General features: G+C 41.1%; 1 long non-coding RNA gene across 2 annotated transcripts; it reads right to left on the bottom strand.

Annotated features, from left to right (window-relative positions):
• Nucleotides 1-4288: 4288 nt before the first annotated feature.
• Nucleotides 4289-43012, bottom strand: LOC136872547 (uncharacterized). Of its 2 annotated transcripts, XR_010859947.2 has the most exons (4): nt 42976-43012; nt 35996-36173; nt 19217-19295; nt 4289-4521 (listed from the first exon to the last, which is right to left on the bottom strand). It is a non-coding gene; the product is annotated as an uncharacterized lncRNA (long non-coding RNA). The 2 variants fall into 2 exon arrangements; XR_010859946.2 differs by lacking the exon at nt 4289-4521 and having other exon boundaries at nt 18849-19295.
• Between the last annotated feature and the right edge of the window lie 29077 nt (nt 43013-72089).

Here is a 72089-nt window from a genome sequence, read left to right on the forward strand (position 1 = left end):
ACTACACCGTGAGGATGGATGACAAGTGAGCTTTTCGTTGAAGTTATGAAACACTTCATTCACCACACCAAGAGCTCACAGGAGTCTCCAACGTTGCTCCTGTTCGACAACCATGACAGTCATCTGTCAATTGAAGTTATTGAGCTAGCTAGGAATAATGGAGAGACTATATTGACTTTTCCTCCGCACTGCACGAACAAACTGCAGCCCCTTGATGTTGCAGTTTAGAAATCATTTAAGCCATTCTATAATGCTGCAGTGGATAGCTGGATGATGCAACACCCGGGAAAAACTTTATCCATATACGACATTGCTGGAATTGTAAATTTAGCCCACCAGAGAGCATTGACTCCATCAAATACCATGTCCGGTTTCAAAAAATGTGGAATTTTTTCATTTGACCGGCGTGTTTTTACGGATGATTGTCTCTGTAGTTTAGTAACTGACAGACCTATAGGACTACTACAAGAAACTGGTAGTCTTACTGCAGATTCTTCAAGGTTGGAGAATGCCTCTCATAGTCAAGCAGGAGAAGCAGGGGCTTCAACAAACGAAACTAGCAGTGAAACCAGGCCTACAGTCTCTGTGATCTTGGATAGTTCTCCTCATAACTATTCACCAGAGAAAATAACAAGGAGTCAGACACAGACGAATGAATATTCACCAATTCCATCAACGTCAAGCAGAGTTTCATCAACGCTCTGTCACACTACAAAGACTTTTCCAAGTCCACGAGAATTCAAGGGATTCCCAAAAGCTGGTGAAAGGAAACAGAAGAACGCTCAGCGAACGCGCAGAAGTATTATCGCAACAAGCATACCGGAAAAAAATGCTATCATTGAAAGGAAGAGATCTTCAAAAGCAAGAAAATCTTGTTTGTTTCAAACAAAACGGTACCAGACAGTAGTCACCCAGCGCCTAAATCATGGATTCAAAGCAAGAGAAAGCATCAGCTCCGGCTGAGCCAACCACCGCCAGAGGCCAAGGCCCATGGCGTGGGACGAAGCGTGGGGGGAGAGGTTAGGGACGTGGCCGTGGCGGCAACCGCGCTGCGGCTTCGCTCCCTAAGACCACACCAACTGGCGCGCTCCGTGTGGATAACACGCCAACTCTTCCTACGCCAGCGACAGTGCCGCAACCGCAGCACTTGTCAAAGAAGGCGAGTCCGCTGACGAACGACCCTCTATACTTAGAGGCCTTCGTCGTGGACGACGACCGCGGCTACACCGAAGCCGCCGGTGAAAAACGCTTTGCTCCATCATCTGACGGCTTCTTGCCGTTAGTACAGCGCACATTTGAGGCGGTCTGCGCGGCAGATCGCCAATTCGCAAGATATGTACCTTATAGTGCATATCAGCTCTATAACATCATCCACTATTGGGCTAGCATCGCGTCAATCCGCGAAGCCAATGGCGAAGCGGATAACGAGGAACGGCAGCTCCTGAGATTTCTCGGCTCCGGTGAATATCTAATTCACGAGCCCATCAACACCTATCTCAGGGGGCTTGGCGACTTCGACGACCCTATGGGTGTTAGATATCGCCTTACGGCTCTACGATTGCCGGGCAACCGTCGCTATGACGGCGTTGCCGGATTCTTTGGTCGAGTGGGACCTGACTCCCACTTTAATTACGAGAACTTCCCCGCTCCTGGCGTGGCTGCGTCCAGGATAATTGCTGACATTAATTATACACGCAATCCTGCCTTCGCGCCCCGGGACTGGGATCTCTCTGAGGCCCTACGACCAGTGGAAGAGATAGAGCAAGACGAGGAAGGAGAGGCCGACGCTCCACCTACAGTAGAGGAGCAGGTTGGTGGTGTGCGTGATCCGCCTGAAGAAGCAGAGGCGCAGGTCCCGCCCCAACCCGAGAGGCAGAAGCCTACACCAAACTTGCTGGGCTGGGGGTTCGCTGTCCGCCTTAGTGCGGAACAACTCCAAACCCCTGAAAACTGCGGAATCGGTAACCCAGAAGAAGACTTCTCTGATGACGGCTACTGCGTAAATCGCGCGCTGTTCATCCATGTTGCCGGTCGCATTAAGGAGACACAGGACAAGTATAAGGCCGGAAACCCACTACTTGACCATGCATATGGTTCTATTGCACAATGTGTTTTTGTAGAACGCGAGACTACCGCGGACGCATTTAGAAGATTGTTGTTGATGATTGTTCTTTAAAGGGGCCTAACATCTAGGTCATCGGCCCGTAATGGTACGAAATGAGACGAAATGGAATGATATATTAAAAATCTAAAATTCTCCACTGACCAGAATTCAAAAACGTGAGAACGAAGAATGAATGGATGGACATGAATTTAAAACAATCAGTGGTTGCGACCCACAATGTCTCACATTCACATAAACAGACGTGACAATATCGTATTAGTGACCAAGGGACTACTGCTATAGCATAACACGGAATCGATTATGCGTGCAGTCGAATGGGGGACCTAAATCGCAGTTATCCGCCCCTCATAACGGTACTGATCGCTATCAAAATAGAACCATGGTATTTGTTCTGTTGCGGTACTAATCAAAAGTAGCAGAGACTTGCGGCATTCCACACATTATTGTACTACTCAGAGCTTATGAAATTCGACATAATACAGACCTATGCTTTTCTCACTTTGCGGCGCCATTTACAGGCAACGCAAACCTATGGTGTTCATCACATAAGAGTACTAACCACAGGGACCTCTCCCTATCCCGTGGTGTTCCTCATATAGTGGGTACTAATCATAGGCAAGGCAGAACCATGGTAGCTATCATCCCATGGTCCTGCTCATATGGTGGTACTAATCACAGGTACTGCAAAAGCCGACCGCGCGGTGCTCCTGTGTGCTACTGATCACAAACCAATTTCGTACCTAATGTAGTGGTACTACGCACAAGTAAAAGCAACCCTTGGTGTTCTCCGCGTGGTGGTACTAATCACAAGTAATTTCACGGTTCTAATACAATCAACCCTTGGTCGCCCCTTTTAGTCGCCTCTCACGACAGGCAGGGGATACCGTGGGTGTATTATTCGTCAGCCTCCCCCACCCACAGGGGGTGTGTGTTTGGTCCGCGAGAGGTATTTTATTTCCCTCAAGTCCGCCGGCAAGCCGGTTAGGACCCCCCTATCCGCCACCTGGGACGCACCACGTGGGAGTATCACCTCTCCCCCTGCTACGCCTGCGTAGCAGGTTCGTGGGCATTTAGAAGAAGCACGCAATATTGTGAAGGTGGAATCCGTGCCTGTACCTCCTACCAGTTCGACGACAGGTTCTCGGTAGCGACGCGTATTATGTCCTACCGCCAGAAACGTGAACCTAATGATAGAGGCATGCACACTTGGGCATGCTACGACTTTCGCAGGTACTCGGCTGTTCCAGAAACCTGGATCCGAAGAGTTGACCAAGGGAGGTCAGACAGGATAGATGAAAGTGAGGAGCCTGGCACAAGTATGTGGAAGCAATGCCAGATCTCAGCTAAGGACCCCGTGGTCGCCAACTTACGCTCCCAAGTTGAGAGCCCCTTGGGCCCCTTCAGTCGCCTCTTACGACAGACAGGGGATACCGTGGGTGTATTCTTCATCTGCGTCCCCCACCCACAGAGGATACACCGGAGTATATTTTACTTCTTTTTCAGAAATGTCTTCTCCATTGGAAGAGGAATAACAAGCGGCTAAAAGTTAGGTAGGCCTTATTTGATACAGCTACCTTATTAATAATGTTTTTGAGGTAATTGTTGCTGTCATTCCCAGTAGAAAACTGTCTTAAGTTCAAATAGTATTAATATTTCTTTCAATTGAATAAAAATCCCGTACTAAACATCAATAAAGGAATATTCTTTCACAGGAGAAAATAAAATCTTGTAAGATTGCATTCTGTGCTTATGTTTAAACCTTTAAAACGCTCTCTTGACAAGTTAGCATTTTTTAGTAGCGACACTTTCCTGTTGGGGTTGCGACATGATTTGTCAGATTTCTCTCATGATGGCATTGAGTTAGACCCATTTTATTTCCCTAGAGTCCGCCGGCGAGCCGGTTAGGACCCCCCTATCCGCCACCTGGGACGCGCCACGTGGGAGTATCACGTCTTCCCCTGCTACGCCAGCGTAGTAGGTTTCCGGGGTAAAATTATAGCGATGATATATATAGCTGTCCTGTCATAGCAACCACTTTTATAAAGCGGAGCCACTACCAGAGGTCAGCAGAAATGATTTGAATATATTATCATATAATGAAGAGTTACAGAGTTCTAGCAACAAATAAAATAAATTGAGAGTTTTAATGCATACATTTTTATTACTACAGTGATTGTTAACAGATTGCTACTCTGTCATTGGTTAAAACTAGAGTCATACATGTACCTATCTAAATGATATAGTTGATGGCGTATTGCTTGACAGACTACTGAAGTCGAATGATGCAGAACGTTTAGCTATTGCAGAAAGATTTGAGGACGCACCTGCTCCAAATGGCGGATCTGTCTTCCGAAGAGATGAGTGGCCTCGTGAATCCGCAGTAGGTAAGGAAAAGTCTGCAGAAAAAAAAAAAAAAGAACATGAAAACTGCACTGTTTCAAGAATAAAATCTGCGAACAAGGAGAGAGGAGACGATTTTCTTCGAATTACAAAAGCTTTTAGTAATTATGAGAGAGCGTGATCCAGTAGACTGACTGAACAGGAAAGGATGTAAGCACCTTAAAGAACTCCCCTATCGGTCTAAAGGTGAAATAGTTACAACATGAACTTAGAACTTTAATCAGAAGAAGACACTACTTAAATATTGAGGAACTGTGTTGTTGTGGAGTTTCCTAAACTGCTTGAATTTCTCCTGGTTAGACATTTTTCTACAGATGACAGTACCAAAAAACTATGATCATGCACTCTGGTTCAAGGTGGAAGAACTTACAACTTAAAGAAGTTTTGTATTTCTAAGTTGTCCATAACTGATCAATGTTCATTTATTTTTCAGTTGGCAATACTTCCTTTCTTTCCGTCAGTTTTGAATCTAGCCAATCACGAATTTTTGTAATTAATTTTCAACCAATCCCGCATATCTTGTTCGCTTTGAATCTGCCATTAAAAATCAAGAGGGTGTGTCCTGATTATTATTGAAGGCTCTATAACCTTCCCTGAGGATACATTAACTGCGGCCTTTCATGTTTCCTTGCCAACTGATCATGTCTTTCTGTGCGTGTGTTAAGGCAGGAGGCGGGGGCGCCTCTTTCTTCGAATACCAGAACATCTATAAGGTAATGGCCTACTAAATTCATTGTTTCTTGCTAAACCCGCAGCTTTATTCGAGGGGAAGGTCTGAATCTTTAATTATGTAACAATACTTTTCTAAAATGTAACTTTTCTTTCGGCTAATGTAAAATCTTCATAAATCTATAATTGTAAATCGGGGATAGAGAGTGAGTTACCCTCTCGAGCTCCCATTCATCTTGGTTTGAGGTGACTACGTTTTCATAACTGTTTTCTTCTGGTAATGTGTTAAAGTTATTTCCATTCGAGCCACCTCACTAGTTTGGGAATAGCCCCTGTTACATCGGCCGAGAACCCTGTAGGTGTCAATTTTTCATTATCTGGGAGCGCAGCATTCGCCTTCATTCAGTGTGCGTTCGGGCCGTTTATTTAACCCGTTCTTCTTCACAAAGGCCCTGTAGGTTGGGTACTAGATACCCCTGTATTGAACTATTGCTGTTTGTAATTCATAGACTAACATTTTGAGGTAATATTGCCTTGATGGGGCTGTAATGAACCGAGAGCCTGTTAGCTCTTTTCTAGGTTTTCGGAATAGTAATAATAATGTTATTTGTTTTACGTCCCACTAACTACTCGGAGACGCTAAGGTGCCGGCATTTAGTCCCGCAGAAGTTCTTTCACGTGCCAGTAAATCTACCGACACAAGGCTGACGTATTTGAACACCTTCAAATACCACCGGACTGAGCCAGGATCGAACCTGTCAAGATGGAGTCAGAAGGCCAGCGCCTCAACCGTCTGAGCCACTCAGCCCGGCCCTTCGGAATAGTAAAGAGTGCCTCTGGGAGGCTTGATATTCTATTTAAGGAACAAGCGCTCTTGAATTAGGGGATTTCTGCCCTTAACAAAATACCAATTTCTATTCTAAATTTGTAACTTAGGGGCTTGTAGTCCAGAATTGTCAAGGTCTGAATCTTCAATTTCTCAATTTTGAAACTGTCATTGTACCTGATGTCTCATTGTTATGTTTATTCAGTAAAAAGTTGTTAAGTTTGAAGTTCTAAAAGAAATATAACCTTCAGTTCAAGTTTTAAATTAATTTTGATATTGTAGATAGCCCCATTCACCCCGGCACCTTCTTTAACCTCTTTTTGCTCCACAGGTAACCCCAGAAGAATGATGATGATGATGCTTGTTGTTTAAAGGGGCCTAACGTCGAGGTCATCGGCCCCTAATGGTACGAAATGAAATGACAAACAAAAAGTACAAAATCATCCACTGACCAAAATAAAAAATGTCATTAAGAATGAATCGATGGAATAAATCCAAAAAAAAAAATAGAACAGTGGATCCGCCTCAAATAAGTTCATAAATAATAGTGTTACTGACCAAGGGGCCACTTATTAAGCACAATCCTGAATCGAGGAATCTTTATGTCTAAAAGGGTCCAAAATCAACGTCAAACGCCCCTCAGAATGGCACTTATCGCTAGTAAAGTAAAACCATGGTATTTGTCATGTTGGGGTACCAATCAAAAGTAGCGAAGGCTCACAGTGTTCCACATATGGTGGTACTAGTCACAAACATTGTACGTCGTACAGGTAACGCAGACTTATGGTGTTTCTCACACAATGGCACTACTCATAGCCAACGCAAACCGATGAGGTTCTTCACCTACGTGTACTAGTCACGGGTGCCGGTATTCAAGGTGTTCCTCGCATAATGGGTATTAATCACAGGCAACGCAGACCAACGGTGTCGCTCATATAGTGGTACAACACACAGGCAACGCCCAGACCCGCGGTGTTGCTCACATGGGTACGACTCAAGGGTACTGGAAACACACAGGAGAACCACTCTCTGCTGCTACTAATCACAAACCTACTTCGTACCTAATATAGTGGTACTGGTCGCAAGTAAAGGCGACCCATGGTGTTCCCCGCGTGATTGTACTAATCAATAGTAGTTTCATGGTTCTAAGGCAAACATCCCTTGGTCGCCCCTTTTAGTCGCCTCTTACGACAGGCAGGGGATACCACGGGTGTATTCTACATGTGCGTCCCCCACCCGCAGGGGGTAGTGTTTTGGTCCGCGAGAGGTATTTTATTTCCCTCAAGACCCCCCTATCCGCCACCTGGGGCGCGCCACGTGGGAGTATCCCCTCTCCCCCTGCTACGCCAGCGTAGTAGGTTCGTGGTACCGTATGCATTTTTATTATATTTTGTGTTATACATTTTGTAAATATACATATTGTTTTGTATATTTTTATTTCTAAAATCTTTATATATATCCTTTCTTTATTACTAAGAGAAGAAGGAACGAAGAAGGGGATTCCATCGAACTCCTAGGACGGATTTTACATTCTACGTATCTCGACCTTCAGAATTCTAGGCATCTATAAAATTCCTTTGGGTTGGACGCCCACTTAGAGGTAGACTGAGAAGTCTTATCACAGCAGTCAGCAGTTAATAGAGTCTAACGGCTTCATCGCTGTTCTCGATGCCGGTAACGAAGTCGACCATGAACGTGCTGGCTTCTACAAGTCGCAGCAATGGGAAACCTGTCCTTGAGTTCTACTGCGTGTTTCTTCAGTGTCGCTAAAAGTAGAAATGGACTACACATTAATCCAAACAGTTGTAGAGTTAAGCGACATATTGCAATTTTGTCAACACGTCTGATAATTCCCTTCGCTGTGCTGAGTAACTTCAAACCATACGAACCTCGTTTAGGGCAAGTTGGAGAAATGCTTGATAGATGATAGCTACGAAATTCATTCTGAAGCGCAGGAGGCTCAGCGTATCTGAAAACAAGCAGGGTTCTTTCTCCATGGCGTCATTCAAGGACGGTAAATTCTTCTCATGCGCAGAAGCATCGAAACCAACTCTCCAAGTCTTTCCCTTTTTACTGCTTGATAGGGGGAAATATATGGTTTCCTCAGCACCCATCCGAATATCATGGCGACGAAGACCAGGGACTGTGAAATTCGTATAGGAGTGGCATCATGTTACCAGTTTCCAATAATGACACGTCTATTAGAATTTCTATCCGGAAGTCTTCCCCTTCTTTCTTCGAGTCCGCGGAAATCAATTGACGGGTGCGCGTGAGAGCAGTGATGTCTTGCATGCTAGGCTGGACAATAAACAGGCGAGTAGTGTGCCTTTCAGGTGAAGCGGACAGATCTGATGGAACTGAGTACCAGACAAACGTGATTGAAAGACGCCGGTAATGTCCCTATTTCTATCTACTTGCACATTTTAAATACACAATCAATTTGTGATTGGCTTCCGCCGCAACCACACAACGCGTAATGCCATTCGGACCAGAACTCGATGTGAAGAATATTCCATTTGTTCTGATTTCTGCCTTGCTGCTTCATTGTGTCAGTACAGAGAGGATACTTGTCACTGCAACAGTGGCTTGAGAAGGAAATATATTCTCGACTTTTATTTATACTGAACACTGCAGAATATCTCATTCACAGTCCTGACTCAAACTGATGGTCGGGAGGAACTCTCACATGGCAGTGATAAAGATGAGCCAGTAGTCCTCGTCAAAAGATGAGCCACTTCATCATGCTGTAGCAAGAAAATCCCAAGGTTTCCTCATGCCAGAGCGAAAAAAAAAAAAAAAAAAAAAAAAAAAAAAAACAGATTTCCAGTTTGCAATACTCAAAGACACTGAGGACAATTTTACTATATCCTAATAACTTATACTCACAAACGGGTTTTATGGAGTAGAATTGTTTTCATTGCTTTCTTTCCGTGTCACATCGTTTTCTCCACATGAATTCACTAAATAATATTAACATGTATGTCCATCATTCACTCACCCTGGCACATTATCTAGTGGCAGTTTAAAGTAGATACCATGTGTAAGAAACAACTGAATAGAAAGAGAAAAGAAATGCAATTCCTTTAAGTTTTCTGGTGTATACTGCAAACCAAAATATAAGTCTTGCTCAATAACTTTCAAATCTGAGGCCACTGGATTTTGGCACCATTCTCCATTAACAAATCGTAATTCACGTGCATACAGAATGTCATATGTAATTGTTTGAAGTGGACATACTGCTAGAATATCAACTATATTTTTTGGGTGTTCTCTGGAATATGGTAGATATGTAGAATTTTAAATACCAAACACATTTTCAGACATATTCCTTGCTCTAGTGTGTGTATAAACGAATACTCCCAGTCTCTGGTGAGTTCATGTTGAGGATATGGCTTAATGAAATACCTGTACAAAGAAAATGGGTTGTCGGCATTAAAAGAGCTATTGAAATTAACTACTGCCTCATTGTTATCTTGTAAATTTAACATTAAATTTAACTTGTGCCCAGTTAAAAATTAATTTGTCAACTTGTCGGAATATCCGCATGTATAGATTCATAGTTTGCATTGACTACAACAGGGAGGATAATGCTATGAAATCTCTTTTGAATCTGCTCTTAATCGTATCCAAGTAAACAAATTCCTGCTTAATCAGTTCACAATATGCACTTTGTGAAAACTTCTGCTGACTAAAGAAATTTCAGTTTATGGATGAACAGCGTGGCTTGGTAAAGCTTGAATGCTGGCAGTTTCAAAAGAGCCTTAAAGGGGTTATTCAGGGTCTCATTCAAGAGCTTAAAAAAAAGGGCAAGGAAGCCTAATGTCATTCATACAATAACTTGCCCCATCCATCTCAGGCAATGACAAATGATGGCAGCTTCCACACTAATAATACACTGGTTGCTTACATGGCCCTTCTACTTTATGTCCAAGGAAATGCAGTTTGCTCTGGCGGAAGCGCTTAAATCTCTTCATCAATGCAAATGTATAAATTGGTGGCCATAATGGGGGTTGTTGTTTCAGAAGTACAACCCGACAACCATCCGCTATTAACACTAAACAGAGGGGGGGAAAATCAAAGGGGTCTGATACTTCAAAAAGTGAATGTATCAGACAAAAAAAGAGAAGGGCCACAAAGGGCATGAAAATAAGATTCCCTAGGCCTCGCAAACCTAATACCGTCAGGGTCGGAAAAGAACAAGAGTTGACCAAGGGAGTCAGATAGGATAGATGAAAGTGAAAAGCCTGGCACAAGTGGAAGCAATGGATTCAATGGTCACCAACCCCTGCTCCTGTGTTGAGCCCATCACCCCCCCTAATGCACCTTCCATTCACCCCTTACGGCAGGCAGGGTATAGCGTGGGTGTTACTACTGACCCTACCCATAGCAGATAGTGCTTGATTTACTACAGCTTTGTTAAAAGTTTTTGAAAACTCTGGGTTAGAAGAAAAAAGACACACAGCTATTAAAGAGTACTGTAGAGGGAAAATTAGAATGAGTCCAAATCTTGGCACTGACACCTTCCTCAAAATCAACTGCACCATTAAAACAATCTGTCATCGAAAATTTGATCAAAACAGGCTTGCAGATCTATACACCGTTGTTACTGTGATCATAGCAAGTTGACCTAGTTTTACGTCAATTCTGAACAAGACATGGACAATGTCTTTGTTCAGCTGCCACATGCTCCTTTCCCCGCTATTCGATCATCATATACTGTAAACTTTCGAGCTTCAGTCAAAATATGGCTCTCCCTAAAGGTCACCGTAGTTCAGAGTCCATAAAAGATTTTGAGTTAGACTCTGGAGGATTACAGTAAAATAGACCCGCTCATTATTGTCTGTTTTAACATTCAACGTCAGCAGACCTTCCATTTTCAACACCAATCTCACAATTCATTTTGTTTCCTGTAATTTCAACCTTATGGTTAACAATGTGGTGCCCAGTTTCAGATCAATAAACAAAATCACTGGTTTCCATTAGTTACAATAAAGGAAATGCCTTCCTTACGTAGTCCTGCGGCAGGTGAACATACTGCTGCATTTTCAAAGCTAGTTCAACATAACAAACCATCATTATTCAGCAAAACTGAATACCCTGAATTGAAGAACCATACAGAACCTGATAAGACACGGATTTTTTTTCATTATAGCCTTCAGAATCGGTTCTCGTTCAGTACTGTGCTTTTGGCCTCACCGTGAATATGTTTGCAAAACTAGCTTAGTAATGTCTATCTTTATAATTTCTGAGTGTGCTTCCTGATGCATGACCATTATTTTGAACCTCTGAACCAAACAAAGCACAATACTTTCCCAGTTATATAGTGAAATCAGTTACAGTACACAGACATAATCGCAATTTGTTAAATATAATACTGGTCGGGATAATCAGTAATGGCAATACCTTGAAATCAAATGTGATCACTTATATACGACTTCCTTTGCACTTATCATGCCTTGCTTCATTTGCTGCCTTGAAGTTGTGGGGATCATTACACTTACCGACTGCCAGCTACATTAAATAGAACTGCATTTTTATTCTGCCTGAACTTTACATTGTTTTTCCTACAATACCGTCCATAGATAACATTACGGAGTCAGGCACTCGATGTATTTGTTTACTATATCCTAAGTGTCAGCCATCTTATTGTAATTATGCTGCCATGGAATCATAAAGGAGACATGTGGTCTACACACTTTCACCGGCGTTGCCTAGCGTGGCAAGGTCCAGCTGCTGCCTTCTAGGTTCCTGTGGCGGAGGGATGACGTGGTTTCACCACACCAGGCCCCCCACGGAGTCAAGGTAGTCACGGCTGAAAGTAGTCCGGGGACCTAACTCTTCGGCCAGAGCGAGTTGTAGGTGCAAAGTCGCAGGGTAGTGGAGCACTTTTAGGTGCCGGTGATGCTGCGGCTGTGTCATTGTGGAGTGTGTTCTCTGGGCTGATGCGATGATCCTGAGTGGTATTTTGTCCAGGTAAGGGTATGTTATCAGCCAAGAGGAAAGCAGGTTTTATCCGATCAATGCTGACGTGGACAGGCTTGACTCTTATCAGCACAGTCAGTGTCCTATCACTTCGTTCTAACACTCAATGTGGGCCAGTGTATGGCGGATGTAGGGTGCCGTGGACCGTGTCATCATGTAGGTAGGTATGAGTACAAGTGTTCAAATCCCTGAAGATGAAGGTGGAATGTTGATCATGTCCTAATGCTGGCAAAAGATGCAGTCGACTCATTTGTTGGCGGAGTCTGACTACAAAGTTTCAAGTGTCCTCGAGGCAGTTATCTGTCATGGCACAAAACATTTCTCCTGGAAGTTGAATTCGTTCTCCTTAGACTAGCTCTAGCGAGGAAGCGCCAAGATCTTCTTTATGTGCACTTCGGATACCAAGCAAGGCAATTGGTAAGGCTTGCAGCCAAGACATATCAGGATGGCACAAGATGGCTGCCTTGAGTTGACAGTGGAAACGTTCAACCATGCCATTGGCGCAAGGATGCCAGCTGGTTGTTCGGGACCGCAAGGTTCCGGTGAGAATCCCCATGTTTCTGAACAACTGAGATTCGAACTGTCTGCCTTGGTCGGTCGTGATACAGTGTGGTAATCCAAAGCGAGAGATCCAGCATGCTACAAAAGCTTCAGCGACGTATTCGGCTGTTATGCGTTCCAGTGGCCAGACTTCTGACCAGCGGGTGAATCGATCCACTGCTGTCAGACAGTATCGGTAATTTCCAGCAGGAGGGAGTGGGCTTATGATATCCAGATGGAAGTGCTGGAAGCGAGCAGACGCTGGGGTAAAGTTGCCAACTGGAGCGTTTTTATGGTGCCTGACCTGCCTGGCAGGCTCGCGCCCATGTTCGGCAGTCTTTTTGCATGTGGGGCCATACGAAGCGTTTTGATGCTAAAACGGGCGGTCGTTCTGGCACCAGGATAACTTAGACCATGAAGAGAGTCGAAAGCATGTCTGCGAAAAGGTGCAGTGATAAATGGTCTGGGTCGACGCACTGAAGTGTCACAGAAAAAAGTGATGTTCGTTCCTGGTATCCAGACTTGTTGCAACCGAATTGCTGATTTGCGGTTCAACAGATCAAGGAGTTCTGCATCCCTTTCCTGTGATCATGCCAAACCGCAGAAGTCGAAGGTGCTAGTGGCAATTCTGTTGATGCCAGAAGTGAAACTGCGACTACGTTGGAGGAGCCTTCAATATGCTGAATGGCCACTGTGAACTGTGCGATGAACGATAACTGGTTCAGCTGCAAAGTTCGAAGTCTGTAGCGACGTTATGGAAGGCGCAAGTCAGGGGCTTGTGGCCTGTATAAATTGTAAACTGGTGGGCTTCCAAAATGTGTCTGAAGTGCTGCAATGCTTCATAAACTGCAAGCAACTCCCAGTAGTAGGCTGGCCATTCGGTTTGCTTTAGTGAGAGTTTCCTAGAGAAGAAGGCTAGAGGTTGCCAGGCATCGTCCACGAATTGCTGGAGGATAGCTCCAATAGCGTTGTCACATACATCTGTGAACAATCCCAACGGTGCTTGCGGATCGGGATGCGTTAGGAGGGTAGCTTGAGCGAGGCTTTCTTTACAGGCGGCAAAGATGCGTTCCATTTCTGGTGTCCACGGTATCTGTTGAGAGCCGCGTAAACTGGATACAGCTGCGTGTAGTGGAGCCTGGTATTGCGATGCCGAGGGAAGGAACCAGTGATACAAACTGATCATTCCCAGGAGACGTCAGATCATGTGCAGTTTTCGGCAGAGGAAAATTCTGCAGAGCTGTGATGCGTTCCTGCAGTGGTCGTGTTCCTGCAGCGGAGACTTTGTATCCGAGAAAGGGGACTCTTGGAGATGCTAAGACACTCTTGGTAGCATTTATGAGGATGCCATACTCAGAGAGGCGGTGGAAGAGAGATCGCAGGTGGCACCTGTGTTCGTCGGGACTGTTAGAGAAAATTAAGATGTCGACGTACGCAAACATGAAATCCAGACCTGATAGTACTTCCTCCATGAATCTCTGACAGGTGTGAGCAGCATTGCGTAGTCCGAAGGTCATGAAAGGAAACTCAAAGAGTCCGAAGGTCGTTGTGATTGTGGTCTTTGGAATGTTGCTTGGGTTTACGGAAATCAAGGTGTACTCCGTCAACAGGTCCATAACGGAGAAAATAGTGCATCCACGGAGCTGATGGCTGACATCATGAAGATGGCGAGGTGCATACTCGTCAAGAATGGACCATGAGTTTATGGCACGACAATCTCTGCAGGGCCGCCAGCCTTCGTCGTTCTTCGGTACCAAATGGAGCGGTGACAACCAAGGACCCTCAGAGCGTCGTGCTGTACCTTCCTGAAGCATGGCATTAAACTTCTTAGTGATCTGGAGACGATCCGGGACAAGACGACAAGCTCGGCAGGAGACAGGTGGTCCTGGTGTAGTGCGGATGAAATGTACCGCAGAATAACGTACTTCTCGCGGGGCTCCAGAATGACGAGTTAGGTCAGGAAATTGCTTCAAAATTTCATGAAACGTAGTTGGTACATTGAGAGCCTTCACACTGGGCTGTAGAGAGTTAGCAGTTTGGACGTTCACTGAAAAGTCTGTGCTGCCATCGACCAAGGGTTCGTTACGACAGCCTGGCAGAAGATGGTAATAGGCGAGGAAGTCTGATCCGATGATGGGAAGTGCAACGTCGGCAACAACAAATTTCCATAAAAGTTCTCGTCGGAGTCCGAAGTTCAGTTTCAAGTGCAGAGTACCGTATGTATGGATTGCGGAATTATTGGCGGCTGCGAGTTCATAACTGGTCTGATGGCGACACCCCTTCTGGTATTTATGTGGGAAGCAACACAAATCTGACCCAGTGTCGATCAGAAATTGATATTTACTGCTCTTATGTGTGATTAAGAGGCAGTTTCCATCTGTTGGGCAACCATTTACTGCCATCACTGGTTGCCGTTGGAGTTTGATGAGAAGCTACAAGGCGATTCGCATTTCTGTGTCTTTTCGCGGAAGAGGCGATGGTACCAGCAGACACCTTGTGCACCGGCTGTCGGAGAAGACCTGCAGCTGTTGATAGGAAGGGTGGGCTGATCCTGAGAATGAGAGCGTGCGCAGAAGGAAGTTTGCAGTGCTCCCATCTAGTGTGAGAGTTCATCTATGCCCTTCGCGAGCTGGCTCACCTCACTAACTGGTGGCGTACTTACGGCGTGAAAAGTGGCGGGACGTGACACGGGTGAAACCTCAAGAATTTTGTTGGCCAGGACGGTAACCTTATCTAGCGGCATCTCACTCTGTGTTTGTAAAATGGCCTGTACTTGTCACGGCAGGCGCTGTATTCATAACTGTCTTAGGAGGTTGTCTTGTACTTGTGAGCTGCCCGCGAGAGACCTAAGGTGTCTTAAGAACTGGGATGGCTTTCAGTCATCGAACTGCTCCTCCATGAGCAGTTGAACGCGTTGCTCTTTGGATAGGGAAAGGCTCCGAATGAGTTCGGTACGCAAGTACGCGTATGCATTTTGCGCTGGAAGGTTGAAAATAATATCTTCAACTTCCGCGGCTTAGCGACTGTCCAGCTGGGAAACAACGTACTCTTATTTTGTTGCGTCTTGCAAGATGCCAGATACAATGAACTGCACTTCTGCCTGAGCGAACCACAGCGCCGGCTTGTCTAGCCAGAATTAACTCCAACAATCACTACAGTACTAACCTGTGAGGGTGATGATTGCGGCATTTGCTGTTGAAGTTGCATTTGTAGCAGGCAATTTTTTCTTATAATTGCTGTAGCTGCTGTTGTAATTGCTCCATAATGAAGGCGGTCACTAGTGTGTGAAAAGTACTGACTTTATGTAGAAAACAGTACCACACAATATAAATCACGTCGGGGTCACCAAATGCGGGGATCATTACACTTACCAACTTGCCAGCTACAGTAAACACAACATTGAATAGAACTGCATTTTTATTCTGCTGGAACATTACACTGTTTTTCCTACCATACCGTCCATAGACAACATTATGTAGTCAGGTACTCAATGCATTTGTTTAATATATCCTTACACCGCTTTCACCGGCATTGCCTAGTGTGGCGAGGTCCAGCTGCTGCCCTCTAGGTTCTTGTGGCAGAGGGATGACGTGGTTTCGTCACAAAGTGATTTTGGTGTGCTACATGAAATAAACCTGTGAGGGTTTGCATGGAACAAACTAATATCCTTTATTCAGAGTTCATTTGATGTTGAAGTATTTGTAGACGATAGCTTCCTTCTTTGACATGCCAACTGGATTGTGAACTTGTGATTTGCAATTTTCACAATAAATCCTACAGTTACATGGCTTTCAAATATTCGCTTGTTATATTTTGACTATAGTCGAATCTGTATAATCAAATTTTAATTATTCGATTTGCTAGATCCTGAACTCCCCCATCTGTCATGTTATGGCTACCTTTGCAAACACATGAACCATGCTCCATTAGCATGTTTCTCAAATGCAATGTTTTACTATGCAAACGAGTTGTGTCGAACTCAGTTCATGGAAAAACTTATGTATTCCCATCGATGCGCTACAGAGCGCAGCACTCTGCATGATGTGTATTGACCATCTTTTCTTTTACGAGACAACTAGGTTTTATCGTTTTGACGCATATCTTTGCCTTGCTTGCTCGAGATTTTTTAACAATGGAGCCCAGGCGGTCCGGAATTGCCTTTCTCTGTTTTAGGTAGATTTTTTACTTATTTAAAAGAGCCTTTACTACATTCATATCATAAGTTAAGTATGGATATAACAAGTATGTGCTTTTAGTTGTTACTTTATTATTACATTTTTCACAATCCTTGATAACTGGTCAATGTGCGTCTTTGTACTTAGGCGCGTGTAATGACCTGTGTGAGTGCCTGTGCTTGTTATTGTGATTACTGTTCATCTGGAATTTTGGTCTCCGACTCATCGCATTTTTGGTGTTCGCCATCTATGACGCCATGACTTTCGTGTCGACTAAAAGTTTCATTTGGGTCGTACATAATTCGAGCTCGATGGGCTTTGGTACGTGATCCTGCCTGTTTTCCCTGATTATATAAAAAATATATAAACATTTATATTGTGTTCCCGTAGTGCACGCTACTTGTTGGAAAATGACAGACCTAGGACTGTGTTAAGGTGAGTCATGTGATGTGTATTGGCACCTCGTGTGAATGTTTCAAATGAATGCTGATGTCTGAACGAAGTGAAAGATGGGCTATCGATTAGTTTATTTTAATTTTTTGATCTTGTTTCTGTACCTTACTTTCTTTTCTTGGTACAGCTTTGTTATTTATTTGGCCATGTCTTTACTTTGGGCTCGGCCTAGCCGCCTGTCGGCCATGTCTATATTCTTATTTTCTGTCATCGCGCATGCCTGTAAATCCTTTCTTGTTTAATATCTCTGGACCAGAGATGCTGTACTCAGCGCCTTGTTGATACCTTCCTTTAATTTCTTGCGTTTTTATGTTTATCCCTCTGACATGTGGGCTGACATTCTTTTATGAGTGGGAGGCTTCTATTGTTGTTGCGCGGATAGCAAAAGGAAAGATATGTGGTGTGAATAATGTAATCTCGTAAAAAGGATACTGCTTACATTACCGTGCGCACGGCAATTTGATAGGAATGCCAATTGTAACGAGGTTGTTACTGAATCGGTGAGCTGGTAATAATATATTTTTAGTGTTTCATTATTAATTATGCTGAGCTCACTCTACGATGTCGAGAGGTACGCTTGAGAAGGTATGTTCATGTTTTATTAATTACTTTGTCTTGTACAATTGGTTTCTTTTCCATGCTTCTTGATTCAAATACTACTTTAAATAAACGCTGTCCTAATGTTTATTCAGCGTTTCATTTATAGTAGTCTTGGATAATCATCCTTGTTCCTTTATAACGAGGGCCATCTTCAGTTCAGGGATGTCTTTCTACCTTCCCTAGTCGGGGTCCGCACCTCAATTCTCCCGATATGCGCATTTATTCACATCGCGTTAGATATGTACGGGAGGGGGTTCGGCACACACATTCGCCAGATATATATATTATCTGAGCCTATATTTTATGGCACTAATTTCACCTTTTGTGCAGAAATACCAAATGTCTGCATATAAACAACACAGCAAGCCTCAACATCAGTAATTGGTTATACATGGCACTTTCCTCCATTCTGAACATACCAGGTGTATGCATAACTTTTTCCCAGTTCTTGTGGTAACAAAAAAACAAAAAAAACATGTAATTATCAAGGGAAATTCTATTCATTCAAAATATTGGCCACCGGCTTCTACACACTTCGCCCATCTTTCAGGTAAATTATGAATACCATGCCAGAAAAACTGCTTGTCTTTTGCGGCAAACCATTCGTCGAGCCATTTTCCGACTTCCTCTAAATTGCTGAAGTGCTGCTCTGAGAGCACATGCCCCATTGATGCGAAGAGGTGATAGTCAGATGGAGCCAGGGCGGGGCAGTACAGCGTGTGCAGAAGGATGTCCCATCCAAGCGATTTCAAGGTGTCTCTCACTGGTTTTGCTGTGTGAGACGACGCATCGTCATGTAACAAAATCTCTCTGCCATGTCTTCTAGCCCATCCCGGTCGTCATTCGGTCAATGCGTGATTTATATTAATCATTTGCCGATAACGCTATACATAAACGGTTTTGCCGGGCTTCAAGTTCATAATACAGAATACCACACTGGTCCCACCAGACACAAACCATGGTCTTCTTGCCGAAGCAATTTGGCCTTGGTGTTGAAGGACCGGCTTCTCCAGGTGACAGCCACAGTTTTCTCCGCTTCGGGTTTTCAAAATAAATCCATTTTTTTTCAGCCGTCATAATTTGGTACGGAAATGATTTTCTTCCGTGGCGTTGAAGCAGGATTTCACTAAAGACTTCGCGATTTTCCATTCGCTGTTCATTCAAATCGTGTGGGACCCTTTTACCAAGTTTACTGATCTTCCCCATTGCTTTGCTCATGGTTTAACACAGTTAATGTCTTTTGTTAGTAGAATACTATTTCACTACAGAAGTAATACAAAGTACTAACATTGTGGAGTAGTTCACTTTACTTGAATTATTTGTCAAATTTCCTCACAGAGAGTAACTGGGCATTTTTTCTGGACTTCAGCAGACACAGAACACTTGGACAGCTTAAAAATATCCTTAGCACTGAAGTAATCTTCATTCCTGAGGTCCAAAGTTTACCATAGATATTTTCTTGTGTCCCTTACATGACGACTGGTTTTGAAATAGGCAGATCTTCAACGGATGACTTCTCACCATCCTGCAACAAAAAGCAAACAATTTCAAATTATTTTAACTAAACCATATTAGTGCAACAAAGGTTAGAGATATATAGGCTAGACTGGCCAAGGTTGGACTGATTATGTTAGGCTAGAATATGAATGAACACGAGCCTGTATTAACATGATCTTGTACATTTGGTAAAAGTTAGGAATGTAACATAAATGCAAATGAAGTTTTGTTTGTAATATTTTGTAATATCTGTATGTCCATGCTAGACTAGAACGATCATCGATATGATCAATACCTATTTTTCTCACTTAGAGGTCCCTCTTTCCACCATAACCTAAAAATTTTGTTTGCTTCAAATAATTCCAGTTTAAAACACAAATCCTGCTAAAAGAATATTATAAACCGTAACAAAAGTGAGTAACACGACTATATAACATCATACTGTGCATATATTTCAACTCGAACTCGACAATAATGGATTAGATCTCTTCACAAACTTTAAGTAAGCGAAGACGTGTAACACAGGTGCTCAACAGATGAATATAAACAATAGCAAAACACAAGCAGTGTAAGCTACATTTTTGTACTTATTGTCTTGTAGTTTGAATAATATGAATGTAGAACAGCATCACTGCAAAATTGAAATGACTTGGTATGGACCCTGTTTCATAAAACTAACTAACAACATTAGGCTACCTGATAATATTACAACTCATAAAAATAACACTAGCCTGCAAAATAAAACTTTTTTTGTGCGGTAAAAACGATACTAGGTGGGTTTTATGAATTTCTTAATGCAGAATTCGAGAAAAAAATTAGTTTTGGCAAATCAGTCCGGTTTGGTGGCAATTTTACAAAATATTATTTTGTTTCTATGTAAAATTGTTGATACTTAGTATTGATTAAATTTTATGTATTAATGTAAATTTCAGCTTGCAAAACGTAATCATATTTTGCATGCATTGAATACACATAAATGCTGCTTTGTAAGCAAGTAGATAGTATGTATTATATTTTTAATGTATATTGAAATTCGTGAAACTGAAGCATAAAGTGCCTATTTAGTTTCGACTGTACAGTTGCTTTTAAATTAATATAACCGTACCTTGAATAAAAATTACATGGTTAAACATACATAGTTTTGTTACTTACATTATGTGCAGGTTAGATTCACACCTCAGTCTTTTCCCGTTTTCCGTGGAATTTCCGGGTTTTTGAAGTTCTTGAATAATCTCTAGAAGGGTCATCTCGTGCAATTGACCAACAGTAATCGGCCATCATATTCACATCCCAACGTCCCTGATAGCGTCGTTCTGCACCTTTGAGATCCTGGTGAAACATTTCACATTGTTCTTCACTGACAGCTCCTAAATTTAGAGGGAAATAATCCAGATGCGAAGCTAAGAAATGAAGCTTAAGGCTCATATTACAACCGAGTTCCTTAAACTTTACCAACATTTTCCTTACAATTTCTTTGTATTGAGGGTCCTTAATGTTGCCAAGGAATTTAGTCACTACATCTTGGAATGCGTTCCATGCCTCTTTCTCAATTTTGGTCATCGTGTCTGGGAAAATTTTATCCTTCATCTGTTTACGAATCTGTGGTCCATCAAATACGCCTTCTTTGATTTTTGCATCTAATAATGAGGAAAATTTAGTGGATAAATATTGGAAGCATAGGCTACTTTTATCTAATGCCTTGACATACAGTTTCATCAATCCAAATTTGATGTGCAAGGGTGGAAGTAGAATTTTTTCACAGTCAATAAGACTTACATTCAAGACATTTTTGGATTCTGGTTGTAGTTGTTTCCTTTCTGTCCAATTCACTGTATCCCAATGTTTATCCCGTGCCCTGCTATCCCAATTGCATAGGAAACAGGGAAATTTTGTACAGCCTTTTTTGTTGTCCCAGCAACAATCCAATGATCTTCAAATCACCGCAAATTTGCCACCCATGTTCATGATATTTAATTTTTTCAAGCACCAACTTTAAGGTCTCGTATGTTTCAGACATTTTTGTGGAGTGTGCAAGTGGACGGATGCCAGAACATTTGTATTATGAAGCAAAACAGCCTTTAAACTTATTTTGGAAGAGTCAATAAAAACACGCCAGTTACTAGGATCATACTCTTTCTCTCCCAATCGGCGTAGAAGATTTGAAATATCCATACAAAATACAAGTTCATCTTCTTGAGTATAATACTTTCAGACTGTTATCTTTGAAAGGAAATTGCTTTATGACTACATCATAAACATTGCATAAGGGCTGGGGTTTTAATAGTCTGTTTATTCAAGTGGTCTAAAATGAAAGACACTCTCTCAACTGTCTTATCTTCAATCCTACATACCTCGCGGTCTATTGCGTATCTGAGGGAGTTTGTTATGAATTTACCAGGAAATCCCCACGTACAAAATAATAATTTAGACAGCAATAAACCTATAATAAAATGCAAACAATAACAAATCAAATCACATAATTGTATTCTAAAAAAAGTTGCGCGAGAACATCTCTCAACATTACATCTTACGAATTCATGCAGATACTAAAACACCGAATTGCGTCAAAACTAGACGTGATAGGAGCAAAATAGCATCATTTTCGGAATCAGGGCAGCGATTTCCATAAGAATTACATATTTTCTATGTTACCGCAAAATCATGTTGGATAGTGTAACTATTAGTTAACCAAATTCTGTTTCAAAAAGATTTATACAAGACTAATAAAATGTCTTCACTCATAATATTAGTTCATTAGTCAGCTGATCCAATTAGAGGTTAGAATCGGTATGTTACACATGTTCCTGGTTTGTGTTTGTTCCCAGCACTAGGCTAGTGCTTCACTACAACTGGCTATTAATCCATATGTTCGATAGGCTCACCTGATATTTTCGTTGTTCTGACTTTGATACAAAGGAGAATGGGTAAAAGAATTGAAATTAGTGTGAGAGAAGAAATTTTCTTGGCAGAAAGTTTTTGGGTTAAAGAGTCAACTACCCAGCTCGATAGCTGTAGTCGCTTAAGTGCGGCCAGTATCCAGCATTCGGGAGATAGTAGGTTGGAACCCCACTCTCGGCAGCCCTGAAAATGGTTTTCCGTGGTTTCCCACTTTCACACCAGGCAAATGCTGGGGCTGTACCTTAATTAAGGCCACGGCCACTTTCTTCCAACTCCTAGCCCTTCCCTGTCCCATCGTCGCCATAAGACTCATCTGTGACGGTGCGACGTAAAGCAACTAGCTTAAAAAAAAGTAAACTATTCGCAGCCTATTGTACACTATAACTCTCCTTGTTTTTCTTCTTTTTTTATGTGTTCATTGCTGTTGAGATGGATTAGCAAAATCTTGGTTTAATGGTGGTGTAGGCCAAGCATTTAAAGGGTAGATTGAGTGTCTGAGCAGAACTGTATAAGGGATGGTCTCCAACCATCTTAGAGTCCTAGCATAGTTGACACTACCGGACCAATTCACACAAACATAGTAGAATTCTAAATTTGATCCACATGCGAGTATTGGGTTCAAGAAATGTTTCTCATATCATTCAAGAAATGCTGGTTCATATGCACTTGGTGCATCAATTTTGAACTTTCCATCAAGTACTCCACAAAATGAAGGAATACCACCAGGTTCAGTGAATATGCCAAATACTTCACCACAGTCAACCAACCAACATGCAACATTGTGAGAAAGGATGTCACCTATTGCTTTCACAATTCTGCAGACTGGTGCTTCTGGCCAGATTATTAGGCCACCTCCAAGGAAAGATGTAAAACATTCTCTATGCTTTTGGTTTCCATATTTCGTGTCAAATTCATGGTCGTTTAACACTTGGAATACATCACTCACTTATTGATGACTAATAATAGTAATCCTGTTTGTTATCCAGTTCTAAGACTGCCAAAAATGCAACAAAGAAACAAGGTAGTCTGGAGATATCTATTTCCTGAAATAGTTTTGTCCACTGTTTAATGTCTTGAAGCTGAGTGTCAGCATATCAGTGCAGTCTGTGAAGTTGCTTTTAGTGAAGTTATTGTGATTTAGTTCATTGGCACAGCTTCTGTCAAAAATTTCAAGTAAGTTCCCGCAGTTCCCTCAGTAGGTCAAAATTTTCAGTAAAATTTCTGAATATTGATATGGGCAAGCTCAAAGAATTGACAGATGAACAAAAGCCTGTATTAACTCATCTTTTAACAAAAGAGAACTATAGCATAAGTGAAATATACCCAAAACGCTATCTTTCATGACAGTCAATCCGAAGATTAAAGGATAAGTTACAGAAGGGTTTGACTTTGAGCGCTAGGAGGAAAGGTTCCTGTGGTTGGAAAATGGTCAATTTACCAAGAGATGAACGTGGATTAATAAAAATAATTAAAGAAAACAGATCTGTAACGAATAAAGATATGGCAGTAATTTTAAATAATATGAGAATTCCATCACCCGAAAGAACATTACACCGAACTTGAGGAACCCTGCATCAAGAGTTGCAGACCAACAAACAAACAAATTCACAGAAAGAATGAAGAATCAAAGGTTCCAGTAGCCAAAAATTACAGGAACTTTACTGCTAATGGTTGGAGGAGGCATCACTTCTGGAAAATACAGTATTTTCACAATCATATATTGATTATAACCTTGAGGGGAAAGCAGAGAATGCTAGAGTCACAATGTGGAAAGAAAGAATCCACCACCTATCCAACTGGATAGAGCCGAAGGAAAGTCTTCCATGTGGACACCAGAAGAAGTGGACAGTATGGAAAGCCCTTAACAGACTCCGTACAGAAGTCGGCAGAACAAAAGTAAATCTGCGGAAGTGGGGCATCTCAAGTGATTCATCACTTTGTGATTGCGGAGAGCAGCAGACGATCCAACATCTATGTCAGTGTGTTTTATGTCCTTCAATGTGCACTATGAAAGACTTGATTGCAGCTTCCCCCAACGCTATTGACGTCGCCCAATTCTGAGCAAGCATCATCTAGCTCTCGAATATTGTTGCTCTATCTGTGATTGTATAACGGACTTGTATATTTGTATAGTAGGAATGTAGATATCTTGTTGCTTTCTGTTAAATATCTGTAAGTAAAGTTGATACTTCTGACACGAATAAAGAAAGATAAAGTCTAGCATTACAAGTGATTATTTTCATTTTGACCGTAATATTAAATGTTAAACATTAATTTATTGAAACCACCTATTCAATACTGGTTGAATCTTTATGATTATAACAATGTCATTACATTCAGTTTGAGTATGGTACATGTTTCGCCTGGCATTACAGGCATCATCAGCCATTAATTCTATCTCCAAGTCAGAGCTCTGAGTGGATGCTATTTTAGGAATAATCATAGTCAATATTATTTATATAACAGTGCAAAGAAGTGATCAAGCCGTCCATGTTTTAAAGTTCTAATGTGACATTCTACTCTTGTTCACATTTAATGGAAATATATTGACTGTCAACTTTCTTAATGTCGGTAATGAGAAGGGCTGGATGCAATTGGGATTAAATCATCTGTATATTTTTACAACTTACTGGAGATTAACATGTGCTAGAACTATTCTTAAAAACTATTTTTACACAATTTACATAATATATACAAACTTATGGTACATTTTGGAACTCAACTGGTCGAACATGTCTTGAAGTTTCGATGAGATGTCTTACTCATATCCTGTCAAATGGAGGAAATGCTGATACTGGGATGGCATTGTAGTCTATTGAAGCCATAGCATTTAAATATTAATTTTATATTTGTAGGACATTGAAACATGTTCAGCTTATATGGTTTTTGGGGAGGACTAAATATTCTATAGATCAGCATCACTTCTTAGAAGAATGAGCATCAATATTTAGGTGCCTTATAGTGGAATGGCAAGAATGCTGTTAGAGAGTTTGATCAAGATTTGTTAGATAACGGATTAATACATGACCGTATAAACTTGTTGTATGTTTTCCTGTGGAGCTTTTTTGAGGTTATTCAGTGTAAGGTTGAAGAGCAGTTCACTGGATTCTGGATGTATGGCTGGTGCGTGTGTGCAAGTCCTTTAGACGTTAGGAAGAGGTCCTGTTGTGTTACTCACACAAGCACTCCTCATGGCACTTAATGCCCCTGAAAGGGCCTTGGCCTGCCAAACGACCGCTGTTCAGCCCGAAGGCCTGCAGATTACGAAGGGAGGTGTGGTCAGTGTTGTATGTCCTCCGCTCCCTTCGCTCAGCGCCAGCCAGCCGCACGCATGCAAGCGTGGATCATTCGAGACTCGACGCGCAGTCTTCAGTGCGCGTGTCTGTTATGTCGTGTGCAGTATATAAGGAGCTCCCTGTCTGTCACTCATCAGGATTCTCCCCAGTGTCCTGCTCCAGAATACACTGAACGTCCAACACGGAGGCTACTCCTCTTAAAAATGTGTCTCGACCAGGTGGACGGAATTCTGGTAGTATGAGGTTTCACCTCAGGTCACTACTCCGCTTTCCTGTTCCTTCAGCCATGTCAAGCCCCGATGATGTATGCCACACATCCCCAAGCTCACTCAAGCTCCGACACACACATTAGATTCTCTAATTGTGAACATAGCTTTCATTTAGTACAAGCTTATGAACTCACACATTCAAGTTAGAAGGAACTCTCTTAGCTAATCTATGCTAGTGCAAATGATAGTTTTCAACTATCACAAACTATATCTTTCCCAAGAACTATCTTTTCAAGATAACAGTGAGTGTAAATACATTCAGAGTGTACATAGTGCATAGAAACAGAAACTCTCTCAAGATTAATCATCTACTTGCTTCAAGACAATGTTATGTTTTATTCCTGTACATACTGTAGAATTCTGTGTGAAGGAAATAAATAAGTTGTGTTCTTGTAAACCTTATCTTGTTTACAACACAACTCATTGGCGACGAGGTAAGAAAAAAAAAAAACTACGTGCCATCTGTCACCAACACATTGGCGACGAAGTCAAACAGTGGTCAGTGCGTCGCCCACTCATTCGAAACGAGGTACAAAACTGATTACATTCTGTCGTCAACTCATTCGCGACAGGGCAACAAACTCTTACAGGATATCGTCCACTCATTGGCACAGTGACACTATACTCCGTAACTATCACCACTCCACAATGGAACCTGTACAGCCTCTACCAGCAGTTAACCTTTTCTACAGTGCAAATATTAGCCTCCGTCGAACTACGGACAGTCACCCGACATTCCAAGGCTCTCTCTCGCTCGCAGCACCTGTTCGGCACACTCCCAGCTGTTCCGGTGAAGATCTCGCCTACAGCCAGCTTAGTACACGCTCCTAGACAAGTTCTTTTCTCTCGCGCATCTCAACATGGCTACAGCCGAGCAGCTAGCTGCCGTATTGCAAGCTCTACAGCAGCAACAACAGCAATTCATGCAGCAACAACAAGCGGCATTGCTCACAGCTATGCAAACTCTTTCTGTTTCTACACAGCCCTCAGCAATTCCTCCGTTCTCTGGTTTTGATCCGGCTAAGGAAGTATGGTCAGTCTATTTCGGCCGCCTACAGCAACATTTCATATGCCATTCCGTCACGGATGACAAGCGCCAACGTGCACTATTTCTCAGTTCGGTTGGCAATGCTACGTGCGAATTACTACAAAAATTAAGTCCAGAGGAGCAACTCTCTGAAGTGCCGTTCGCAAAGCTCTTGGCCCATATCACTGAACACTATGCTAAAGCCCCGCACATAGTGGCCGCTCGCTACACATTTTTTCAGAGCAGGAAGCAACTGCATCAGACTCATGCTGAATGGATAGCGGAATTGCGAGGTCTAGCTAAACCCTGCCAGTTTATATGTTCCAAGGACGGTTGTGGTACGCCCTATACCGATTCCCTCATTCGGGATATGGTCATTCTGCATACTCCTGAGGACAAAGTTCGTTTTGACGCTGTCAAGAAGAGTAACCCTTCTTTAGAAGAGGTCCAGCGTATTGCTAAGGTATACGAACTTACTACCAAGACTGCGGCAGAAATAGCTTCTAAACACGAAGTCGCTCAAGTCTCTACTCCAGCCCGCCAGTCCTCTGCTACCTTGAACCGCGCAGCCAAGTCGCTCTCTGCCAAGCATTCTCGCCCGGTTCCCCCTCGTTCTTCTCCAAGGAAGCCCACTTCTAAGAGTAAGTCGCAACTCCTGCCTTCCTGCAGAGGATGTTTCAAACATCATGAACGTCGTGCCTGTCGTTTTTTCAAAACCACTTGTGAACGATGTAATAAAGTAGGACACATCAAGACTGTATGTCAGAGTTCGCTCCGCCTGCTAAGACTCCTGCAGCGCGCCCCAAGCATATACAGCCCCGACAGGACATGGAAGTTGATCAGATAAATCTTATTCTTCCCACCAAGAATTCTCACAAGATCATCGTTCCTCTATCATTCTCTGATCGCTCTGTCGATTTTCAGTTAGACACTGGATCACCTGTCTCTATCATTAACCTGGCTACATATCACGACTTAGGTTCACCTTCATGCTCACCAGCTGACATCCAGCTTGTTACATTTAACAAACGGAAGATTGACATTAAAGGCCAAATCACGCTTCCAGCCAGTTATAAAAGAATTCGGAAGGTCATTCCGCTACTCGTAGTCAACAACTACACCGCATCGAACATTATGGGCATGGATCTCTTTAATTTATTCGGCTTCCAGATTCATGACAATATCAATGTGGTATCTACTTTGCAACCTACTTCTGATTTTACGGCTCTCCTCGAGCAGTTTCCTGAAGTCTTTGACTCTACGCTCGGAACCGCCAAAAACTATACAGCTCACATACAGCTCAAATCAGGAGCTAAGCCGCGCTTTTTCAAAGCACGTCCAGTACCCCTGGCACTTCAAGACCAGGTCACTAAGGAGTTAGAAAGATGGGTAGAAGCTGGAATAGTGGTACCAGTCAATTCCAGTCAATGGGCCACTCCACTAGTTGTAATCAAGAAACCTGATGGCAATGTACGACTTTGATGTGATTTCCGATCTACGATCAACGCACAAATCGACACAGATATATTTCCAATTCCCCGTCCAGAGGATTTATTCCGTCGTCTAGCTGGTGGACAATTCTTCTCTAGAGTGGATCTTAAAGAAGCCTATCTACAGCTACTTTTAGACGAAGAATCCAAGCAATTTCTCACACTCAACACTCCTATCGGACTGCTCCAGCTCCAGCGCCTCCCGTTCGGCGTCTCTTCCTCAGCGGCTATTTTTCAGCGCTATTTAGCTCAACTCACTGCCTCCATTCCCGGTTGTGCTAACTACCCTGATGATATTATTGTGACCGGCGCAGATCATCAAGAACATCTCCATAATCTGCGCCTCCTTCTCACGAACGAATCTCGCTAAATGCACTTTCTTTCAGCCGCAAGTTCACTACCTGGGACACATCCTCGATAAAAACGGCATTCAACCTAGTGAACGGAATGTCTCGGCGATTGTAAACATGCCTGTACCACAGAACATCAAGCAGCTCCAATCCTTCCTAGGCAAAGCGAACTACTATAACAAGTTCATTCCCCGCTTCGCTTCAGTTGCAGCTCCATTAAACGCCTTACGCAAAAAAGGTGTTAAATTTCAGTGGTCTCCGCAATGCCAACAGGCCTGGCAAACGATCAACAAAACCCTTGTTCAAGCTGTTAAACTCACTCATTTTCAGCCTGGCAAGCTCATCACGCTAGCTACTGACGCATCAGATTACGGCGTCGGCGCCGTTCTCTCCCAGAAGGATCGTCACGGACAGGAACGCCCCATCGCCTTTGCTTCGAAGACACTTAATGAGCATCAACGTCGGTACTCCCAGATAGAAAAAGATGCTTTAGCAATCATCTTTGGTATTCGCCGTTTCAATGAATATTTCTATGGCAACCATTTCCTGATCATTACGGATCACAAGCCTCTAGTACACTTATTCCATCCTGGTAATAAGATCCCCGAGCATTCCCTCAGAAAGCTTCAAAGATGGTCCATGCTCCTTTCTGATTATTCCTATCAGATCGCCTATCGTGCCACATCCCAGCATTGTAATGCTGATGCCCTCTCTCGCTTACCAGTCGGTCCTGATACCGCCTTCGATTCTCAAGAATCCGAATGTCTTCAGTTAGACATAGAACTCGAAGACACTGTATCCACCTTTCCTATTGACGCTACCTGCATTGCTAAAGCTACGGATAAGGACAGTACACTTGCTACGGTACGTACTTACATCCGCAATGGTTGGCCCCTTCAGAACAAACTTCCTGCCCACCTTGCGCCTTATCATCGTATTCAGCATCGTTTTACGACTCGTGCCGGAGTTATACTCCTTGAAACCGGCACCACCTTCCGAGTGGTTATCCCACCTAGTCTACAGACACAAGTTCTCGACTTGTTACAAAAAAGTCATTGGGGTATATCCCGCACTAAGCAACTGGCACGTCAACACTGCTACTGGCCTGGTATTGATGCCGCCATCGTAAAGCTCATCCGCCATTGTGAACAATGTCAAATTAATCAGAATGCCCCGTCTTCTGATCTAGCTTCATGGCCTCCTGCTACTTCTCCATGGGAACGAGTTCACATCGATTTCGCAGGTCCTTTCCTCAATTCCATGTGGCTCATCGTCATAGATTCTCTATCGAACTTTCCCCATGTAGTGGATATGCATTCGACTACTACTACAGAAGCTACCATTCGTGCTCTTCAGAAAATATTTACAACTCAAGTCCTAATTTCTGACAATGGACCGCAATTTACAGCTACTGCTTTTAAGAACTTCTGTACATATAATGGCATTCGCCATATTCCAGCACCACCTTTTCACCCTCAATCTAATGGTGAAGCTGAACACTTTATACAAACTTTTAAGAAAAGTATGAAAAAAGCTGTCTCTTCAGGCTTAACTAAAGACCAAGCATTGTTACAACTCTTAAGCAACTACAGAACTCTGCCCGGCGCTGATAATGTCACTCCCACACAAAAGCTCCATGGACGACCTCACAGAACTTTACTTTCTCTGCTGCAGCCTCTTCCGGCCCAGCCTAAGACATCGCCAACAAAGTTCACCGTCAACGACAGGATCTACATAAGGACATTCAGGTCAAACCCGCTCTGGTTACCTGGTGTCATCCGCAGATCTTTGGGCCATCGTCTCTACGAGATTCGGACTGCTGAGAAACGCATTTGCCGCCACCAGGACCAGATACGCCTGCACTACCGTCCATATCCGGCTATTGATTCTCTTGTTAAGCCAGATAAATCTATTGCTGAACGAGCTTTAGACCATTTAATAACCATGGGTTCCTTTCAGGACGATGCAGCGCCACTCCGCCCAGTCACAGCTCCGGACAATACAACAGAGACGTCAGAAGCTCCTGCCCAGCATCGTAGCCGCCGCTTCACGCCGCATCGGCGTATTTAGGAGGGGAGGGTGTTGTATGTCCTCCGCTCCCTTCGCTCAGCGCCAGCCAGCCGCACGCACGCAAGCGTGGATCATTCGAGACTCGACGCGCAGTCTTCAGTGCGCGTGTCTGTTACGTCGTGTGCAGTATATAAGGAGCTCCCTGTCTGTCACTCATCAGGATTCTCCCCAGTGTCCTGCTCCAGAATACACTGAACGTCCAACACGGAGGCTACTCCTCTTAAAAATGTGTCTCGACCAGGTGGACGGAATTCTGGTAGTATGAGGTTTCACCTCAGATCACTACTCCGCTTTCCCGTTCCTTCATCCATGTCGAGCCCCGATGTTGTATGCCACACATCCCAAAGCTCACTCAAGCTCCGACACACACATTAGATTCTCTAATTGTGAACATAGCTTTCATTTAGTACAAGCTTATGAACTCACACATTCAAGTTAGAAGGAACTCTCTTAGCTAATCTATGCTAGTGCAAATGATAGTTTTCAACTATCACAAACTATATCTTTCCCAAGAACTATCTTTTCAAGATAACAGTGAGTGTAAATACATTCAGAGTGTACATAGTGCATAGAAACAGAAACTCTCTCAAGATTAATCATCTACTTGCTTCAAGACAATTTTGTTTTATTCCTGTACATACTGTAGAATTCTGTGTGAAGCAAATAAATAAGTTGTGTTCTTGTAAACCTTATCTTGTTTACAACAGTCAGCACGACGCATCCTCTCGGCCGTTATTCTTGGCTTTCGAGACCGGGGCCGCCATCTCACCGTCAGATAGCTCCTCAATTCTAATAATATAGGCTGAGTGGACCTCGAACCAGCCCTCTGGTCCAGAGAAAAATCCCTGACTTGGCCGGGAATTGAACCTGGGGCCTCCGGGCGAGAGGCAGGCACGCTACCCCTACACCACGGGGCCGGCGATGGTGAATCAAGGGCAATATAAAGTGACGCTTGAAACAAAACAACTCCCTCAACTGCACAGGATTGGTATCCAAATAATAAAGAAATAATATTTATGCCAATTTCTGCCCCATGTCGTACTGCAAAATTCGAGAAAACTTTTAGACGAAACTCATCTACTAACCTTCTATTTGAAACCTTTGTATGAGATCTGTCTAACTGTGTTGATTCAATATTCTTGAACTGTAAATTGTCCGTGAACATTCATTGTATATTTAACGATTTTATGAAGCCTGTATTATAAACCATTGTCGTATTCCCAATATTACTGGAGTAACACTAATACAATATGTATTGGCTAAAAATCCAAATTATTGTCATTACATCAGTCTTGTTATTCTTAAATGAACTTGTTTGTAAAATGAAAATGTTCAATGTGAAGTAGAATTTGAATGAACACCGCAGATTTCGAATTGAGCTTGTTGATATATCCTTCCTGCTGCTGCGTAATTGTCTAGTGTTACAACTTCGTGATAACTGCTTGTTGCTCCGTTAGTGCTCCTTGTATTATACGAGTGAGTGAGTCTAAAAGTTTTTTAAAAAACAATGTTAATGCCAAGATTTTAGACAATTGTGTTTATGCTTAAAACATAACTTTTTATTGTCACATGATCAGTAAAATATTTTTTAAGATTTGTCACTCATGCTTGTAAAGGATATATTTTAGTTCAATAGGATATGTTGATGATCTTATTAAACCTTGAGTAAATATTAATTGGCTGAAGATGCTCACTAAAAAGAGCAAAACAAGTACCATGTTGACAATTTCATAAGGATCCACATTAGCTTATGATGTACTGAATAGGTGGTCCATAATAAAATTATAATTTTTTTATCAAACGTGGGAACAGCCAAGCACACAAAAAAATGCATTGTGGTCCCATTTTCAAGCCTTACACCGGTGTACCAGGAGCCTTTGCCGCTTAAAAAAGAGAAGAAAAAGGACTTATTAAGCATGTGCGAATTCCTTGAACCTCAGTTCAGGGACTTCTACTTCAATTTGACATGTGAATAAGTGAGTAAAGTATTGATGTATGAATATCCACAGTTTTTGCTATTTTGGACACACACTGTAGCCACATAATACTTGTAAATTAGTTGAGTGGCACACTACTAACATTTTTATTCATCAGTAATTGTAAATTATTCAATAAAACATCCAAACATGTGACTGGGTGAATTATTTAGTTTTATGCCTCTCCTGTAAAATTACTGAAATGGATGATACAACATTTTTCGGGGGAGCCCTTCAGGGGCTTGTTCCACAAAAGTATGGTCTTGTATATTACAAGTAAATTCTCTAGTAACTTGTACAAATACCAGAGTTTCTGTTCCACAAAAGAATTCTCTACAGTTGTACTTTACTACTCCATACTTACAAATTACTAGTGAATTTTTATAGGCGTGTTCCACAAAAGTACTAGTACTTGTAACTTACTAGTGAATTGAGAAGAATTCTCTACCAGTGAAAGGACAATAATATATAAATGTACTAGTGCTATTTAAATACGCTTATTTTGGATACATTTTGATAAATATGTGGTCTAGCAGTAGTGATAGTGATGGTGATGAAAATGAAAACTATCGTCTGTACAGGGAAAGAATAAACTTCCAGTTTAACACTGTATTTGAATAAAATGAACGTTTTAGGTTAAGCACAGTACAATTGGAAGAACTTTTGATAGATATTGGCTATAGCTTAAAATATCCTACGAACAGAAATAAATCTCTCTGCTAAACAACATTTACTAACAACATTACATTGGCTTGGGATGGCAAAATCTTCGGTCTGTGGTAGCTGCAATAAATGATATGAAATTTCCTCAAATTGTTTGTTGGCCTGAAAATACTGAAAAAAACATATTCCAAGAAGGACATTCCTGGAATCATTAATGAGCAGAATATCTCTTACATACGTCCAACTTTTCCCCTCAAAAGCTCCATGAACTTTTCCCAAGTCAAATATTTCCATCCAACCATTTATTTTGTCTGGTTTTTTCAGACTCTCGCTGAATCCACCGAAACAAATATCTTTCCTACCTTCTATTTCCTTCAAAATGAATAACTTTGTTTCTCTTGACATCATTTTAACAATTCATGCAGAGTTTGCAATTTCGTAACAATTAAGTTTGGCGGCCGAATATCGGTATTAGCGGCATCTGATTCCTAATGACAGACCAAGACTCTCGTAGAACATACGCGAGGATCGCGGAAGAACAGAATGGGTGATAATAACGGAGTAATTTCTTATCATCAAAGAAATAAACTGAAAAATAACATCGTAGCATTAAAAAATTCATAGGAATATTAGTTCTTTCAATCTTTGCTGCATAAGTTACAGTAAAATACGATATTACGATAAATGAGGCAAGCATAACCTAATTCAATGAATGGAATACGAAGATAAACAGCTGATTCATGCTATGACGTAGTATGTTTATTGATATGTCGTCACTTGTAAAACTTGTAACAATTCACTGGTAATATACAAGAGACTATCAATCTTTTGTGGAACAGAAATGTACAACTCCATACATTACAAGAACCCACACTAGTAACTTGTAATGTACAAGACCATACTTTTGTGGAATAGGCCCCAGCTGTAGTATTCTAATCTGCTGTCCTCATAACATAGCCCGAGGTCATTGCCCTTTAGATATTGCTGCCGAGTGGAAGTAGTGACCACACTTCTCATCTGTTATTTCCGGTTATCATCCACAATTTTTGTTCGAGTTACCATGGAATTGTTTGCAGGTGTATTACCTTTGCATCTGTTGGTTTGTGAATAATTAAGAGAATTATCACAAAAAACAAAACGCATGACATAACGGGGCATGATTCAAGGTTTTTTTGTGTTGCTGGAAGTTATGTTCAGCGTCTCACTGCAGACTAGTATTTATTTATGAAGATGTTTTTAACATACTTTGACTTCTACAATAAGGTCAAAACCGGTACTGTAATGTAAAAGGTTTTAAGTACCTCATAACAAATAATAGTACTGATCAGGTGGAAAGTCCAATCATTATACTTGTGATCGTTGGAATTATCAATATGGGACATGAAGCTAATAGATTATGAAGATGTTGGACATTCCTACAATAACTTTAAACATAACTGTAAGCGAGATGTATAAGTTTGAGTCTTTAAGAACGCTTTTCCTTGATGTTTTTCTATGTTATTGTTCTTAAAATGTATTATTTCTTTACCTATTTCATTAATTATAATTGTAAACACTTGTTTCTTTATTTTCATCAATTATTCTACGTTCAAACCAAACCTTAAATTTAAAATCGTTAATGTTTCTCGTTTTTTTTAGCATGTTCCGTCTTTATGACATTTTTTCGGTCCAGATGGAGGAGGTGACTAATACTAATGAAGTTGTCGGGATATTTGATGTTTTGATGTTGGTCATGTTTTATTGTGAACTGTATTTGTTGTAACCTTAAAAACAAAAGAAGTGTAGATTGATCAGTCCTTGTAAAATTGTAGTATTTGCGAGTCTAAGTATTGAATTAAATGGATTTAAGATACCTAATTATTACACAACATATGATATGATATGTACAAAACATTATCAGAAGTACTGAAATTTACTTATGACATTGAAGATGTTCATAACAAGATACAAAATTTAAAAACTAGGAAAGATGCTGGTATTTATAAGATTTGTGGGGATATACTAAAGGCAATGAGTTGAGAAATAGTATCATTTATCGTAGTGGTTGCGTTTACGATTCAGCAAACCTGTGCTGTAAAATGTTGACTTTTCCATGAAGAGTTTTTTAAGAAGTTGACGAGCTAGTTCAATCTCCACTCAAAAGGTTAGCCGATTAGACTTCTCTCCCGAAAATGTTTGGTCCATGTGCATGCAATACAGATGGATTTTCGACTCGTTTATAGTGTGATGCACTGTGCTGTGCGCCATGTTCAAGTCTCTAGCGACAATCAGTGTACTGGTGCGTGGATCTGTGTCTACCATGTCCAGTACAATGGATCTATCTGAATTTCGCACAAGCCTGTTTCACTGGCTTTACATTCGACACAAATCGCTTGACTTGAGTCCGTTTTACTACAGCCCAAAAAGTGTATGCATACGAGCGCTTCTCTTCTTGTTCTGGATACCTTTCAACCTAAAATCTAGCCGACTCCCTTCCAATTCCAAATTGTAAAAACTATAAAATCTTGACAGAAAAATTTACAACTGAACAGTGCACTATGTGTCTGGCTGCCACATGGTAACAATGGTAAAACAAGTATGTCTGTTATATCTAACAGTGTCAGTACACGTTGGGCCCTGAAAAGTCGTATAAGGGAGACTACCTCATACGATACTGCATTTACGTGGAGTGCGGCTTGTCCCTACTCACCTTTGTATTGTCCTTATTTTCACTTTTTGCTGCAAAGACTAAACCTCCTGTCACACTCAGTTGTGCCGACTGGTCCAGCAACACCAGGGTGGAGGTCATTTCAGTCATGACGGCAGGCATAGCCATTCTGGCACTTGTCATAATGACACATGTCCCACATCATTCATGTCCAACATCCCTGTAAAAAAAAAAAAGGTATTTAGTCCACCTTGGTCAACACAATAAATGTTAAGTAAAAACACATTAAAGGTACATATTTCGGTTCTATTAGCCTTCTTCAGTCTTGAAAACAATGCATGAAGTTTACAGAATACTCTAAAAACACACTACGCTAGAAGTCCATATGAAAGAATTAAGCTTGTAAAGTTTTAATCACTCGACGTGAAGTGCCGTACACTGCACGCAGACTCCCCAACGCTCTCTGCCGTGGAGTGCACGCACGTAGCAGCGTCTGATTTGTGCTTCTATCTAGTGAATATTTCTTGACTGATTACAAATGTAGTAAGACATATCTACATACGAAGCATCGATCTTTCATTTGATGCATATATCTATCGAGTTTTAATCGATCATATTAAGATATGGAAAATTCTAAATTCCCATGGAGGGAATTAGATATTTTTCACCAATGGAGCATGTCAAAAATGTCAAAAACATATCAGATGTAAGGCTTTTCAGGCGTTTGCTCTATTAACTAGCATTTCATCTTAGGTCTGACACTAGACTCATCAGACCCTACCCACTGACGCTGGGGTGTATCGCTTCTAAAACACCAACAAATTCTGTTGTTGACATGATGGCAGCTAGACGTTTTCTTGTGATCGTGAATCTGAAAATTAACTATGTTTCACTGAATGATGATACGGAAAGGTTAGTTTCATTAAACAAGGACTAGGATATAGAATTTCAGTGAAAGCAGAGATCGTTACACTAATATTGCTTTTGATACACAGGAAAATATTGGCCGTAATGTTGTTGATGGTGGGTTTGTGTGAGAAGACATGGATAATTATAGAGGGCGAAGGGACATGTTTATGGAAATTATGGATCTCAGAATGCTGCAAAGAACTGCTTATATCTTATGTAAAAAAATGTCAGCTGTTTTGTACTGTGGAGTTTTTAAAGATCCTAACAGAATAGGCAGATATTTATTTTCAACTATGCATGCGGTCATACGGAATGTTATTTCGTTCTGATCGAGGGTAAATGAATGTATACAAGTTACTGAAAAATGAAAGTCTCCATCAAGAACATGGTCAGCAAAATAAAGGCTTTGCAACAGAAATTTCAACTGCTTACAAACAACCTTACGGAGAAAAAATATGGCTCACTCTCTCGAGTTAGGTACGCGAAATATAAATTACAAATTTTAATAAGACCCCGTAGGTTTTAAAAAGTACTTTAATCAAAACATTACAATGGTTCTGTTTCAAAGCATCTGTGCAAGAAGGAGCACGCTTTGAAAAGTACGCTGAGGTTCTAACAATCCCTTGAAAGAGTTTAGCAACAGATTCCAGGTAGAGTACCGGTATATCACTAACTGTAAGAAAAAAAAAAAAAAAAAAAAAAAAGAGCAGAATCTTTTAAGTGCAGAAGCGTAATATTACATTAAGAAACATCAATCCATAATACCTGTTTATGACAACATGTCTCTTTTATGTTCTTCAAAGCAATTTTATATATTTAAAAAGTAACTTACTTCTTAATTAGAAACTCTTTTCTTTCTGTTACAGGATATTACTGACCTACAGTCAATTCTTAGATGTGTTTGTAAAAGCCCTTTCAATAGCAGTTGTGTGTTTGTAAAAGCCCTTTTGATAGCAGTTGTAAGTGTGCCTCCTGATTTGCATGTCAAATTCATAAATTTGTAAACGACTATAACCATTAAGATCTATATTACAATTCAAAAATTCTACAAGAATTTGTCAAAGGAAGATTTTTCTAAGCTACATCGAGAAGCTGCTAAGATTATTGCTATGTTTGGTTCCACATGCGTGAATTTTTTTTTTCCGTTTTGAGTTCTACAAAAACAAGATTTCGTGAGAGTATTTCAGATTGTTATTTAAGAAACGCTCCTAGAATTGCTGTCAGCACATCAACATGTTACTGGTATAATTGGAAAGAAAAAGGGAAGGATAAATGGTATGTTCAAGCCAAATTTAAAGAATTTAAAAGAAAAACTCTTGCACCAGTAACCTTGTCCCATCGAACAGAGTGTCTTCGTGCACCACATGTAAACATTTTGCTGTGAGGAAGAAGAGGTAGGGGCTTGCATTGTAGTCAACCTACCGATGTAGAGGCAAACTTGATAGTTTACAAAAACATGCCACTTTTTATGGAATCCATCAGTAGTCTGTTGCACCTTGCGCCACACTTGCACCCTGCGAGAGCCAGGTCTAGAAGTAGAAGTTAGGCGGTCTGTCTTGGTGCTAGATATTCTCCGTGGCTTTAAGTATTTATGTTCTGCACTAGTCACTACAATGTTGTAAGTTTTGTTCAGGATTTCGTACCTTTATTTATGCAAAGGCAAGATTTATGCTTCTATAGCAGTGAATGTCAATTTGAAACCAGCACTGATGATAATTAGTAATGCGGGTAGCTCAACACAACTGAAATGTATAAAACCCAACACTCGACGACGACCTGGATCCTACAATTTTTTTTTAATGTCGCACCGACACAGATAGGTCTTATGCCTGGTGTGAAAATGGGAAACCACGGAAAACCATATTCAGGGCTGTCGACAGTGGGGTTCAACCCACTATCTCCGGGATGCAAGCTCAAAACTGCCCCTAACCGCACAGCAAACAAAGACCAAGAACATGTTTGTTTGATCTGGTGTAATAATATTTCGTTCGTGGATAAATTTGGTAACCAGTTGAAATTGAAGAATTTGATGGTTAAAAGGGCCAGCAAGGTCATTACGTAACTGGCAGCATAGTAGTCGTTGACAGCAAGCGAGGACATATTGTTTAGTTCAGACCAGTGTTATGCCATTTGAATTTGTGGATAAATTTAGTTGAAACTGAAGAATTGGACGGTTAAGATTGCTAGCATGGTCGGACGGGATTAAGAGGAGGAAATTCCAATTTATATGAGAGGTCTCAGAAATATAGCAGACTTAAGGTAAGGAGAAATTTTCAAGTAGAGAGCAGAAAATATTTTAAGTTCAACATAGTGACTAACTTGATAGGTATTATTTATTTATTTATTTACAAAAAAAAAATACATTTCAAGTGTTTATTTAGAAAAAAAAAAGAATCTATTTCAAGTGTTTCATTAAATGACAAAGTAAATGTAAATTTAGACACAAAGAAACGTTTTATTTCTTTTTAGATGTAAATAAGGATGGAAGTTCAAAGAGCAGAGCAGATTTAAAATTTTAGCATATAGTGACTAATTTAATATTTATTTAGGATTTGGAAAATTTCTATTTAAAGTCTGAAATAAATTGACATAGTAAGTAAAAGTTGAAACACAAAGAAATATTTTAACAATTTCAAGATTTATATGTAATTGTTGTGTTGGTAAGTATATTTGTAACAATGTACCAAGTCCAAAGATTATCGATGTTTTGGCACCGCTGAACAAGAAAGTAACTGGCTCTCGAAACATGTACGGGAATTAGGTATAATAAAATATGTAAAGTATTGACATGGGGAGAAAGAGTTCTATAGAAATTTGGTTAATGCGGTGTTAGTTAACCCACTGCCGTAATAGCTTGGTGAAACGTGTGACTCGTAAGAATGAGCTGACATATTAACCCTAAGTTAACAAATCCAGGGTTACAGTATATTTAACCCACATTGATGAAACTAGGCCTAGGAAAGTTTCAATTACGTTACCACGTTACAGTTAAGAGACAAAAAATGTATTATTAGCCCAGTCTTAAGTTTCCTCGCCGAGGATCACAAGGTTCCATTTCAAACGGCGAATATGTACATCAGATCACAACTCTCAAACGGCTCATTATTATTTATAACAACGGAATGTTAAGGTTTCCCAATGTTATTTAGTTAAGAATTAAGCCATATTTTCCAGTGTCAATTTAGTTAGTGGAACTGCAAAACTTTTCAGTCTGCCGAAAACACTAATTACAACAATATAACATACCAGTTTAATAGTGTAGAATTTTTACAAGATATGTTAACATGTTATAATTAGAGTTTTTAACAGATTGTGAAAAGTTTGAAAATTATATTCCCACTGTTATACAACTGGGTCTGCTAGATCCATGTGCGTTCATTTCTTTGTTTCTCTCAGAGATGTAACTAGTTGGCCCCTCGCTGTTTCCGTGACCTTCCTGTCTAAACATGTATACATGTTTGCTTTTACTTGTGATCTGAGGAATATATTAGTGCCCTATGGGCCTGTCGGACCCAACCCATGTACTAATACATGATTTGTCTTCATGTTATTCTGTCATGTTTTCAAACGGCATTCATAAAAAGCATTTTATGTTAGTTCCTATAGCAAATCTGAGGTGAAGGAAGAAGAGCATGAAATATTGTGAATAAAAGAGAGTGGTGTGCGTATTGCAAAGACACAAAGATCCACTACTCGTGCTGCCAATGAAAAAAGTACTGGTCAGTGTTTGGAGCGCGCTGTATTTCTGCGGAATATCCCTGAATATGACATGTAAATGTTCCACTGAACAGAACTAACAGTTAGGGCTAAAGGCAAAAAGTTCAGTAACTACAACAATTTTTCAATGCACATATCCAGGTGTGGTTGCACCATCATTTGTTTGTCTCTCGCTGACTTCTCACAATGGTATTAATCGTGCGGTGGGCAGGGCTGCCAACTGTTGATCTTAACAACTGGTTGTACATTGTTAGGTGAAGCGGCGATACTTTTGAATTTACGAATCTCGTACGATGATAGCAGCTAGTGACAAAGGCATTGGTCTGGATTGGTTAGGTCCGGTTGGTAACAAAGCCATTGGACTACGATCGAGCAAAGAGCGTCTGGGGGTATAAGCCCCCAGGATAATGTCACAAAGCGGCGGTTAGGCCTCTAGCACTTAGTACGGCGATAGCGGAGTATTCTATGTTTGAATGTGGCGAAAAGCTGACGCTGAAAAAATAATAAATTGTTCAGGGTATGTAGGGTCTCGGAATCGAGAGCACAGTGCACTTAATGTGATGTCTGCCCACCAATGACTGTCTATTGTTTTTTAATTACCTCCGTTGGTTATTGATATGGCTTTGTGTGGTGGGTGTGTGATTAGTATTTGTGGTTTTGCTTGCAATTATTATGAGAAATGCAGTGATTTAGTGGAATTCTATCAGCAACACGACTTGCTTTCTAGTAAGAGAGTGTGCAAGAAGTATGGTCGGGACATTACATTGACTGTGCTTAAGAAAACCAATCGGATAATCTTCAGCTGTCGTCGGAAAAAACAGAGGGTGCCCAATGCCATTGGTATGTGAGTGTGCGGAAGAATACTTGCCAATTCGAGAAGTCGAAGTACAATCGAGGTAGGCTTTTTTGTTGCACTGAAAATTACTCACGTGTTAGCACTCCATTTTGAATATTTTCTGATCCTGAGTAGATGAGGAAAGCACGTAAATTATAATGCAAATCATGGAAGTTACAAGTTTTGTGTATGTTATTTGATATAAGTCTGGGGGCATATGCCCCATGAAGCGGCCTTAGGCCTCTAGATTCCACTGCAAACACCACTGGTCTGGACTGGTTGGGGTAGAGCCTGGACTAGACCATTGGTCTGGACTGGTTAGGTTACGGCCTAGACTAGACCAGTCATATGGGGACAGGCAAAGGGGGTCTTGGGGCGTAAGCCCCCAGGTTAGAGCCGCAAAGCAGCCTTAGGCCTCTAGATTCCACTGCAAACACCATTGGTCTGGGCTGGACTAGACCATTGGTCTGGACTGGTTGTGACACGGCCTGGACTAGACCATTTTTCGGAACTGGTTAGGATAGGGTTTCGACTAGAACTTTGGTCGGGACTGGTTAGGATAGTGGCTGGACAAGAGCATTGGTCTGGAAAGACCCGTCATATGGGGACAAGCAGTCGAAACTAGAGACCTGAGGCCGCTTTGCTTGTCCACAAATCATTGCTCTTCTCAACACTATACCATAACCTATGAAAATATATTGTCTTATAACAATAACATAAACAAAACCTGTAACTTCCATGATTTGCGTTGAAATTTCCAAGCTTTCCTCACCTACTGTAATTTGACGCTTTGCTCTAAAGTCATAGCGACCAGTCTATCCCATAACACCTCCGGAAAAAAAGAAGTCTGTAATAGCAACTTCTGGCTTGGTGAGGAAAGCAACGGGAAACTACCTCACACCTCATTTCCCTAGTATGCCTTTTCAGTGATGTCCAGGCCATTTATGACAGCTGATGGCAGAGCTGTTGAGGATCCAACCAGCCTTAAGGCTGAAGACTGAACATACATACATACATACATACATGATAAATACATCCACTTACTTCATTGTGAGTAATTATTACCAATATTACCCATAAAATCACTAAAAATCCTACATTTTGAGACCAGAAAATATTCAAACTGGGGTGCTGAACACACGTGAGTAATTTTCAATGAATTATCATTATTTCCCTCCCCTACTTCTTTAACAACCACCTTTGTGTTAAATATAATATTGTGTAAAAATTCAGTGGTAACGAACGAAATTTCAAAATATCTATGTGATTAAATTTGATAATTTTGTGATTAAAACATGACAATGCTGCATGTATAACAATAAGATTGACGAAATTTAAGTAATTTTAATTATTTAAAACGTATTTCAGAATAGGTCTGCGACACCCAACCCGTGCATTCACGTAACATATTGTGACCCGTTCACTGGTGAGTTAACGAGCAAAGGCAGCATTTCCTCCTCGAGAAATGTTGAGTTCACAATTACATTCAGCATACCATAAAATACATTACAAAACCAACCCCAACTTGTAAAGAAAAGTAAATAATAACATGAATGTTTACCTCGTATTATTTCCTGGACACTGGTCTGGTTAAGACCCACAAACCCACTCCTAGCCTCCTAAAATATACATTTACAATTAACGAATGATGAGCAGATAACAAAATAACATTCGTCGTATATTATCCACAGTCCACATCATTCGCAATGACAGCAGGCAAGCATTATTATATTTGATCTTGACGTTGCCTACGTTATAATACAAGGCCTGGAATTTGTTGTTGTTGTTGTTGGTGGTGGTGGTGGTGATGCTTTTGGGCTTTATCTCAGATATTTCACCCAGGCTATAATCCCTTACGTGCTTAGTAACACTTGAACAACTGAACGCTTCAATCCTAGCAAAGCTGCTTTTATGTTTTGAAAGAGTAAAGGCCGGTCTCCACTGTTTAACATTTAACACCAACATGTTAAATTTAACATGTTACAGTTGACATGTATATTGTGATTGTGTCTTCCAATTGACATTGCATGTTAACTCAGAATGTTGAGTTAACACTTTTAACATGTTGGCGTGTTTTCCGCTCCAAGAGGAAAACATGTCAAGTCAATTCGTTGTACGTGCTATGTCGGCACAGCTTCGGCAACTTCCATGATGTTTCCATGCCAACACATAACCTAAACGACAAAAACGACAAAAACGATGTGCTCCTCATGTAGTAGGATTACAATTACAACACTCCGCAACACTCCTTCTCTTTGTTATAAGCTACAAATACAGTACACGCACGTGTGTCGTTCTCTCTGCACTATACTAAAATGTATAGTCAGAAATGGAGTAGAGCAAGGAGATTACTCTGGACTTAATTAATGATATAATAGAAAGGCCTTATTTGTGGGATGTCTCAACAGAGGAATACAGATATAAAGCAAAGAAAGCCGACAGCTTCCAGAAACTCAAAAATATCTATAACTGTTCCCGCGAGTAAATCGAAAAAAAAATACTAGCGTCCCTCCGCTCCCAGTACAGTCGAGAATTGCAGAAAAATCAGAAAATTCGGTAGTCGGGAGCGGACGAAGTTTATACTTCAAATTGGTTTGCTTTTGAAACAATGAGCAGAATGAGGGGAGGAAATGTGCCTAATAAAACTGCATTTCTAAATCATAACAAGAAGCAACAGTGGCAATAACAAAGGCCAATTCCTCTTCATCTGAGTCCATTGTCCTTATTTAAAAATACTAGACACCATCTAAATGTACCTTAAACTGATATGATGAACTACCTGTATATAAACAAAGAATGTCAAGTTTAATACGTTTATTAAGTGTGAACACAATGTTAAATGAAACAGTTTTCTACATTTAACATTTAACATGTGGTTGTTAAATGTTAATCAGTGCAGACCGGCCTTTACACACCACTGTATTCCACTATATCACTCTATACTTCCTTACTTGCTGACTAACACTTGATACAAGTGAACACTTCAATCCATGAAAAACCGATTGTTTGAAAGGGACACACACTATTGTATTCCACTATAGCACTCGCACTGAATACCACACAAATATGATGGATCACCCCAATGGAACCAGGAGCATATGAATACGATCCGCCAGACACTATATAGAACCTGGAAATATTTATTTACACAGAAAAGCGCACAATGTGCAGGGTTATAAACTTAATCACCGCAAAGTTTTGTCAGAGAACACGGTCTCTCCGGGCACTCCAGTGCGTGATAACGACCACAGAATTTCTCACACCATCGGCATACACAGTCATGGTTCGGATCGTGAAATCTAAGTACAACACATGCCTTCTGATGGAAGCCATGGACGGCTGCACGGGTCACAGTATGTCTGAGGTCGAAGCAACTCTGACACCAATTGACTGTTGTCATTGCATCCGTTATATAGAAATCACTCCAAATTTTTGTCTTCTTTAATTGTAATTCATGTAAGAGCTCTTGATATGCCTTTTTTGATTGTAGAGTCATTGTATGTCGCAAGTCCTCAATGAAGAAAGGTTCTCGGGTCAGTTCATATACAAGTCTAGAGGGTGAGTATTCAGATACACATAGGGTTCTTTTAAAGAAAATTGCATTCACCCTTTCTATCTCTTTTAGATCTCTCTTTTTCAGGAAGGTCCAAAATGTTTCAATGCCGTAAGTGACAGTTGGAGTAACTTTGAACTGTGTATGTGAGAATCTTCAAAAGGCAGAAGTATTCAGTCAGCAGTATGTAAAGATTGTTGGTTACAAGGATAATGTCCAGGTAGAGGAGGAGACTAAGGCCAAATAAGTAATAAAATTTACATATGATAACAATGACATTTACAATAAGATACAAAAGTTGAAAACTAGAAAAGCGGCTGGAATTGATCAGATTTCCGGGGATATACTAAAGACAATGGGTTGGGTTATAGTACCATATCTGAAGTACTTATTTGATTATTGTTTGGTCGGAGAAGCTATACCAGATGAATGGAGAGTTGCTATAGTAGCCCCTGTGTATAAAGGAAAGGGTGATAGACATAAAGCTGAAAATTACAGGCCAGTAAGTTTGACATGCATTGTATGTAAGCTTTGGGCAGGCATTCTTTCTGATTATATTAGACATGTTTGTGAAATTAATAACTAGTTCGATAGAAGGCAATTCGGTTTTAGGAAAGGTTATTCCATTGAAGCTCAACTTGTAGGATTCCAGCAAGATATAGCGGATATCTTGGATTCTGGAGGTCAAATGGACTGTATCGCGATTGACCTGTCTAAAGCATTTGATAGGGTAGATCATGGGCGACTACTGGCAAAATTGAGTGCAATTGGACTAGACAAAAGAGTGACTGAATGAGTTGCTATATTTCTAGAAAATAGATCTCAGAGAGTTAGAGTGGGTGAAGCTTTGTCTGACCCTGTAATAGTTGAGAGGGGAGTTCCTCAGGGCAGTGTTATCGGAACTTTATGTTTTCTTATATACACTGACTGACAGAGCAAATGCAACACCAAGAAGGAGTGGTTCGAAAGGGATGAAAGTTGGGGAACAAACAGAGACGGCACGGACGAATAATTGATGTTTATTTCAAACCGATATGCAGGTTACACAATGCGCACGGCATCGACTCAGTAGGATGTAGGACCACCGCGAGCGGCGATGCACGCAGAAACACGTCGAGGTACAGAGTCAATAAGAGTGCGGATTTCAATCAATCAATACTGATCTGCATTTAGGGCAGTCGCCCAGGTGGCAGATTCCCTATCTGTTGCTTTCCTAGCCCTTTCCGAAATGATTTCAAAGAAACTGGAAATTTATTGAACATCTCCCTTGGTAAGTTATTCCAATCCCTAACTCCCCTTCCTATAAATGAATATTTGCCCCAGTTTGTCCTCTTGAATTCCAACTTTATCTTCATATTGTGATCTTTCCTACTTTTATAAACGCCATTCAAAACTATTCGTCTACTAATGTCATTCCACGCCATCTCTCCGCTGACAGCTCGGAACATACCACTTAGTCGAGCAGCTCTTCTTCTTTCCCTCAATTCTTCCCAACCCAAACATTGCAACATTTTTGTAACGCTACTCCTTTGTCGGAAATCACCCAGAACAAATCGAGCTGCTTTTCTTTGGATTTTTTCCAGTTCTTGAATCAGGTAATCCTGGTGAGGGTCCCATACACTGGAACCATACTCTAGTTGGGGTCTTACCAGAGACTTACATGCACTCTCCTTTACATCCTTACTACAACCCCTGAATACCCTCATAACCATGTGCAGGGATCGGTACCCTTTATTTACAATCCCATTTATGTGATTACCCCAGTGAAGATCTTTCCTTATATTAACACCTAGATACTTACAATGATCCCCAAAAGGAACTTTCACCCCATCAATGCAGTAATTAAAACTGAGAGGACTTTTCCTATTTGTGAAACTCACAACCTGACTTTTAGCCATTGTCTGCTGTCCATCTCACAACATTTTCGAGGTCACGTTGCAGTTGCTCACAATCTTGTAACTTATTTATCACTCTATAGAGAATAACATCATCCGCAAAAAGCCTTACCTCTGATTCCACTCCTTTACTCATATCATTTATATATATAAGAAAACATAAAGGTCCGATAACACTGCCCTGAGGAACTCCCCTCTCAACTATTACAGGGTCAGACAAAGCTTCACCTACTCTAACTCTCTGAGATCTATTTTCTAGAAATATAGCAACCCATTCAGTCACTCTTTTGTCTAGTCCAATTGCACTCATTTTTGCCAGTAGACTCCCATGATCCACCCTATCAAATGCTTTAGACATGTCAATCGCGATACAGTCCATTTGACCTCCAGAATCCAAGATATCTGCTATATCTTGCTGGAATCCTACAAGTTGAGCTTCAGTGGAATAACCTTTCCTAAAAACGAATTGCCTTCTATCGAACCAGTTATTAATTTCACAAACATGTCTAATATAATCAGAAAGAATGCCTTCCCAAAGCTTACATACAATGCATGTCAAACTTACTGGCCTGTAATTTTCAGCTTTATGTCTATCACCCTTTCCTTTATACACAGGGGCTACTATAGCAACTCTCCATTCATCTGGTATAGCTCCTTCGACCAAACAATAATCAAATAAGTACTTCAGATATGGTACTATATTCCAACTCATTGTCTTTAGTATATGGCCAGAAATCTGATCAATTCCAGCCGCTTTTCTAGTTTTCAACTTTTGTATCTTATTGTAAATGTCATTGTTATCATATGTAAATTTTATTACTTCTTTGGCCTTAGTCTCTTCCTCTATCTCGACATTATCCTTGTAACCAACAATCTTTAGATACTGCTGACTACTTCCGCCTTTTGAAGATCCTCACATACACACTCCCCTTGTTCATTAATTATTCCTGGAATGTCCTTCTTGGAACCTGTTTCTGCCTTAAAATACCTATACATACCCTTCCATTTTTCACTAAAATTTGTATGACTGCCAATTATGCTTGATCATGTTATCCTTACCTGCCTTCTTTGCTAGATTCAATTTTCTAGTAAGTTCCTTCAATTTCTCCTTACTTCCACAGCCATTTCTAACTCTATTTCTTTCCAATCTGCACCTCCTTCTTAGTCTCTTTATTTCTCTATTATAATAAGGTGGGTCTTTACCATTCCTTACCACCCTTAAAGGTACAAACCTGTTTTCGCATTCCTCAACAATTTCTTTAAACCCATCCCAGAGTCTGTTTACATTTTTATTTACCGTTTTCCACCGATCATAGTTACTTTTTAGAAACTGCCTCATACCTGCTTTATCAGCCATATGGTACTGCCTAACAGTCCTACTTTTAAGACCTTCCTTTCTATCGCATTTATTTTTAACTACCACACAAGAGCTTCATGATCACTAATACCATCTATTACTTCAGTTTCCCTATAGAGCTCATCTGGTTTTATCAGCACCACATCCAGGATATTTTTCCCTCTGGTTGGTTCCATCACTTTCTGAATCAGCTGTCCTTCCCATATTAACTTATTTGCCATTTGTTGGTCATGCTTCCTGTCGTTCGCATTTCCTTCCCAATTTACATCTGGCAAATTCAGATCTCCCGCTACAATCACATTTCTTTCCATGTCGTTTCCCACATAGCTGACTATCCTATCAAATAATTCCGAATCCGCATCAGTGCTACCCTTTCCCGATCTGTACACTCCAAATATATCAAATTGCCTATTATCTTTAGAAATGAGCCTTACACCTAGAATTTCATGTGTCTCATCTTTAACTTTTTCGTAGCTTACAAATTCTTCTTTCACCAGAATGAAAACTCCCCCTCCCACCTTTCCTATCCTATCTCTACGATACACACTCCAGTGCCGTGAGAAAATTTCTGCATCCATTATATCATTTCTCAGCCATGATTCAACTCATATTACAATATCTGGTAAATATATATCTATTAAATTACTTAATTCTATTCCTTTCTTTACAATACTTCTACAGTTCAACGCTAACAATTTTATGTCATCCCTACTTGATTTCCAGTTCCCTGTTCCCTTATCACCGCTCCCTAGGCCATCCCGTTTCCCTGAATGTACCTCCCTATTACCCTTCCAAACAAATTTCCTAACTTATACGTACCACTGCGGTTTAAATGAAGGCCATCCGAGCGCAGATCCCTATCTCCTACCCACCCATTAGGATCTAGAAATCTCACTCCCAGTTTCCCACATACCCACTCCATAGTCTCATTTAAATCCCCAATCACCCTCCAGTCAGTATCCCTCCTGTGTCCTGACGGATGGTTCTCCATTCTCTGTCAACCATTTGCCACAGTTGGTCGTCCGTACGAGGCTGGGGCAGAGTTTGCAAACGGCGTCCAATGAGATCCCACACGTGTTCGATTGGTGAGAGATCCGGAGAGTACGCTGGCCACGGAAGCATCTGTACACCTCGTAGAGCCTGTTGGGAGATGCGAGCAGTCTGTGGGCGGGCATTATCCTGCTGAAACAGAGCATTGGGCAGCCCCTGAAGGTACGGGAGTGCCACTGGCCGCAGCACATGCTGCACGTAGCGGTGGGCATTTAACGTGCCTTGAATACGCACTAGAGGTGACGTGGAATCATACGCAATAGCGCCCCAAACCATGATGCCGCGTTGTCTAGCGGTAGGGCGCTCCACAGTTACTGCCGGATTTGACCTTTCTCCACGCCGACGCCACACTCGTCTGCGGTGACTATCACTGACAGAACAGAAGCGTGACTCATCGGAGAACACGACGTTCCGCCATTCCCTCATCCAAGTCGCTCTAGCCCGGCACCATGCCAGGCGTGCACGTCTATGCTGTGGAGTCAATGGTAGTCTTCTGAGCGGACGCCGGGAGTGCAGGCCTCCTTCAACCAATCGACGGGAAATTGTTCTGGTCGATATTGGAACAGCCAGGGTGTCTTGCACATGCTGAAGAATGGCGGTTGACGTGGCGTGCGGGGCTGCCACCGCTTGGCGGCGGATGCGCCGTTCCTCGCGTGCTGACGTCACTCGGGCTGCGCCTGGACCCCTCGCACGTTCCACATGTCCCTGCGCCAACCATCTTCGCCACAGGCGCTGCACCGTGGACACATCCCTATGGGTATCGGCTGCGATTTGACGAAGCGACCAACCTGCCCTTCTCAGCCCGATCACCATACCCCTCGTAAAGTCGTCTGTCTGCTGGAAATGCCTCCGTTGACAGCGGCCTGGCATTCTTAGCTATACACGTGTCCTGTGGCACACGACAAACGTTCTACAATGACTGTCGGCTGAGAAATCACGGTACGAAGTGGGCCATTCGCCAACGCCGTGTCCCATTTATCGTTCGCTACGTGCGCAGCACAGCGGCGCATTTCACATCATGAGCATACCTCAGTGTCGTCAGTCTACTCTGCAATTGGCAAAAAGTTCTGACCACTCCTTCTTGGTGTTGCATTTGCGCTGTCAGTCAGTGTATATAAATGATATGAGTAAAGGAGTGGAATCGGAGGTCAGGCTTTTTGCGGATGATGTTATTCTCTATAGAGTTATAAATAAGTTACAAGATTGTGAGCAACTGCAATGTGACCTCGAAAATGTTGTGAGATGGACAGCAGGCAATGGTATGTTGATAAACGGGGTTAAAAGTCAGGTTGTGAGTTTCACAAATAGGAAAAGTCCTCTCAGTTTTAATTACTGCGTTGATGGGGTGAAAGTTCCTTTTGGGGATTGTACCGGGCGGTACACCTCCACGCCGCTAATTTAAAAGGTGCGCCAGTTGAAAATCCTCTGCTGGAGGAAGTCTGAACTTTATTGACGGTATTAATTTTCTACCTTCTCAGAAGATGTCACTACCTGTAAATTTTGGAGTTTTAGAACTGTGTCATTTTTGATGTGTTTTTGTTTTGCTTGAAGTAAGAAGTGTGAACTTTCTCTTCTAGAGGACACTACTGAAGAACTACAATAGTGCACCCTAGTGCGAAGAAAAAGAACTGTTCCTTGGAGAAAATTTTATTTCAAAAGTTTGTTCTTTGTTAAATTTATTTCAGTCATTGGTTAAGTTGGCAATATTACCCCTTTCTTTCCCCTTGTTTTAAATCTAGCCAATCCCGAATTTCTGAAATTAATTTTCCACCAATAATGTGTTTCTTCTTCATCTTGTGTAGGGGTTTCTCTTTATTCTCCAATAAAGTGATTGTGGGCGGGTGTTCTCATTCCCCTAACGCCTAGAACCTTCCGCGAGAGTATATAAACTGCTGATTTTAGGGTCTCTGCGCCACTTCTGTTCCATCTTTCTGTGTGTAAAGTACATAGCAGGGGGCGGGAAGCGCCTCTTTCTTCGGCAGCGGTCAACAACAAGGTAATGGCCAATTAATAACTTCTTTCTTTGCTAGCTCAGCAGTTTAACTCTCGGGGCGGGTCCGAAGCTTTTTCCGTTATGTAACCTTTCTTAAATGTAAAGAAACTTGTATCTATTTCATCTTTTAAACTGCATATCGGGATAGAGAGTGCTTAACCCTCTCGAGCTCCTAATCATATTGTTTTGAGGTGAACTTATTTTTCTCAACCTATTCGTCGTTAATATAATGTAAATTGTTCTTTTCTGAAGTCACCTCTGTAGTATGGGATTAGCCCTTGCATTAACGGCCTAGTGCCAAGTAGGTTTTAAATAAAGTGTATTAGGAGTGCGAAGAGCCTCCTTCCAAGTTGGTATTTTAGAGGCCATATAATTAACCTTTTCTCACTTAATAGGCCTCAGTAGATTGGGTATTTTACCCCTGTGTTTATGTCCGTTGAGGACAGCTTGAAGGTGGAGTTTGGTGTGGCCTGGGAGAGGCTTAAAGTTGAGAGTGAGTGGCTCTTTTGAAAATTGAGTGTTGTATGCCTCGTGGAGGCTTTTCAGTGTAATTTGGAGCAAGGGCTCCTAGGCATGAATGGGGTTTTCTGCCCCTCTGTTGAAACTTGTGTTTGGGGTAAAACTGAGCTGATTGCCCAAGCATTGTGAAGTCAGGGCGCGAAGCCCAAATCCTGTAAATATTGTAACTACCCTTTGGACTTGCTACTTTGTACCTGCCATGCTTGTTATTTCCTTGTTTTTGAAAAGAAAATATAACCTTGTTAAATTTTAAATTAATTTTACTTTCGTAGCTTGAGACCCGTTCACACCCGCACCTTCTTTCACCTCTACCTACCGCTAAAACACGGTAACAGGGATCATTGTAAGTATCTAGGTGTTAATATAAGGAAAGATCTTCATTGGGGTAATCACATAAATGGGATTGTAAATAAAGGGTACCGATCTCTACACATGGTTATGAGGGTGTTTAGGGGTTGTAGTAAGGATGTAAAGGAGAGTGCATATAAGTCTCTGGTGAGACCCCACCTAGAGTATCGTTCCAGTGTATGGGACCCTCACCAGGATTACCGGATTCAAGAACTAGAAAAAATCCAAAGAAAAGCAGCTCGATTTGTTCTGAGTGATTTCCGACAAAAGAGTAGCGTTACAAAAATGTTTCAATGTTTGGGTTGGGAAGAATTGAGAGAAAGAAGAAGAGTTGCTCGACTAAGTGGTATGTTCCGAGCTGTCAGCGGAGAGATGGCGTGGAATGACATTAGTAGACGAATAAGTTTAAATGGCGTTTATAAAAGTAGGAAAGATCACAATATGAAGATGAATTTGGAATTCAAGGGGACAAACTGGGGCAAATATTCATTTATAGGAAGGGGAGTTAGGGATTGGAATAACTTACCAAGGGAGATGTTCAATAAATTTCCAATTTCTTTGAAATCATTTAGGAAAAAGCTAGGAAAGCAACAGAAAGGGAATCTGCCACCTGGGCGACTGCCCTAAATGCAGATCAGTATTGATTGATTGATTGATTTGAGGCGGAAGAGTTTCAAGGTCGTTTTGATAGACAGTTGACTAAGGTGATCTATGTCATTCATTGCTATGATTGCAGCCAGAGCCCTTTCCTTTATGTGAGCTGTAAATGTGGTTCCAGTTGTCTGAAAAGTCATTCCGAGATACTTGAATGAATTGACAATCCTTAAAGGTGAACCTTCGTAGCGTATTATGTCTGAAGCTGCTATTCTTCCTCCCCTTCTAAAAACCATGACTACCTACTGTCTTCTGATCATTAATTTCTAAATTGTTTTTGTACCGGGCGGTACACCTCCACGCCGCTAATTCAAACATTGCGCCAGTTGAATCTCCTCTACTGGAGAAAGCGTGAACTTTAACAACCATATTAATTCTAAGGTTTCTCAGAAGATGACTCTACGGTAAATTTTGAAGTGTTCTGAACTATGCTTGTTTCGATTTGTATTTGTTTGCTCTGTAGTACGAAGTGTGAACATTCTCTTCTAGATGGCACTACGTAAGAAATACAATCGTGCACCCTAGTGCAAAGTGAAGGAACTCTTTTTTTGAAGAAATTTGGTATTCATAAGTTTGTTCTTTGTGAAATTTCTTTCAGTCATTGTTTGGGTTGGCAGTATAACCCTTCTCTTCCACCAGTTCGAATTTGACCAATGAGTAATTTCTGTAATTAATTTTCCACCAATCCTAGATGTCTTCTTCTGTTTTGACTTGTAATCTTTAGCCGACCAATAAAATTTTGTGGGCGGGTTGTAATCATTCATGAAACGTCTCGAATTTTCCGCGAGGGTATATAAACTGCTGATTTTCGGGTCTCGGGGCCACTTCAGTAACATCTCTCCTAGTGTGATTATGTAGCAGGGGGCGGGAAGCGCCTCTTTCTTCGGGCAGCAGTTCATCCATAAGGTAATGGCCGTTTAATAACTTTATTTCTTGCTAGCTCAGCAGTTTAACCCTCGGGGCAGGTTCGAAAACCTTTCTCATGTAACCTATCGTTAAAATGTAACAGACACTTGGTAAAACTTCGGCTCTTTAACTATAAATTGGGATAGAGAGTGCTAACCCTCTCGAGCTCCCACTCCTATTGTTTTGAGGTGACCTTGTTTTCACAACCGTTTTTTTTTTTTTTAATGTAATAAAGTCTCCTTATACAAGTCACCTCTTTAGTATGGGATTAGCCCTTGTGTATACGGCATAGTGCCAAATAGGTAAAAGTGTATTAGGATTGCAAGTTACGCCTCCAGTCAAGGTGTTATTTTGGGCCATGTAATTGACCTGTTTCTTTACTGATATAGGCCTCAGTAGGTTGGGTATCATTACCCGTGTTCTTGTGTGCCCGGAGGGCAGCTTGAAGGTGGAGTTTGGTGTGGCCTTTGAATAGGCTTGGACTTTGAGAGCGGGTTGCTCTTTCTTAAAAAATGTATTTTCTGTGTGCCTCGAGCAGGCTTAAGCGGGCAATTGGGGGCAAGTGCTCCTTGGCATGATTGGGGTTTTCTGCCCCTTTGTTGAACTTTGTACATAGGTAAAGTTCGGCTCATTGCTCAAGGATTGCGTGTCTGGGCTCGAAGCCCAAATCCATTAACCAATTGCAATTGTACATTCTTAATTTGTTGATATGCTACTGAGTACCTGTTATACTTGATATTTCTTGATCTTGAAGAGAAAATATAACCTTTGTTAAATTTTAAATTAACTTTAATTTCGTAGTTGAGACCTATTCCACCCAGCACCTTCTTTCACCTCTGCTGTTCCACAGATACCCCGGAACAGTTTTCTTTTGACCAATTTGTCAGATTGGTGACTGCTTTTTGAAGTTCATCTCGATATGGAGATACAATTACCATGTCATCAGCGTATAGATACATTTTTGCTAGAATCGTAGCAATTGCTTCTGTAACATCACATGTTATTACATTAAAAAGAAGTGGAGTCAGAGGATCCCCTTGAAGGACCGCTACCGTCTGAAGGATTGGTTTTGACTGTGCTAAATCATCGCATATTCTCACATAGATTTCTGATAATATATTCTTAATAAGCTTTGTGTAACAATTTTTCCCCATAATCTCTTCCAGATTCCGAAGGATCAGGCTTCTGCTTGTGGAGTCAAAGGCTTTGCGGAAATCTATAAACACTGCATAGAGCTTTCCTTTCTGCAACCAGAGTGCTTCTTGTGTATCTTCAAGCAAGCAATTGATTGCCTGGATTGTTGATCTGCTTCTTCTAAATCCGAACTGTTCTTCCGGTATTTTATCATCTACTATATCCCTCAGTCGATTTGTCAGTGTTCTTGTAAGAATCTTCAGTAATGTGCACTCAAGAACGATTCCACGGTAGGTGTTCGGATCACTCACATCTCCTTTACCCTTGTACATCACTTTTAAAGTTGATTCTCGCCATTTGTCTGGTATTCTTCCTTGTTTGAGACATTGATTCATAAATTCCGTGACAGGTTCTTTTAGGGTTGCCCAAATGTCTTTGATATATTCGTAGAGTATGTTGTCTGGATCTCCTCCACTCCTAGTCTTACTCTCACGGACGACTTCTTCTAATTCGTCAACTGTGATAATTCAATTGGTGCTGCATCCCAGTCACTATCTTCAGTCAAGTTTCGGGTTTGCTTTGCTTGTAGTAGTTTAGCGAAATGATCTTCCCAGGTTTCTAGTGGGGTCTGCCTCGTATATTTTGGTTGTCTCTGCTTCAGGATTGAAAATGGTTCCTCTTCAGCTTTCTTCATCATATTTTCTTCTGACGTTTTCTGGAATTCTTCCTTTGCATCTTTAATTATTGCTTTATACTGTTTCCTTCTTTTGGAATATTCTGCAAGTGTTTCTGGTGTTTGAAATTCCAGGGCTTTATGAAGGGCATCTAACGCTTCTTTCCTGGATTTGTAGCAGATATGGTTAAACCATGGTTTAGCCTTCCTTTCTTTGTTATCTCGTTGAACTAACGTTTGCTAAATTATGTCTTCTATGTGTTGAGGGGACCCATTTAAATCACCACTATGTATTTCATTCAAGATCATTGGTACTAATACAGAACAGGCCTCTAATTTATTCCCACCGATTTTCCGCAGCGGCAGCTTCTTGTGGTTAGCTTTGATTAACGAATCGAAGTTTCCAGTTATGACCATTTCTACCGGTAGGTGTTTCCTTATTGCTATTTCTTTTAATACCGATGGTCTCACTTCCCTGGGACCTATCTTATTGCTGAATATAAGATCAATAGTGCTGCTTCCATCTGGGTCTATGTATGTTTTCTCATTTTTCTTGTTTAGTAATGAAAATCCTTCTGTCTCCAGGTAATGTATTACCATCTCCGCTTTTTTGTTTGCAACGTCTATACGGCAGTTTAGGTCCCCGGCAATTATAAGATGATCTGTATTTCCCAATTTAGAGATACCTAATATCAGTTCATTTATAATGTCGTGTTCTTTCCATTCAGGTTGAAAATAGACGCACATCACGGATAAGGGTGCTGTTCTGATCATTAAAATATTGTCTGTCTTATGCACTAAACGGAAAGGTGCATTCTAGCTTATAATAGACATGCTAGCCCTCCCTTTGGTCTCCCAGAGTCACTTTGAGTTGCTAACACGTGGATTGCGTATTTATTATTTGTGTGAATTTATTTCAATGAGAATGTTTCTGTAAGCACCACTACATCATATTCAGATAATTTATCGCAAGATAATGCACCAAGTACACCTGCCAACGCTTCTATGTTCCATATTAAACACTTAATATCAACTCCTATGTTACATGTCTCTTAGATCGCGGGGTTCTTTATTGGAGTTTCGTCATGTTTATTATTCCTAGTTAATAGTTTCAATAGTTCAATAGTTTCGGAGGTCGACTGCTTCGGATTCCTGTCTTGATGATGATGATGATGCTTGTTGTTTAAAGGGGCCTAACATCGAGGTCATCGGCCCCTAATGGTACGAAATGAAAGAACAAAAATGTCAAATTCATCCACTGACCAAATTTTTTTTTAAATGTCATGAAGAATGAATGGATGGACATGAACCCAACCAAACAAAAACAAAAAAGGAAACAACCAAAATACAGTGGATCAGACTCAAAGATCATACATAATTGATTACTGACCAAGGGACCACTCATAAAGCACGATGATGCTTGATGTCGAAAGGGGTGCAAAATCCATGTCTAAGGCACCACAGAATGGTACATGTCGCGAGTAAAGTAGAACCATGGTATTGGCATGTTGGGGTACTAATCAAAAGTAGCGAAACTCACGGTGTTCCACACAAGACGGTACTACTCACAAGTATTGTACTTCGTACAGGTAACGCAGACCTATGGTGTTTCTCACATAATGGCGCCACTCAGAGCCAACGCAAACCAGTGAGTTTCCTCGCCTAGGTGTACTAGGCACGGATGCCGGTCCCACGGGCCCCGTGGTGTTCCTCACAGAGTGGATACTAATCAAAGGCAACGCAGACCCACGGTGTTGCTCATATAGTGGTACAACTCACAGGCTACGCCCAGACCCGCGGTGGTGCTCACATGGGTACGACGCATGGGTACTGGAATCCACCCGGCCAAGCTTCTTACTGCAACGAATCACAAACATATTTCGTACCATGTTAGTGATACTACTCGCAAGTACAGGCAACCCATGGTGTTCCCCGCGTGATGGTACGAATCAAAAGTAGTTTCATGGTTCTAATTCAATCATGCCTTGGTCGCCCCTTTTAGTCGCCTCTCACGACAGGCAGGGGATACCGTGGGTGTATTATTCGTCAGCCTCCCCCACCCACAGGGGTGTGTGTTTGGTCCGCGAGAGGTATTTTATTTCCCTCAAGTCCGCCGGCAAGCCGGTTAGGACCCCCTATCCGCCACCTGGGATGCGCCATGTGGGAGTATCACCTCTCCCCCTGCTACGCCTGCGTAGCAGGTTCGTGGGATTCCCGTCTTGACCTCCGAAAATTAAACCGTCTTATGATCAATCTTTGGGACCAAAATTCATCCTCTTGCGTCTTGGCGTAATGATGAAAAGGTATTCCCACCTTGAATGCTTTACTTCTCCCTATTGTTTTCAATTGTTCGCATTCGATGTTATCGTTTATTCCACTTCTTTGAAGGAAGCTCGTGACTGTTTCTGCTGTTGCGGTTTCATGTAATCTACCTACGTATAGCCATGCTTTACGTTCTACTGCTTTTAATTCTTAATTTGCTCCTTGTTTCTTGCCTACTACTATTTTGCTACTGTTCCTTCTTCTACCTCCCTGTGTAGACCAAGCTCCTTGTCCTCCATCCGCATCTGCCTGTTCTGGGTAGATATCACTATTCTGTGCTTCGACGAGACTAAAGTTAGGATCAAATACCTCGTTTGACTGCTGACGGGGAGATGTAGTTTGTGACGTAATAACTGATGGTCTGGGGTTTGATGTAATGTCTTTGGTGAAAGACTTTGTAGATTTCTCTTTATCTTTGATATCTACAATGTTTTTGATATGCTCTTCTAGTGAATCGATTTTCTGTGTGAGTAGTTTTATTGGAGAATTTACATTCTCTACCGTTTTCTCTTTGATGTGACTTTCTAGGAAGTTAACTCTTTGCACCAGTTGATCTATACGAGGGTTCTTACTTACGATTTCCTCCAGTTTGATCATCAATTGGTGCATTGCATCTCCTTGTAATTTCGGTGTCTGTAGTGCTGTTTTGCATTTATCGCAGTTGCAGTTGCAGTTTGCATTTGCTTCTACTGATGATATCGAATTCTCATTGTTTTAATCCCTCACAGTCTTTGTGATACCAGAGTTCACAGGCGCCTTCACACTGAATTGCTTGCGAGCCTAGTTCGAAGTCCTGTCTGCAGGTGCCGCATTTATCTAAATTCTGGCAACCGTCTTGGTCGTGTTTACGGATAGGCATTTCAATCTAAGCAGCCGTGACTTTGTTAACGGTGATTTCAAATAGTAAACAGTCACTATTGATATACTTGTTCCTAATCAACAATGGCTCACACAATCTTTAAATTGGTGCTCTGTGATGCAAGGATATTCGCACTAAGTCGTACACACTTATCACGAATAAATAAAATTCCTAATGCCTTAAGGGGAGTTTGAATGGCAAAACTGATAATTTTTTGACATTTTTCAAAATAAGTCCTACAATATTATTTAGTGTTTCATGATGAAAATGGCATATAATTTATCTCTGTGTGAGCGCTAGAAGTATTTTATTCTTAATTTTATTACATTGCTTGCATATCCGTCACTCTGGTTGATTTTGGACATGCATCCTTTTATTTACGAAGATCTCTGAAACTACTGCACGTAGAAGGCTGTGGTTTTCGCCTATCGATAGAGAATGCTCGACGCTCAAATTTCGTTACTGTTCTGTTTCAAATATATCTGCAGCTATGCTTGCTTTTGTGGAACGAATGTTGAATTTCGTGTGAATTAGTGTCACTGGAAGTGCTTCCGTGTAGTTTGATTGCACTTATTTTGGTAAACAAAGTATAAATATACCTAGAAGTGCTAGTCTATTTGGGAAACGTAAGTTTTGTGGCAACCAGCATACTAAAAAACAAGACATGTGCTTCACATGAGGTAGAATCCGCCGACAGTGTAGAAGCAGATTGTCAAAATGTGACACCAAACAAGCAGACACGCCCCCTAGCAATGCAAGTGAATTTAAATTAGGTAAACATTTTGAAGAACTGGAATCTGGAAGGCTGAAGTTTCAGGTGAGTATTTTTAGCATAATAATTCTATACCTGTAGCAGTTATGGAAGCTATCAAGCCAATCTACAGATACCTAGCTCATCCAGACCTTCATACTCAGAATCCCAACGAGTTGTTCAAGAATATCATCGGGACTCGAGTGCCCAAAAATGTGTTAATTTGTGGGGTTAAGAACTTTGAAATGGGGAGTGAGTGATGCTGTATTAACATTCAGTGGTGGGAATATGGGAAGAGTAAGAGTGTTATTGCATCTCAACATCAACCCTGGCCGTCATACTATGAAGGGACTGCAATATTTAGACAAATTAAGAATTGCCAAGGCACAGCGTACAGCGGAGTTCAACACCAAAGCATCATGGTCATCGCGAAGTAAAAGGTTTTTAGAGAAGGAGGGGTACCAGGAAGATGATACTGACTATGCTGAGGGGTGCTTTTGAGCCTTAATTTAAACATCTGAGTGAGTTCTTATAATTTCAAGTTTTAAACCTGATTTTCTCAAAATGACTTTTTTTTACAATTAATGTTCCTGTATCTGAAAAACTACTTGTGATACATACATGCAACTTTGTGAGATGCTTTATTATATCTTTCTGTCCTTACTGAAGCAGAATCATAGCACAAGTTTCCATAGACATGAAGTAAGGGGTGTCCATAAACAATTTTTTTTGTAAAAAATGGCACCTTTTAAAAAGTTAATATATCTCGTTCTTTTGGTTTCTATATTTTAATTCTGCTTCAGTCCACATAAATAATATAGAAATGTCATCTGTAAAAATTCAGGGTCGTTTCTTCCTAGGTTCCAAAAATATAGGAACATAATCTTGGCTTATTTAACATTGGCAGGATAGGCCTTTCAAACTCCCTTTAAATTAATTTACCCCTGTATCTACAAAACTGAAGCCTCCGTGGCTCAGGCGGCAGCGCGACGGCCTCTCACCGCTGGTTACCATGGTTCAAATCCCGGTCACTCAATGTGAGATTTGTGCTGGACAAAGCGGAGGCGGGACAGGTTTTTCTCCGGGTACTCCGGTTTTCCCTGTCATCTTTCATTCCAGCAACATTCTCCATTCATATTTCATTTCATCTATCAGTCATTTATCATTGCCCCAGAGGAGTGCGTCAGGCTTCGGCACCCGGCACATTTCCTATCCTCGCCGCTAGATAGGGGCTTCATTCATTCCATCCCTGACCCGGTCATATGACTGGATACAGGCTGTGGATTTTCATCTACAAAACTGAACACCTGAATAAGGAGTAATTCTCTTGTAACTTCCAAATTATCACTTTATCGGATGAAACAAACGCTCAGATCGATGGATAGTCACAAGTCACATTAAATTTCAGGAAATTGAGTACGTCAGTATCACATGCACAAATCACAGATTTCACACTGCTTTTGCACAATTATATTCCCAGATTGTAATTAACATACTATATGCAACACTGAACACTGTGATAACAAGACTTCTTTATTTTTATGATGTATACACATTCGCTATGTAAAGTACACAATTAAGCCACTTTATCGGATGAAACACACGCTCAGATCGATGGACAATCACAAGTCACATTCATATCATATTTCACGTGTACTATTTAATCAAAACTCACTACTTTCGCTACTTTGCACCTCTTCGTATATCACAATCAATATTTTCCTATGATCGATATCGCTGGAATAAGAAACCAAGTATTCACCACAGGCCTAGATACTAACTCCGATTATAAGATATATAAGATTATCTTATATATCGCCTAGCGATATCGCTATCACGATGACTAATCCGTTTCTAGAACAAGACGTAACAATACAGAAATGGAGCCCGTAAAACGCTATCGAAGTGGTCACACTGAAGTTCAATGCCGGGCCGTTAGGATCGCTTTCTTGCCCCCTATGTACCAGGTTCGCGCCTTTAAACGTGTTTATTAACTGAGTTGGTTGTGAATGTATTATGTATTCGTCTGATGTTAAGCATTCGCAGTTCCAGTCATGGTTTATTCACGAGAAATTAAAGGTAGTGGAATTTCGTTTCACAAGTTTCCATTGAATGTACAATGTTCTAAACATTATACAGAGGAAGTATTACGCATGGGATACGACTTCAAGCTGATGAAATTAGGCCCCTGTTCCTAAGTTTTGATCTGAGTTACGTCATAAGAATCGGGCGATCCCAACATTTTTCACTAGGCATTTTTGTAAACAATGCTATCGTGACCGGCGATCATTTGAGAGGCCTCTTCAAACTCAGAAATCTTAAATTAGGAAACCAACCAGAAAAATAATTTGCCCAACAAATTTGGAGAAAACGAATGTAGCAAGAGCTAAAAATATTGTATTTTCCCCTGAAACAATCTCTGGTTTGAAAAGTATGGAGGTGGTTTATCCCGAGAGCATTAAATACAGTTTTAAAAACCATTTATTTTATGGAGCATTTTATGAAATTGTTAGATGCGCACGACGTCTGCAACATCTCACATGGGACATATTCCAGGAACGAGAAAAAATGAGCGTCTTTTAGTACTGAAGATTAACGCCTCAATTGGTTAATTAATGATTTCCTGTCATATATTAAGAAAATTCAAATACATTCAGAGAAAGTAAAAAAGATTCGTGAGGGAAATGTATTAGGCATAGATCTTGACTACCCAATCCACTGTGGCCTGCGTAAAATACCTCTTTAAGTAGACATTTGCATTATGCATTGACGAGGAACTTAACAAGCAATGACAGCTACCTAAGAAGCCAAGTGGAATAAAATGGCATTTTGGTTCGTGTGGCAGAAGAACAAGCAGACTGTAAAGGCTGTTTAGAACATATCCCTTCTCCAGCTACTCAAAGTCCAATAATGTGTCTTATTCGTTTTCAAGATCGAGGAGCCCTCAGATACCGAAAATCATCGTCTGTCGCACTTCTGCAGTGAACGACGGAATTTGTCACTTCCGTTACGCAGTACTTGCCCCGAAGAGAGTTACTAAAAGGTGTACTTTTTTTTTCGAAAGACATGTTCAACAGTGAAATTAAGTGTAGAAAGTGTAAAGACGACAAACCACCTCTTTTTTCTACTATGAAAATTTCTGAGACCTTTTTAGGCAACATTGGTTCGAGCCACTCAAGTAGAAGAGAGAAAGTTTTGAAACTTGGTAAGAAGCCCCTCAGAAGGAAAGTTTTGAAACTTCAATGATATATCCAAGCCACCCGTTTCCATGAGTGCATTTCAAGGCCTTGTATTATAGCGTAGGCAACGGTTCTTGAAGTGGATTTGGGCTCGTTATTTCACCCAGACACAAAACTTCTTCTAAGTCTTCTTGTATGCTGTTGGGCTTAGTTTTAACTCCGTACCCAATAACTACACCGTTTGGTAATGCATTTGTTTGCGTTGAGTTAATATCCGTACGTTGGTAATCTTGGGAAGTGCAAGTCTTGAAATTTGGTTTTCGTGAATAAGGTTGGATCAGAGGAGTAAGCGGTAAACGTTCAGCCTTAAGTCCGGTCTCCACTGATTAACATTTAACAGCAACATGTTAAATTTAACATGTTACAATTCACATATATATTGCGATTGCGTCTTCCAATTGAATTTGCATGTTAACTCAGAATGTTGAGGTTAACATTTTTAGAAGTAGAAAACATGTCAAGTCAATTCGTTGTTCGTGAGATGTTGGCACAGCTTCGGCAAATTCTTTGACGTTTCCATATCAACAGATAGCCAAAGGACGCAAACGACGTGCTTCTCGTGAAGTAGGATTATAGTTACAACACTCCGTAACACGCATTCTCTTTGTTATAAGCTACAAATACAGTACCCGTACGCGCACGTGTGTCGTTCCCTCTGCACTATACTAAAATTTATAGTCAGAAATGGAGTGGAGGAAGATTACTTTGGACTTAATTAATGATATAATGGAAAGGCCTTGTTTGTGGGATGCCTCATCAAAGGAATAAGGGGATAAAGCGAAGAAAGCCGACAGTTTCCAGGAACTCTAAATTATCTAGAATTGTTCCCGCGAGTATATTGAAAAAATCTAGCGTCCCTCCGCTCCCTGTACAGTCGAGTATTGCAAAAAAACGGACGAAATTTATACTTCAAAGTGGTTTGCTTTTGAGGCAATGAGCAGCATAAGGGGAGGAAATGTATCTAATAAAACTGCATTTCAAAGTCATAACAAGAAGCAACAGTTGCAATAACAAAGGGCGAAATCCTCTTCATCTGAGTCCATTGTCTTTATTTGAAAATAATAGACACCAACTAAATGTATTACCACAAATTGATATGATGAACTACTTAGGGCCTATACATAAACAAATAAAGTCAAGTTTAACATGTTTATTAAGTGTGGACACAATGTTAAATGAAACAATATTCAACATTTAACATTGAACATGTTAATGGTGTCACCAGTTAACATTTAACACATTTAACATGTTGTTGTTAAATGTTAATCAGTGGAGACGAGCCTTTACTCACGCAAGTTTATAACATAGTAATCATGGCTGACGGTAGGCGAATGGACACTGACATTGGTTCAAGGCTAGTCCAATAAAATGTCGTTCCCATAAAACAATACAAGCAGAAATTATGACCAACTTACGCGATGAAAAGACCTAAGAGTGAGGCAATGTAAAAGAATAACCATTAGAAACAAATAAGATTAGCAATATCTGGCTAACTTGAAGTATGGCAGTGACATTTCATACGGCAAATCTTCAGGCGATGGCACAGTCCATTCGTGCCACCGCCAGCCACGATTATATAAGAACATGTGTGTGGAGATTATTACCCACTAAAAACCACACTCCCTTTTCCCACGAGGTTTATCTCCGCCCCGGAAACCGCTCTCGCATTACTTCAGGACGTATGTCGTGCTTAATGCATCTTGTGTTTCATCTTCCTTCTTCGACTTTACAGTCTGTCGTAATTGTCCAGGACCTTCTACTTCTGACGCAGAATATATTCTACGTAGACTGCCATCTGGTCGCAAGATTCTTGACTTCGTAGCATTACTGACACGATCCATCCTGGCGTCAATTCTCCCTTCATAACTTCTAAGCATCTTCTTTGTGGCAGCCAATGAACACACACAAAGAAAGTATGTAATACGTCATCGATATCACCGCAGTATATGCACACCGGACTGGTTGCTAGCCCTAGCCTATGAAGAAATTTCCGGAAGTATCCATGACCTGTCAAGAACTGTGTGAGATAGTAGTTCACTTCACCATGATTTCGGCCAACCCATACGCCCAGAGAAGGTATCAGACTTTTCGTCCATTTCCCTCTAGAGTCATCTTCCCATCTTGTTTGCCATCATTGCATTCTGCGACTAAGAGCCAAAGCCTTTGGCCTTTTCCTTCCTAGCTCTTCTTGTGTGAGCCAAATTTCTTGTCTTTCGAAGGCCAACAAGTCAATAGGAGCTACTGCTGCTACTACTAGAATCGCAGGTTCTGATACTGTGCGATATGCGCAAGCAATTCGTAAAGCTGCTCTCCGTTATACAGCCGCAATTCTTGTCCGATATTTCGCATTTTTTAACGATCCAGCCCAAATTTCCGAACCGTATAGCAGTATCGATTGAACAGTCTACATGAGAAGCCGCCTTTTACTAGATTTCGGCCCCTTGATGTTTCCCATGAGTCTACTCAGAGCAATCATGGTTTTCGCTGCCTTGTCTGTTACCCGTTGGATGTGGTCCCAGTATGTAAGCTTATTATCAAGCGTTAAACCAAGATATTTTGTGCTCCTAGTTGTTTCGATGGCTATCTGCCCGATCTGCATCGGAACAACAGTATTAAACCTTCTCCTCGTCAGGAGGACACTTTCCGTTTTATGATCTGCGAGTTCTAACTTGTGATTTATCATCCATTCTTTGACACGTCGCATCACCTGATTCAATTTAAATTGAGCCAGCTCTAGGTTACGGGTTACTATCACAGCAGCCACATCATCAGCATATCCCACAAGTTTTACATCTTCTGGCATCTCCAGCCGTAACAAACCATCATACATGATATTCCAAAGGCGTGGTCTGAGAATTGAGCCTTGCGCTGCACCAGCTGTGAGCCGTTTTCTTCTCTGACCATCTTCCGTGTCGTATAACAATGTACGGTTTTTCAAATAGTCTCACAGTATATACATGAGATATTCTCGTAGCTTGAAAGTTTCTTGTAGAGCTTCCAAAATATCACTCCATCTTGCCGAGTTGAAAGCATTTTTAACATCTAGAGTCACAAGAAGCGTCAGCTTACTAGAGTAATGATTACCCATTTGATCTCGTTCTGCTGTCTTCACCACTTCCTTCACAGCATCTAGCGTTGAGTGACCTCTGCGAAATCCACGTTGTTGGTCAGATAGGTCGCCAGCAATCGGACTGCTGCTAGTATTCTCGGTTGTAGTAGCTTCTCTAAACCTTTCCCGGCGGTGTCCAACATACATAGAGGTCTGTAACCCCCCAGTTTTCACTTTACTGATCAGAACCAATCTAGCTATCTTCCAACGAAAGCTAAAAATCCCCGCTTCCAAACATGATTATACATTCTCAACAGCAGTTGAGGACATAATTCGACTGCCACCTTCAGTACTTCTGCTGGAATACCATCTGGTCCAGGGGCTTTCTTATTTCTAAGGGAATTAATTGCTGTTATCAATTCTTCAGTTCTAAAAGGTGGTACATTATCTAGTTCTTTCTCGGCCTCAACGTCAATCCTCTCTGCATGATCAGGGAATAGTGTGTGTACTGTTTCTTCCATGGTGCGTGGATCCATGATAGGGGTTGGTAACAACCCGAATTTCTTCATAACAATTTTATACCCTAATCCCCATGGATTTTCATCCACTTCCTTAGACACTTCCCATCACTTGTCGGCTTTACTCTTTTTAATTGTATTTCGCAGTCTTTTCTTCATAGTCTTATACTCTACTGAGAGAGCTTCATCGTTATGTCGTGCTCTTTACGTCCTTCGTCTGAGTCGCAGGCATTGTTTCCTCAGTTCAGCAATTTCACCAATATGCTGGACGCTTGCCTCTCCGTTGTTTGATTCTTGTCATTGATGCGTCACATGCTTGCTGAAGGAGTCTCATGGTGTGTTCCACGCATTTATTAGCAATTATGCTTCTTTTGCCTCCGTGACATGTATCTGAAATACAGTTCATTCCATTCTGTATTACTTCATGAAATTTTTCTCTATTCATAGTGGCTATGTTCCATCTTTCTGGCTTGCGCGTAGTAATCCTTAGATGCGGAGTCTCTTGAAGTACACGAAAAGTGATATACTGATGATCGCTTCCAGTATATTCTTCAATTACTCGCCATTCAGTTATCCTAGACGCAATGTCTTCAGAAGCAAAGGTTACATCTGGTATAGTTCCCTGACACCCTGGTCGCCGAAAGGTTGTCACATTACCAACGTTGATAACCATTAATCCCAATCTGGCGACCATCTCCATTGTACGCCGCCCTCTAGAATCTGTTTGAGGCATGTTCTATTCAACTGCTTGAGCATTAAAATCACCAGCAACAACTAGGTTAGTGTTCATCCCTTGCAGAGTATCTTCAAGCCCATCTAGTTTTGTCTGGAAGTCAGAAATAGCCTCATTCGGGGTAAAAATAACAGCTGACAAAAATTACCTTCTCAATTTGGACCCAAACGAACCCATCTCTTCATCCTTGATTTATAACTGAGTATTTTCCAAGGTCTGGTACCCATATCGCAGCTGTCCCTAGATTGTCTGAAAACCAGCCCGGTTGATCTCTATCTTGATATTGTTCGCTAAGAATCAAGATGTCTGCTCCTATCTCATAGCCCATCTGCGTCAATAGATCACTGGCAGTTAGACTCCTGTGTATATTGGCTTGAAGAATCTGTACCATTCACCACTGCATTTTGGCCTTTCCTAGCGCTTCACGAAACACAATACACTTGCCTGAGCCAAGAGCATGATGTCGTTTTGACTCTTCAACGCCCATATCTGTACAAATTTTGCATCCTACTGCCTTGTAACCAGCTTCCCCGCACTTAAAGCAGAGTTTACTTCTGTCCAATCCTTTACAGTTTCGTGCTTGATGCCCATATGATAGACATCTAAAGCACCGAGGAACTACGGCCCACCGTCTTACTCTGCAGTACAGCCAGGCTACTTTAATTTTGCATATGTCTAACAGCTTTCGTGCCTCGCTATCTTCTATCTCCACAATGGCGAGTTTTTGTCCCCTGCTGTTCGGATTTGTGATTGAGACCTTCAATTCTTGATTAAGAGTATCTAATTTTTGTCTTACACCCTCCTCTACGTCGAAAATAGTGGTGGCACTGTCCATATGCCGAATTTCCAATGTAGTTCTAGGCGTCAAAACCTTCACTTCGCCATAATGTCCAAGAGCACCCTTAAGTGATTTATTAAAATTTTCTCTATTCTCCTTTTCCGTGGCCTCATTATATTCAAGAAGAACCGCTCGAGATATAGTTTTCCTGATCGATCTAATACCAGCGCCACTCTCTTCCGGGTTCACCTTGCTGCGGATATCCTTCACAAAATCTGCGAATGTCGTGCCATTCATCGGTTTAATAAGTACGGCTTCTGGGCGGCTTCTTATAGTTGAAAGTTTCCGTTGCTCGTTCTTTTTAACAGTTTCAGATACCGGTACTGTTTCAGGTTGAGTACCTTCATCTTCATCTGCCTTCTTCTGCCTCTGTTGCCTCTTCTTCTTCTTCTTGGATAACGCTATTTCCCAGTTATCCTGTTCTACGTTTCTGTGGTGCTCTGTTCTACTTTCTCTTGAACAGGTAAATCATTTTGCATTAATGCTCTAGTTGCTTTACAAGCTTTTCTGTGCGTAGATCCCGCATCTAGGGCTTCCTCCTATTTCTTTAAATCTTGCTGAATTTCCATCTTCATATTTTTCTGCTGAATTGCAGGAATAATTTTCAACAGGCCACTGGCGATTTCTAGTTGTTCTTCTTCTTTTAACACATCCTCCATAATTTGTTGAATAATATCAAGCCTCAAATTCGTTTTCGCATTTTGCTCAATATTACTATTGCATGTATCATGCGTGCGCTCCACGTCCGTGATATTGTGGCTATGTTCCATAGATGCTGAATTCAAATCCACAGAGTCACACTGGATTCCAGCTCCAGACATCGTGCCATATAGGGAGTCCAGCTGGCTGTGACTCAGGTCGCAGAGAAATATCTATCTATTGTCTGTTATTTTCTATGACGAAACTAGGTAACCTAAAAAACGCAATTTCACTAACACACAATATCAATATCTTGAACTTTTCACCCACTACCGTAGTTTATTCTCTTAAATATTGAAAGTGCGTATATTAAATATTACTTATACTCACTTTCCATATCAATATACGGGTAATTACCAACGAAAGCGTCGATCATTGCATGCACAACAGACTTACTGATCTTGTCACTACCAAGACGTACAACAACCTGTCCATAAACTATAGGCCTAATTTCAATTACAGTTGCGAAGTAGACACGAAATAATACAAGCAGCGTTGCCAAAAACATTTATATAATAGGTGTCACACACATTCTTCTTCTCCAAATAATCCGGCAGTAGAACAGTTTCGAAACAATTAAGATGATACTTGTACTTACATCCTTGGGTGTCCAATTTAATATAATTCAATAGTTACGTAGTTAGCTCATATTGCAAAAGGTACACTCACTCAGATATACATTCCACAACACAAATACGAAAGAACGATGAATAGGTATATAATTACACAATAACTAAGGCCAACGGCCTAATTCCATGGTTATTAGCCTGGAGCATCAGACTCCATTCCACCAAATCTTGTGCGCCACAACTTCTCCAAATGCATCCATAATGGCGCTCAGCCGGCAAGAGACTGGCGTGCAGGCGAGCAAGCCGCGCATCGCTCAGTTAAAAGAAGAAGTGCGCTTGCGCGCTCGAATCAACTAGCTTATTGAGCGAATCAGAGAAATCGAAGGACCGACGTAACAATAGCAAAATATGCATTTTAAATAGGCATAGTTCAGGCACATAAATTAACGGCAATTCAAACAATGGCGAGAATCGTAGATAAGGACCCCACACACAAATACATATGTCCAACAAATGAGGGTAGGGTAAATTCTTGTCACACAATCTGTAAATGAAATGGGGAGTCCTATCTCCTTAAATGTTGGGTGTATGGAGCAATAGTGCCCAAATAACTCTTGTAAAATTGTATTCAACTACTGTACCTGAAATCTCGTACTGTCGCTGAGCGACTAGTTTTGTTAATATCTTTCATTCGAAGAAACGTTCAAAGGAAATATAACGTTGATTTTAAAACTTTTAATTAATATTTTGATTGTAGTAGATAGACCCGTTCATGCTCGCACATTCGTTCACCTCTGTGATCCACGAAATCTCCGTAACATACACAATTATATATACATGGTTTGTGGTTATAGTAGTAATTTAGCAGAACAAAGAGTAATTTCATTCCCTACCTGGTGAACAGTGCTATAAATATTTGGTTTATTTTTTAACTTTTTCTAGTTCTCATTTAATTCTTTCTGGATGATGATCAAGCTTATTAAATGAAAATTGGGTTGGTGACACTGCTGTTCATGTGTGATTCAGAGGAAGTCGTCACATTAATTGTTTCTGTTCGTCCTGCTCTCATTCAACTAACATAAAATAATGTATCTTACCTACTGCTTTTCCCTGTAATTGTCGCGTTCTGAGCAGGCGTCGTATAGGATTGAGGCGGTGTTGTGTCAGTTGCTTCATGAACGATTACAAAGATGGTGTAGGTGCACCCTGCGTATCAATGATCTAGATGGCCGTGGATTAAATCATGCCACGTAGGTCACGCTACATCATTGTGGGTCAAGGTAGTTAGAGTAAGAGGTAGGGATCACGCGCAGGTCTCCCCACCACGCTTGGCCGTCGATGACGTCAGCGTGCACCCTCAGCGCCTTGTCTTCTGTTTCAGCCACAAGTTAGAGATAAGAGAACTTCATTGATATTTTAACATCACCTAACAAAAGGCATTCCACTTCACTATTACGAGAGTAATAATAGGAGATCAAATACAGTGTGAATCCAGCAGCGTTTCTGAAGTATTTCGATCTGTATAAAAGGTTGTAACAATGCTAAGACTGTGATCCCAGTGGAATGGCCGTTCCGTATGTTCATGTTCTCAACACCCATGATAACAGTAACAAGGGGCTCTAATTGTTACAGACTCGAACATTAAAGCTTGATGACTGCAAGAAATATGTCCGTTGTTACAAGCAATATTGGGAAACTATATACACTGTCAACAACACAAACAGCAAATGTTAGGAAACTGTCCACAACACAAACAGTACAGTAAATGTTCTCCTCCAAGTGCCAGGAACTGACAAATTCCACGTTAATATTATATAGGCCATATAAATTAATGAGCCTGTATACTAACATTCTTAGCACTGGTTTCATATACAACATAATAAATTGCCTTTCATAAAAAAATAACAGGCTTGTTATTCACAAAGAATAATGCTGATATTTAAAGAAAGAATATCAAACACGCTTATCCATAGCATCAGTGGAATTTCTTTGCTTTTCTTCTTTCTTTATCGGTATTGTATTAACTGAAACCCGGTCTCCATTCGAATAAAAGAACGGCTTTTCACGAAGCAACTTGGAAGCTCATAAATTTCTGGGAATTTCTTCTTCAGGATATCCGTAAGGTTTGTGATGATGTTAGAACCCTCTTTCAGTTATTTCCCGAGCTCGATAGCTGCAGTTGCTTAAGTGCGGCCAGTATCCAGTATTCGGGAGGTAGTGGGTTCGAACCCCACTGTCGGCAACCCTGAAGATGGTTTTCCGTGGTTTCCCATTTTCACACCAAGCAAATGCTGGGGCTGTACCTTAATTAAGGCCACGGACGCTTCCTTCCCACTCCTAGCCCTTTCCTGTCCCATCGTCGCCATAAGACCTGTGTCGGTGCGACGTAAAGCAACTTGCAAAAAAAATGGAACTCTTTTTAAAAATCTAATTTCCACCCCTTGTAGTTTGACCTGTTTTCTCTCCGTAATTGCTTTCTATATCGAGGTTCTTCTTTACCCTAAAAGCTACAATACAGCCAGTGAAGTTTTCAAGCAGCTCATCACGATCCTTGGTTTCGCGACTGTCCTCGAGCTGTTTTACTGGTTCTTCAAGGGCTTAAACGAACCCTTGCTCATCCTCCGGTAAAGAATTGGATGTTGTGGGCTCAACGCTGGCCTTCGACTGGCACACGATATCCGAGTTTTGATCGAGTTCATCAGTAGCATGTAACATATTTGGGCGTAGTGTTTCATAATCTTCCGGAGAACAAATGGAATTTCTTATCGCCTCGGAAGCGTTGAGGCTAAGAAGCAATGATCTCACCTGTCGGAAGAGGATGGTCATAAAGCCTTCCGAACCCTCGAAGCTGAGAAAGCTTTCAATAATGACTTGATTACTTCTGTCACCATTTGTTTAGGTCAGTGGCTTTAGGAAATACATGAAAGTGTATGTTTCGTTCCTTCGCGTGCCTGCTACGATTTGTGCAGCCTGCAATGGCATGACAAAGCATACTGAAAAGTGTACACTATTACAG

Source organism: Anabrus simplex, chromosome 4 (genome assembly GCF_040414725.1).
Source record: "Anabrus simplex isolate iqAnaSimp1 chromosome 4, ASM4041472v1, whole genome shotgun sequence".
NCBI lineage: Eukaryota > Metazoa > Arthropoda > Insecta > Orthoptera > Tettigoniidae > Anabrus > Anabrus simplex.